At 43.4% G+C, this 63496-nt stretch overlaps 2 protein-coding genes across 3 annotated transcripts; one reads left to right on the top strand and one right to left on the bottom strand.

The window, feature by feature from the left end:
- The first annotated feature begins 227 nt into the window (after positions 1-227).
- Positions 228-21221, top strand: SERINC3 (serine incorporator 3). Its single transcript, XM_081291633.1, has 10 exons — positions 228-383; positions 6907-7068; positions 7852-8045; positions 9298-9377; positions 10012-10149; positions 13174-13343; positions 14617-14707; positions 15574-15754; positions 19386-19613; positions 20258-21221. Exons 1-10 carry the CDS (start codon positions 345-347, stop codon positions 20394-20396), a joined length of 1422 nt encoding a protein of 473 aa, XP_081147759.1. The 5' UTR covers positions 228-344; the 3' UTR covers positions 20397-21221.
- A 527-nt stretch (positions 21222-21748) lies between these two features.
- On the bottom strand, positions 21749-39852 carry TTPAL (alpha tocopherol transfer protein like). 2 transcript variants are annotated; one of them, XM_081291635.1, is made up of 5 exons: positions 39746-39852; positions 35527-35986; positions 32198-32289; positions 30278-30388; positions 21749-28422 (listed from the first exon to the last, which is right to left on the bottom strand). In XM_081291635.1, exons 2-5 carry the CDS (start codon positions 35969-35971, stop codon positions 28144-28146), a joined length of 927 nt encoding a protein of 308 aa, XP_081147761.1. In that variant the 5' UTR covers positions 35972-35986; positions 39746-39852; the 3' UTR covers positions 21749-28143. The 2 variants fall into 2 exon arrangements, with proteins under 2 accessions (XP_081147761.1, XP_081147760.1); XM_081291634.1 differs by having other exon boundaries at positions 32096-32289.
- Positions 39853-63496: the final 23644 nt, after the last annotated feature.

The following is a 63496-nucleotide window of genomic DNA, read 5'->3' on the forward strand; positions in this document are numbered from 1 at the left end:
CGTGTCTCTTTGTGCACATCTATGCACTTCCCGCCACCCCAGATCTTCAGATCAGCCTCCCAGCAATACAATAGATACAGGAAAGCAGCTTTTGCAGGTCTTGCCCCCAAGGCAGATTTAGCCACGCCCCTCCCATCTCCTGCCAATCACAGGTGCCCTCTAGGCAGCTACTGCGGAGGATAGTGGGCGGGACCACGCAATGACGCAAACCGCGCGTCGTGGGAGGGGGTGGGCTGTACTTCCGGCCCGAGATACCGTCGTGTTTCTGGGGCGACGCCTCAGCTGGCAGTTAACATCGTGTGAGCACCTCCATCCGGACCGGCCACCTCCATCACAGCATCACCATGGGGGCTGTGCTGGGCGTTTTCTCCCTCGCCAGCTGGGTGAGTTCGGAGTCCTGTGTCCTTGACGGACCTGTGGTATTCAGGGAATGGCAATGGTCCCTATCCCAGATCCGAACGGGCTACGGCCCCAGGTGCCCGCGGGAGAAGGAGCTAGGCCCGGGGCTGCGGAGGTCTCGAGGGTCTAGGCCACAGTCTACGATTCCCCCAGGTGGGCTTGGAGCTGCTCGGTTCGCCTTCCGAATTCACGGAGGAACGTGGGAGGCCTAACTGCCATTGTTTACAATTCCGATTGCCCCGCCCCCGCGAACCTTCTGGACTCTAGGTTCCTTGGGCCCTGGAGTGGTACCGAGGAATGGGAGCCCCGCCGCGGGGGGCCGTGGGTTCATTTGGAAGCTCTTCTTAAGGTGGCGTCCTTTAATTTGGGGCGGTTTGAATCATGTTTTTATTCCATAACACGGGATTTGCCAAAGCTACGGAGTACGTGGCAGGATTGGGATTTTAACCAAAGCCTGCCTACGGTTCTGGTGCAAGGGTGGCTCACCAAAACTGGAGGCTGTGGCCTTTAGCATTTTGGGACCTGTACAGGTTATTTTTCTGTGAGGAAAAACACTGTTATTCCTCACATCGAGAACTGTTGTGCAGATAAAGTGACAAAGTGAATCACTTTGTAAACGGTAAACATTTTGAAAAGAAGATGTTAGGATTGTTGAAAGAGAATATGTTGAATTTCCTTATTTCTGCTTCAGAGGAGCATGGTTCCTTGAATCATTTCCTAATTGTTTCTTAATTCCCTAAATGATGCAATTGACCAAAGATTCGGTCTCAGCACATTCCACTATTGTTTCTTAGGGACAGAAAATATTTTCTATCTTTTAAGGTTGTTTATCTTAAGAGAAAAAAGAAGTTAGGCCATTTAGGGGTTTCTTGAGCAGTTTTTTGATCTTGACTTAAATACACTTTATGTAGTTCATCTAATGCTAAATTCGCTTTACCTAGTTCATCCAATGCACCCCAAGTTTTACGAAGTAGTTCTTAACTTTACAATTTTTTTTATTTTCTATTACATTAAACCGAAAAATATTTACCAGTTGATTTAAAATAATTTTTTAGTTGTACGTAAATACAATACCTTTATTTATTTTTATGTGGTGCTGATGATCAAACCCAGTACCTCACACATACTAGACAAACATTATCACTGAGCCACTAGCCCTCACTAGTTGATTTTTACAGTCACTAATGAAGTAAATCTATTTACAAAATAGTTAAAATATATACTTGACAATATTGACACTAAGGAGTGAATTGATTGGTATTTTGAAACAAAATGTCTTTCCTGTCTTGATAACCTGAAAAACATTTTGGCTTTGAGTTCAAACTAGGATTTTAATTGATCTATATCTAGAAATGACTTTTATATTTATCAGTCCTTTTATTCAGTAGGAATGTCAAGGAGTTTATTATACCAGAGTGGAGTGAGTTCGAAGAATAACAGGAAATTAAGTAAGAAAGGCAGCAGTGGGGGCAGGGGACTCAGCAGTAGAGTGTTTGTGTTAGCATGCTGGAGGTCCTGGGTTCCATCCCCAGCAAGAGAAAACAAAGACAGAAACAAAAACAAATGAAAATCACATGGATAGCCATTATATGGTCTTACTGGGTTGTGTTTTGTTTTGTCTCTTTTGAACCCAGGACCTTGGACATGCTAAAGACATGTTCGCTGAACCACAGAACTACATTCCCAGCCCAGTCTTACAGAGTTTAAGGACTTTGGCTTTTACTTTTAAGTGATAAGGGAAGCCATTGCAGAGTTTGAAAAGAAGATTGACATAATCTGACATGTGTTTTAACAAGATTGGTTCTAGTTGCTGTGTGGGGAATAGATAGTGGAAACGTAAGGATAAAACAATATAGGGAAGGAAAATCTCCCTCCTAAATTCACAAAAGAGAGATTAGCAAGAGGGAAAAAAATATAGATGTTTAATGTTTTTTTCCCCATAATACTGGAGATTGAACCCAGCAGTGCTGTACCTCAGAGATACATCTCAGCCTTTTCTTAAAAATTTTTATTTTGATACAGGGTCTTATTTGTTTATTTACTTATTGTGGTGCTGGGGATTGAACCCAGGGGTACTCACCACTTGGCTACATCCCAGATCTTTTTATTTTGAGAGTATCTCACTAAATTGTGGAGACTGGTCTTAAAACTTGAAGTTCTCCTGTCTCAGTCTCCCAAATAGCTGGGATTACATTGTGTACCACTGCATCCCATTTGTCTTTGGGGTTTTTTTTTTTTTAAGAGAGAGAGTTTTTTTAATATTTATTTTTTAGTTTTCGGTGGACACAACATCTTTGTATGTGGTGCTGAGGATCGAACCTGGGCCACACGCATGCCAGGCGAGCGCGCTACTGTTTGAACCACATCCCCAGCCCTGTTTTGGGGTTTTCTAAAAAGAGTTTATAATTTGTAGCAGACATACACACTGGAATAGTTAGTGAGTAATTCAAAGGAGCTTATATCCCTGACTTTATAGGGGACACAAAGAGGCTTCTATAGGAAGAACAAATAGTTGTTTTTTTGTTTTGTTTTGTTTTTATTCCCCTAGGAAAGACAGAGTTTTTAGGAGGGTAAATGGCAGATAAGATTTGTAATAATGCTTGTTTACAGAGGTGAAAGGTACTTCTTTAAACTCCCCTGGAACAGGAATATATGGCAGCCTAGGAGATTTTCCAGGAGTTGCTGCTTTTAGTCAGTTGAGGAAAGTTCTGAGAAGGCCTTTTCCTCCCTGCATTTATTGACTATCCAGTGTCTTCAGCTTAAAGTAATCTTTATACCACTTCAGGGGCCCCACTGGGTCCCTACAGCAGTGAGATTGAGTTTATGCATAATCCAGATGAGAGTCGATAGCTGTATCTTGAACCAAGGTGACGGTAAAGGATGCTATGAAGGAAGTCAAATCCTGGTTGACGATGGTGCTGATGCGCTGACAAACTGAGGATTTTGGAAAATGAAAAGACATCCAGGATGATTGGGTTTTGGGCCCCAACACCTGAAAATGTAGAGTTGTCTTTCAATGGAAAAGGGAAATGATATAACACATAGGACAGGTTTGTTGCACATTTACTCATTTTTACTATGTAAAGGTGCAGGAGATAGAACACTAAAGGTGGTTAGTTACAGGTATGATAGTTGGTAAATAAATGGATGTATTAGTTTGCTAGGACTGTATAACAAGGTATTACCCATTGGGTGACTTAAACAAAGGCAATTTATTGTCTCAATTCTTGGAGGTTGGAAGTCCAAGATTAACTCATTAAGTCCAAGTTTTCAGTTCTGCAAAAATAATAGTCAAATATTTCAGTTGCCATAAGCAGTATATTTGTTGTTCATTTTAAGTTTTTGTAAGTCTTCCACATCTGGGACAATGGGACAGAATGGTTAAGGTTGTCAACAAGGTTGATTCCTTCTGAATTTGGGAGAATCTTTTCCCTGCTATATCTTCTCTTGGGTTTGCTGGTGGTCTTTGACATCCTTTGGCCTGTTGAGCTCTGTCTTCATCTTCACATCGCAACCCTGTGTTGCAAATCTGTGTCCACATTTCTCCTTTTTATGACTGACAGTAGTCATATTGGGTTTTGTGCCCACTATACACCAATATGGCCTTATCTTACTACATCTGCAGGGACCGTGTTTCCAAATTGGTCACAATCTGAGATACTGGAAATTAGGAATTCACCATTAGAGAGAGCACAGTTCAACCCATAACAGACAGTAGGTGATTACTGTGAAATTGTTTGAATTTGTCAGGCAAAACATAGCTAAAGGGAGATAGTGTGTGAGTATAGATAAAAAGCCTGAAGAATTAGTGCCAGTTTTTGCCTGTTTTATTTATTTATTTGCAGCACTGGGGGTTTAATCCAGGGCCTCATACATGCTAGCCAAGTGCTCTACCATTGCACTTACACCCTCAGCTCTTTTTAACTTTTGAGGGAGGGTCTTGCTCCTTCCCTCCAGTTACTGGGATTATAGTATGTACCATTGTGCTGGGTCAAAATTTCTGTATTTCTGTTACCAGATACAGACTTCATTTTGGTGTTTGGGCCTGAGACTGGCTTGGTCTGTTTCTTACTAGCTATTGGAATTACACAATAAATATATAGAAGGGACTCAATGTATATTTATATTCTGGACGTCGTCATATTTTTCACAGAGTAAACCCTGTTCAGGTAGGTGGTATTATATTCTTTTTACAGATGAGAAAACTAGGCTTTTAAGTCTAGCAGCTTGCTCCAAACCTTACAAAATCCTGGTGAAGTTCACACAAGGTATCATCTGTTAAAAACAAAAAATTATTATTGGGACCATATTGTAAAGCCAAAGTGATCCATTGTTTACATCTACTTCTGCTAATTCTGAATTAGCCTGACTTTGTCAAGTGACTTGATAACCTCACCTGTCAAAAGCCAGTCAAGCAATTTCCTAATCAAGTATGTATATAAATGTTTCAAATTATATCCTTTCCCCTGGGTTGCTTGTTTCAGCTGATTTTTTTTTTTTTTTTATCAGAAGTAAAAGTCACATAGCATAATATTGACTCTTATTTGTTTATTTATGTTTTGGTATTGGAGATTGAGTTCCAGAGATGCTTTACCACTGAAGTACATCCCCAAGCTTATTACCTTGAGACAGGATCTTGCTAAGTTGCTCTGGGTCTTACTAAGTTGCTGAGGCTGGCCTCAAGCTTGTGATCCTCTTGCCTCAGTCTCTCTAGTCACTGAGATTACAGGTGTGCGCCACCATGCCTGGCTAATCTTAAACTATCTTAAAGTGTATCGTCCAGTGGTATTTAGTGGTTTTAGTATTGTATTGCCTTCACATCTAATTCCAGAACATCTACATTTCCCTATTCCCCTTTTCCTCAACTCCTAGTCTTTATGTTTCTGAATATTTCATATAAATGGAATTGTAAGCAAAAATAACCCAAAAAGAGACCAGACCTCACGATCTGCAAGCTGACTTTAGTAGGCTGCATCGAATGACACATGGCACATTTACATGGGAGAAAATGGTAACTGGTTATAAGAGGGGTCTGCTTTTTATAGGTCTTAATGAAAGTTAATCATAGCAGAATGTTTAGTGTGACTTAATCATTAGAGACTTGGGACTTCCTGGGCAGTCAGGAAACTAGTTGTGCAGGTTAAAAATCTAACTCAGGAAAACAGCTGTAAAAGCTTGAAACTCATTGTTACTGGGATAAAAATCCACAGCCCAGAGCCCCTTTGTTTACCTTTTCTCTCTGGACCCATTGTCCTTGGGAAAGGATGAAAGACCATAGCCCAGGGCCTAATGTTTGCCTTCCCCTCTCCCCTCCCAGATCATACTGTCCTCTTTTTCTCCCTGGGGACTGCACTTCTCTTTTCTTGGGGGATGTTATTTTCCATATTCTTTAGGAATAATACAGTGAGTATGTGACCCTTTATATCTGCTTCTTTTACTAATGTCATGTTTGTCTCACACACACACACCCCCCATATTGTACTATGTATGAGTACTTTATTCCTTTATACGCCTGAATAATGCATTGTATGAGTATGCCACATTTTACTTATACCTTATTTACTTGGCAGTTAATGAATATTTGGGTTGTTTCTACTTTTGTTGATTATGAATAGTGCTCCTGGGAACATTTATCTTTTTGTATGAATAAGTATTTCATTTTCTTTGAGTGTTTATACTTAGGTATGGAAAAACTTGATGGTAATTCTGTGTTTTGATTTTTTTTTTTTTTTTTTTTTTTTTTTTTGGTACTGGGGATTGAACTTAGGACCTTGTGCATGCTAAGTAAGCACTCTACTGCTGTGCTATAGCCCCAGACCATTTTATTTTATTTTGAGACAGTGTTCCCTAAGTTTTCCAGCCTGGCCTTAAACTTGTAATTCTGTGACCCCAACTCCCCAGGGTTGGAATTATAGGTATGTATCACCATGCATATTTAACTTTTTGAGAAATCTCTTTGTTATTCTTGAATGGAGCTAAATGACTGTTGTTTTTATTATTTTTCAGTACTGAGGATTAAACCCAGGGCCTCGTGCATGCTAGGCAAGCATTCTTCCTCTATCATTATTTTGGACCTGTATTTATTTATTTATTTTTATGTGTGCTGAGGATTGAACCCAGTACCTCACGCGTGCTAGGCACTCACCATTGAGCCACAACCCCAGCTCTCTATCTTTATTTTTTAAGAGGTCGCTGTAACAACTTTGGCAACTAGGGATTCTCAGGAAACAGCAAATGGAGTTAAGTTTATATCTTTCTTATATTGTTACAACACAAAAAAAAATGCTCTCTGGATATAATTATTGGGCTCTTTGTTTTAGACACTATGTTAAATGCTCATTTTTAATTCAGCAAAGTGGAAGAGAGGAAAATTCTGTTGTTAGATCCATTTTACAGATGGAGAAATAGAACTAGATTATGTAACTTGCTGAGGTAAAGTGGCAGAGATAACATTGACTCCAGAGCACTGAAGGAGATCTCAGACTGCTTGTGATGTTCTCTCTGCAGGTCCCCTGCCTCTGCAGTGGCGCATCATGCTTGTTGTGTAGTTGCTGCCCCAACACTAAAAATTCCACTGTGACTCGACTCATCTATGCTTTTATTCTCCTCTTGGGAACTGCTGTGTCCTGTATCATGCTGACGGAAGGGATGGAAACTCAGCTGAAGAAGGTAAGTAGAAATAACAGTACCCTTAACATGCTGACTTTTTAAAAAAAATTTTTTTTTTTGTAGTAGATGGATAAGATACTTTTTAAATTTTATTTTCAGTTTAATTGTTTTTACTGTTATAGTCAGTCAAGATCATTGTAATTTTAATTTTATGTATTTAAATTATTTTTGAGTGTAGCCAAGACTTGGTCGTTGGGACATTAGTCCTTTTTCAGATATAAAGGTGGTCAGAATGAACAGATTCAGGCTCTGGTTTTAAAACCCAGAGAAAACAGAATTTAAAAGGGATCCTAAGCCTTTTTTTTTTCCTTGTAGATTTAAACTTTAAGCAAGATTAGTCCTTCTCCTTTGGAAGGAATCTTTGATAGTTGGAAAATCTCATGGGAAAATTGAGATGACCTCATTAGCAAAGAAGAGAGCACTTTTGTTTTTGAGTGCAAGTTGTTTATACTCTTTGGAAACCATATTGTTGGTCAGTGGGAAATAAAAGACAAAAATCCCACAGCTGGGGCTGGGGTTATAGCTCAGTGGTAGAGTGCTCACCTAGCATGTGTGAAGCCCTGGGTTCAATCCTCAGCACCACATAAAAATAAATAAAATAAAGGTAATGTGTCCAACTACAACTAAAAAAAGATAAATATTAAAAAAAAAAAAATCCCACAGCCAGCCTTGCAGTTGCTGAAGTGGTCAGTTTTATAAATCCAGGCTTTCCTATGGTGAAATAGAATCTCTGATTAACATGAACATTTCCATAACTTTGGAATTTTTTTTTTTTCCCCTCAGATTCCTGGATTCTGCGAAGGTGGATTTAAAATCAGTGTGGCTGATATAAAGGCAGATAAAGATTGTGATGTGCTGGTCGGTTTTAAAGCTGTGTATCGGATCAACTTTGCCTTGGCCATCTTTTTCTTTGCCTTCTTTTTGCTCATGTTAAAAGTAAAAACAAGTAAAGATCCCAGAGCAGCAGTACACAATGGGTATGTAAGACTGTTTGTCATATTATGGTGTGGCCTTTCCTCTCCTTCAGCAGGTAATGTGCCCATTCTGATGAAAGCAGTAGAATATGTCAATCAGTGGGCCGGATGTATTTTTTATTTTATTATATAATAATACACATGAAATTGTTAATGTCATTTTCAGCTGGAGCCCTACAACATGGAGGGGATAGGGAGTTATCTTATTTCCCTCTTTTTTTTTTTTTTTTGCAGTGCCAGGGATTAAACCCAGGGTTTCTCACATATTAGGCAAGCACTCTACCACCAAGCCACATCCTTGTCCCTGTTGAACACTTTTGAACAGGTCAGACACTATGCTAAGCCCTACACACAATGCACATTTTCCTTTCTGCTGCTTAAATAGAAACATGTACTTGACACATTTAAGCAGTGTATGAAAAAGATAGTGAATATATATATGGACTGCTGATTTACATATTTTAATGCTTCCTACTCCTGATCACCAATTTCCCATACACACACACACACACACACACACATAATATTTCTCATTTGAAAACTGAAAACAGTTTTGTAAATTCTTGTAATCTCCCTTTTTATAGGTGCAGTAATTGAATTTCAGAGGTTAAATATATTTTGCCTGAGATCTTTCAGCCAGTGATTTCTCTTCTGCCATGCAAGGCAATTATTAAAGATGATACACTGAGGGGCTGTGACTGTGGCTCAGTGGTAGCACACTTGCCTGACATGTGTGAGGCACTGGGTTCAAGTCTCAGCACTGTATATAAATAAGTAAAATAAAGGTCTATCAACAACTAAAAGATGTATATATTGAAAAAAAGATGATACACTGAAAGTCAGATTTGGCCTGGCTTTGCTAGTAATAAGCTGTGTGATTGTGGGCAAGGTTTTTATGTCCTGTGTTATAAATGGAGGATTTGGTAATAAATTTTCTCACAAACCTAGTAGTTAATGGATCTGTATGTACTAACCCTATTAAAACCCATAATTCTAGAAAAGTCCTTACTTTAAGTGCTAAAAGTGGATTCTTACATTTGCATGTTTCTCTTATAATAAATGTGAATGAATTACTTTCTGTGCTGCTGATGTCCTTTATATGAAATATTGAATGAAGTAGCCTCATATCAAATGAATAAGCCAGTCATTCATTTTGGTAATGCTATTAAGGCTTTATTTCTGCATTTAGAAATTTATGTTTCTCAGTGTAAGAACTCAAATTAACATTACATAAATGCATTTTTGTTTTTAATAGGTTTTGGTTTTTCAAAATTGCTGCCATTGTTGGTATCATGGTTGGATCTTTCTACATCCCTGGGGGCTCTTTCACTTCAGGTATGGCTTACTACTGTTGGGTTAGTTATAAGATGTACAGTTTTATAGATGATTGACTTAGAGCTACACTTTCCTTAATGATTTTGCAGAACCAGCCATTAACTGAGATGATATACTAATATTACAACAGTGATTGATTAAATCCAAGAGGCATTCAGCCTGTTCTCAGCTTTTTGGGAACCATATGCTAATCTTTTGGTAATATTTTGATAGCATATCGTCTTACTTGGCAAAATAAAGTTAATTAGAAACCTTGTCAATGTGAGGACTTGTAACTCTTCTATTCCATTATCTCATTTGTAATCTGCTTCCTTAACATGGCATCAAGTAACATCTGAGGATTTCTGTTGCAATCTCCCACCCATAAAAGTAAAGGAAAGGACTTATATAGAACCAGTTGGAATGTCAGACCCTTGGCTCCCTTGGCACAAGCTAAAACAAGTTTTAAAAGGTCTGAAACCTAATAGAACACTGCTCAGAGAATGCTATTTGAGTTTGGAATTGTAGTAGTCTTGCTATACTGCTGGGGACAGAATGTCTTAACTATGTCTATTGAAATCTGTTCAGAATGTTGAAAGTAATTCTGAAATGTTCCTCCTGTGGGAAAGAATAACTCCATTCCTTTGGTTTGTAGTCTGGTTTGTTGTCGGCATGGTGGGGGCTGCTTTCTTCATCCTCATCCAGCTGGTACTCTTGGTAGACTTTGCCCACTCTTGGAATGAATCATGGGTGAGTCGTATGGAAGAAGGAAACCCAAGGGTCTGGTATGCCGGTAAGTAGCTAAACTCACCTCTGACAGCCATGCTGCTGCATTAAACAGAGTGTGCAATAAAATCTCCAGTGATTAAATGTATAAACTCCAATATAGAGCTGCTTTTTAAAAAAACTAAAATTTTCCAGTTGGGTTTCCAGAAGGGAACAGCAAAGATATTTTAAATCACTGGATTCTCTGAGCCAATTTATTTTGAGATTTATAATATAACTACCTGTGTTTAGATAAGGAAAATATTTAGTGACATACTCCTGGTTTGGGCAAACCTGTTTCAATGGACAGGGAAATCAGGTAGGTTCTACATTTGGGACAGCTGCCCATATACCTCAAGTGGATAGGGGTAACTGCTTTATTCAGAGTGTGACCCCACACCTCTTGTGAAAGCTTTCTGGTAGGAAAAGAACACTTCACATTTCTAGGTAGGGAATAGAATTTAAAGCCTATTTAATAATGGGGAGGGGCTTTGTAGCCTTCTGTTTATTAGGCTTTATTGCATTTTTAAAATAACAGTTGAGACTTCTCATTCCCAGTCCCATCCCCCATTGTAAATAATAGATGCTGTGTCAAGAACTTGGAAAACAGATCTGTCACAAAAGAAAAACTCTCGGGGCTGTGGTTGTGGCTCAGTGGTAGGCACTGGGTTCGATCCTCAGCATTATATAAAAACAAATAAGGGTGAAAAGAAAAGAAAAATTCTCAAGGTGTGGGAGTATAGCTCAGAGGAGAAGTATGTGCTTACGACGTGTAAGGTCCTCGGTTCAATCACCAGCACTGAAAGAGAAAACAAATTTCCCGTAGTCCAACTATCTAATAATAATTATTCACTGTTAACATATTGGTCTTTTTTTATAGTCTTTTTTTTTTACATGTACATGCATATTTTTTGTGTATGAAATTCAAATGTGTGTAACATGGTTTTGTTTATTTTCTTAATGTATTGTGCATGTAAATGGTTTATAATTTGGCTTTTTTGAACTTAGAAATAGCTTGTGAACTTATTTTGGCTTATGGTACAGAAGTAAATACCTAATATGTTTGATTACATTTCTGATTGTTTCCTTAGGCTAAATTTCCAGGAGGAGAAGGATCAAAGTGCATAAGAATTTTAAATGCTTTTAGTGCATATACAAATTGCTCAGTTTTTTCATTTCACTTATTTGGCTTATTTTAGAAGTATTTACATACACATACACTCACAAATTGTGTGTGTGTGTGTGTGTGTAAAGGAAAGTAATACTGTATTCACCATAAACACAAGTGATAGAAATTGATAAAGAGCAAGAGTAGGGATATAGCTCAGTGGTAGAGTGCCTTCTTGCATGCCCCAGGCTCAATCCTTAGCACTGCAAAAGAGAGAGAAAAAAAATATTTATAAAGGACAAAACATGCAATTCCCTGCTTGTCTGCAATCCATTTTCTATTCTAGATGTAGCCACTATTATCTAACAGTTATGTATTAATGCAACAAACATTTTTGTGTTTAAATATAAACAGGATTATGTATGCTATGTATGTATAGTATTTATTTAATAGCTGCATGGAATAATATCCATATAATTCTTTGGTATTCCATGGCACAGTATACCAAAATTTATTTATTCTTTAACCTATTCTTAGTCACTTGAAGTACTATTTTTTTTAGAAAAAGATTTTAAAATTTTTCTGTATCATTCATCATGTTGGGCTGGGAACTCCTAACCTTCTTTACTTCATTCTAGTAAAATTTTATTTTTTGGGGGCTGGGGATGTGGCTCAAGCGGTAGCGTGCTCGCCTGGCGTGCGTGCGGCCCGGGTTCGATCCTCAGTACCACATACAAACAAAGATGTAGTGTCCGCCGAGAACTGAGATAAAATAAATAAAATATTAAAATTCTCTCTCTCTGTCCCCCCCCCCCTCACTCTCTCTTTAAAAAAAAATTATTTTTTTTATCTATTCTGTTTTCTATAATTCCTTCCTTTGGAGAGGGTGGGGCAGTAGTGGGGATTGAACCCAGGCCTTTGTACATGCTAGGCAAGCCCCTCTATGTACCCTTTTATATTTTTTGAGACAGGTTCTCTCTGAGTTTCTCAGACTGGCCTCAAACTTGTAGTCCTTCCTGACCCAGCCTTCTGAGTAACTGTGATTACAGGTGTGTGCCACCATACCCAGCTATACTTTTTTTTTTTTTTTAGAAAATTTTATATAATTCATTTTGGATCATATAACTCTAGAAGAATTTAATGAGTTGAAGATTGACTGTACCTACCTTAAGAGTAGCTAAGTATAGAGAAATTTATCTCTATTCTGATGGAAAAACATTAAGAACTGTGCTGGTGACCTAATGAAGAAAGTTTAATTTTAAACGTGTGAAATCCATCCAGATAAGTAGAAACCAATTTTCTCTCGTAAGTCTTTGCTTCAAATTGAACACAGGTTTACTTGGTGTACTGTACAGTCTCTTCCTGTTTCTTAATTTCAGAATTAAGTAATTAATTTTTGGTTGACCTTATGACTAGAAAGAAGCATTCATGTAGATATTTGGAAATAGCAAATGATCTACTTTCTCATTGTGATCGGAAACAGTTTTGGGTAGCCAGTGGCCACAGAAGAAAAACTATTATAAAAAGATTCCTGTTTTATTTACCCCTCTCACCTCCTGGCATATTGCTTCCTATGAATTGTGCCATTTTGAGGGCCCAGGAATCTAAGCTATGTAAAGCTTCTGGAACTCCTTATTTAGCAGACAAATTAGCAGTTTACTCCAACTGGAATGACCAAATATCTGGTAATCTAGGCAATGAAACCAAATTAGATAATCCAGGAAGTGAATTCACTTGCTTCTTGGGTTTTAGAAATTAACATTGAGCCAACACAACCCGAAACTAACCTTGGAGCTTCTGAAATTTTATTATAAATTCTTGACCACCATGAGGGTGGGTAATTTAATACATCTTCATTTTTATATAGTATACAAAAGAAATAGGTCTTCATTGTAGAAGTTTTCTGAGAATCATGGATATTTATATTTGTTTCTCTTTTTCCAGCTTTACTCTCTGTTACAACCTTTTTTTATGTCATGTCAATCATCGTTGTTGGGTTATTCTACACATACTACACAAAACCAGATGGCTGCACAGAAAACAAGTTCTTCATCAGTATTAATCTGATTCTCTGCATTGTAGTTTCCATTATATCGATCCACCCAAAAATTCAGGTATGGTTGTTTTCTGCTTCTTCCTGCTGTGAAAAGATTTTGTTTTTGTGTTTGTATACCAAGGATGGAACCCAGTGGGGCTTAACCACTGAGCCACATCTACATCCCTTTTTTAATTTTTATTTTGAGACAGAGTCTCACTGAGTTTCATAGGGGTCTCTTCAAGTTGTTGAGGCTGGCCTTGAATTTAAAATCCTCCTGTCTGTCTCAGCTCCTGAGCTGCTGGGATTTCACCATGCCTGGCCCTGTGAACAGTTTTTAATTAACACTAATTTCAGAAACTTAGCAACCCTTTAGTGAATTTATGTCTGAGTTACCCTTTTAAATATTTTTCCATATTATGTTACAGTCTTCATAGTTACAAGTTAATAAGCATATATTATGTTATGGAGTGCCTCTGTCATGATTAATTTCCCTTTCATTTAAAAAAAAGCTGAGGAACTTGAGAATTTATAGATCTTCTAAAACTATGTAAGTCTTGGGAATCATTGAGTCATTAGTTAACATATTTTAGGAGAAATAGTTAACTTTAATATTAAAAACAAAGATTTATGCTCTTGAGTGTCATTTTTTAAACATTATACAGGGTTAATATGTACCTCAGTGGTAGTGAAGATTGGCCATTCCTTAGAATAACTAAGTGTAGAGACATTGTGCTTGTTCTGATGGGAAAACCGTGCTGTGCTGGGGATATAGCTCAGTTGGTAGAATGCTTGCCTCATATGCACAAAGCCCTGAGTTCCTTCTGCAGCATCATGATAAAAAAAAAAAAATCTTTGCAGTTTTAGATATTAAAAGACATCTAGTCTTCACTTCTGGGTTAAAAGTGAGAAAACTGTAACCTGGGAGGCAGAAGATCATAATAAGTTCAAGGCCAGCCTGGGCAACTTAGTGAGACCCTGCCTCAAAATAAAAAACAAAAAGGCTTGGGATATAGCTCAGTGAAAGAAGCGATGGATCACCTCACTGATTAGTAACAGAGCTGAGCTGAGACTCTTCCTATTACACCAAGGGACTAAACAATCAAAACTGTTGTGTGATGTACAGGAATTTTCAGGATCAAAGAATGCCTTGAGAGTCAGTAGATGTTTTATATTTCTTAATTCTTTTGCAAACAAACTCAGATTGACAGGTTACTTGTCCACTTTCAACTGTCAAGCAAAACCAATAGGTTCTCAGCTACTAACAATTCAGCAAATCGCAGGGAAGCACATTGGCTTTTAGAAAGAGAGACCTTGCAATCCCTTTGGCAGTTTTCCTTTTTATTCCCTAGGAACATCAGCCTCGTTCCGGCCTCCTACAGTCCTCTGTCATCACGCTCTACACTCTGTACCTCACGTGGTCAGCCATGACAAATGAACCTGGTAAGGAATGTCAGTAACACATTTATAGGATGAAAATAGGAAAGTACCTCTTTGGTGGGTGTAAAAACTAGAGGTAGAGCAAATATGAAACAGACAACAACATTTTAAATGTTGTAATTGAACAGTGGTCACTGTAGATTTACAGATATTTACCTTTTATGTTTTATTCCCCATATGTAAGACCTAGGAAGACCTTTTGACACTAGTAAGAGCTCTTCACAAGGGTGACCTTGTTTTGGTCCTTTGTAAGGTTATTTTACTTTGTTGTCATAGACATGGCAGAAATAGCTGTAAGAAAATCTCCTTTTACAGCTATTATAGGATTGTTCTCAATAGGTCATTCTATGGACTCTATAAAGGTAAACAATTATTGTAGCCCCCCTCTCATGATATATTTTTTAAAATTTTTAGTTGTAGATGGACAAAATACCTTTATTTTTTATTTATTCATATGCAGTGCTGAGAATTGAGCCCAGTGCTTCACACATGCTAGGCAAGCACTCTACCACTGAGCCACAACCCCAGCTCAGTAACTTAATTTTTATTAAATAACTATGTTAAAGCTTAGGATAAACTTGTGTGCATAAAGCCTTGGTACTATATAACTAAAAAGATCTTTCAGGTAAACTATAAAGCCAGAAAAATCATGTTTGATGTTTACGAATTTGACAGATACTGTCGTTTCTTGTTTTCTGAAACTAAATCATTAATTTCAGCACATATACATTACTGACTGCTGAGTTTCCAGCTGGATGAAGTATTCTCATGTTTCACATCAGCAATGAATGATACATAGGCAATCTCTTAATTCTTTCTTGGAACAAGATGAGCTGAAACTATGGATAATAAAAATTTCCCATTTTCAGATCGATCCTGCAACCCCACCCTACTGAGCATCATTACACACATCGCTTCACCAACCATGACTCCTGCAAATTCCACTGTTGTAGTCCCTACCTCTGCTCCACCATCGAAGAAGGCGCACTTTCTGGATGCAGAAAATCTTCTAGGGCTTGCAGTCTTTGTTTTCTGTCTTTTGTATTCTAGGTAAGTTAAAAGGTGGTTAGTCTAAGGTTCTCATGAAAGATAATAATAGAATGAAGAAGGTATTTTGCTTTTAAAACTATTTTGAGGAATGGAAAAAACAGTTCTCTTTAATGAGAAGTTCTTTATGCACCTCAGTTACCCAGCTATGTGTGTTTCTTTCTTTTTCTTTCTTTTTTTTGATACTGAGGATTGAACCCAGAGCCTTGAGCATGCTAGGCAAGCACTCTACCACCTAGTGACATCCCCAGCTCCCAGGGGGGATCTGTATTTCTTAAAGTCCAGAATATCATCTCACCAGATAATTCCTCAAAGTCTTACAAAGAAATGAGAATAAAATAGTGGCTTTCAAAACTGGATGGATTATCTTTTTAGAAAAAAAATCTTGGGGCTAGGGGTGTAGGTCAGTGGTAGAATACTTGTCTGACATGTGGAGGTCCTGGGTTTGATTCCTAGCACCACAACAAAATAACACAAAAGGAAAGCATTTTCATTCGTACAAAAATCCTGTACCCGTTAGCAGTCACTCCCCAATCACCCTCCTTTCTGCTTCTGGCAACTACTAATCTACTTCATGTGTCTGTAGATTTGCCTACTCAAACATTCCATATGTAGTCATGGCTCACACTATATAAATACTTTTTTTTTTCTTTTAAAGAGAGAGTGAGAGAGGAGAGAGAGAATTTTTAATATTTATTTTTTAGTTCTCGGCGGACACAACATCTTTGTTGGTATGTGGTGCTGAGGATCGACCCCGGGCCGCACGCATGCCAGGCGAGCGCGCTACTGCTTGAGCCACATCCCCAGCCCTATATAAATACTTTTATATATTTATTTACACATGCACACATGTGCACGTATGTAAAATACATAGATTTCATATATAGTCCTGAGTATACGAGGATACTCTGAGAAATGCGTTGTTAGATGATTTAATTGTTTGAACATCGTAGTGTGTGCTTATTACATAAACTGAGATGGCACCAGTGTCATTAGGTTCTGTGATCTTATAGAACCACTGTCATGTGCAGTCCTGTCGTCAACTGAAACATAGTATGGCACTTGACTAAATGCAGTAATGTCAGGTCTGACAGCTTTTGCTGAATAGTTTTGAGGTTGATCCTTGTAGTAACTTATATCAGTAATCCTTTTTTTTATAGAAAATATTGGATCCCTTGGGCTGGGGATGTGGCTCAAGCGGTAGCGCGCTCACCTTGCATGCGTGCGGCCTGGGTTCGATCCTTAGCACCACATACAAACAAAGATGTTGTACCAGCTGATTACTAAATAATAAATATTAAAAATTCTCTCTCTCTCTACCTCTCTCTCTCTTTAAAAAAAGAAAAAGAAAATATTGGATCCCATTGTGTAGCTGTAACACAGTTTGTTGTTAATCAATTGGCGGACATTTGGGTTATTTCCCTTATGTGACTGTTTTGAAAAATGCACCTGTTAATGTTTGTGTACAAGTGTTTTGTGTGGATGTATGTTTTTAGCTCTCTTGAACATAGGTAGGAGTGGAATTTCTCAGTTATTTGGTAACTATTTAACTTCTTAAGGAACTGCCAAAGTGTTCTCCATGTAGTGGCTGCATCATGTTATGTTCCCCCAACAAAATTTCCAATTTGACCATATCCTAATCATTATACTGTAATTGTCTACCTTTTAAATTGTAACTATACTAGAGTGAGTGGAGTAGCATTTTGTTGTGATTTTGATTTGTGTTTCTCTAACTAATGGTAGGCATCTTATTCATGTGCTTATTGGTAGAGCTTCTTTAATTTTCTATTTAAGGCTTTTACTTGTTTTTTAATTAGGTTGTCTTTTTATTGTTTTTATATATGGCTTGAGGTAGAGGTTCCAGTTCTTCCCCTTGTGACTGTTCAGTTGTCCCAGACCATTTGTTGAAGAAACTCTCCTTTCTCCCATTGAATTGTCTTGGCATCTTTATCAAAAATCAGTTGACCACAGATGTAATAGTTTTATTTCTAGGCCTGTGGTTTTGTTTCATTGGTTTGTATGTTTTACCTTAGGCCAGTACCAAACTGTTTTGATTACTATAGCTTTGCAGTAAGTTTTGAAATTGGGAAGTTGGAATTCTCTAAATTGTTCTTTTTTAAGATTGTTTTGGGTCATTTGTATTTTTATGTGAATTTTAGGATGAGCTTGTCAGTTTCTGTAAAAATAGATAATCAGAGCCAGGCTCCTGAGTACCTGTGATCCCAGCTACTCAGGAGCCTGAAGAATAAGGGTCATAAATATGAGACCACACTGGACGTCTTACTGAAACCCTGTCTCAAAATAAAACATAAAAAGAGCTGGGGAAATAGTTTATTGGTGAAGTGCCCCTGGGATCAATCCTTAGTACCAGAAAGAAAAGGTAGTTGAGATTTTGATAGGGTTTGCATTGGTTCTGTAGATCAGTTTGGGAGGATATTATTATTTTAACAGTATTAAGGCTTTCAGTCTATGAGTGTGAAATATTTATATCTTTTTTATTTAGACCACTTATTTAGTTCTTTAATTTCTTTCAGTGGATTATAGTTAACTAGTGTACAGATCTTAAACATATTTTGTAAATTTCTAAATGTTTTATTTGATTTGATGGTATTGTAGATACAGTTGTTCAACTTTGGGATTGCTCATTTCTCAAGTATGGAAACAGTTGATTTATTTTTTAAGAGAGAGAATTTTTTAATGCTTATTTTTTAGTTTTCAGTGGACACAACATCTTTATTTTATTTTATTTTTTATGTGGTGCTGAGGATCGAACCCAGCGCCCTGCCCGCACGTCAGGCGAGCACGCTACCGCTCATTTCTTTTGCTTCATTATTTTGGCCAGATCTTCTGGTATAGCATTAAATAGCCAAGTGAAGAGTGGGATTCTTCTCTTGTTCTTGATCTTAGGAGGAACCTTTTAGTTTTTCACCATTAAGTATGGTGTTAGCACTGCGGTTCGGTTTTCACTGATGTATTTTATCAGTTGGAGAAAGTTGTGTATTCCTACTTTGAGTATTTTTATCTTGAAAGGTCATTGGGTTTTGTCAGATGCTTTTTTCTGTCTGTTGAAATGGTCATGTAGTTTTTGTCTTTCATTCATGTGTAGTTTTTAATTCAGTCATTTAACTCCTGCTTGTAGTAAGCGTCTGCAGTGCTAGAGACACATAGATGACTCTGCATCTTGTTAGGGAGTTCTTTGCCTAGTAAGCAAAGAACAAGGCAGGAACGAAAAGTGCTGAGGCAGAAGGATGCCCTAGGGAGCGTTGGGAGGTGGGAGGAAGCCTCTAACTCAGCCTAGTGAGGGTTGATGTCAGGGAAGTCTTTCCAGAGGACATGGCACTGAGTCAGAGGAGTGAGGGATGAGTAAGTTAGCTGGGAAAAGGTTGGTGGGTGGTACATCCCAAGCATAGAAGAGGCCCTTTGAAGTAATAGGAACATAGTGTGCTTTGGGAGTTGGGCCATGGGGTCGTAAGTGATGCAAGTATGGTCAGCCCTGTGATGACAGGCAGCAGTTCAGAATTTTAAGCAGAGACCTTAGTCTCCAAAGTTGGAGCAGCTACAATATAATGTTTGCAGGCCAAAGGCATCAGTTCATTTCATGGCCCCTTTCTGATTTGTTTTCCTTACTTTCCAGCATCCGAACTTCCAGCAACAGCCAAGTAAACAAGCTGACCCTCTCAGGGAGTGACAGCGTGATCCTTGGTGATACCAATGCCAGCGGAGCCAACGATGAAGAAGATGGACAGCCTCGGCGGGCTGTGGACAATGAGAAAGAGGGAGTGCAGTATAGCTACTCGTTTTTCCATCTGATGCTCTGCTTGGCTTCTTTGTACATCATGATGACACTGACCAGCTGGTACAGGTGAGGCACAGACAAAAAGGTGGAAGACCACTTAGCCCCTTGGACCGCCTGTGACTCTTTATCTATTGTCCTGACCGTATCACCCCTTATTTTACTCCTGTAATAAGCTCTGCTCGGTGCTCTCTCTGAAAGACTTTGGACTTTCTCCCCTCTGCATTTAAAACCCTTTTGGAATTCTTTGCAGTGAAAATATTTGGGAGTTTTTCTAGACTTGATTTATTTGAGAGAGCAAATCACGATATTTTATAGGAGCTTAACCCATCTTTGTAGACAAGTTTTCTCTGTACATAGAGATGGCCATATCAAAATATTTTGGTCAGAGTAATAATGTGCTGAGGAAGGAACGTTTCAGGGAGGCCCATTTTAACCTAGACTTTTACCAATAATTAGAACAGCCAAGTGGTCCTGAAGCATTTTACCCAAAGAATAACTGAAGTCTTTCATGCTGACAAGAGGAAAAATGCTATTTGAGAGGCCAAATATTTGCTCGTAACAACTAAAAATAGCTGCTTCTTTAACTTTCCCCTAGAAATGTACTGGGGTACTAGTGCCAGCAATGTTTCACAGGGGACTTTCTTGCCTTAACTAGGGTCTGCAGGATGCTGGTACCAGGTTCCTTTACCTGACTCTTTTTGTTTTCTTAGCCCTGATGCCAAGTTCCAGAATGTGACCAGCAAGTGGCCTGCTGTGTGGGTCAAGATCACCTCCAGCTGGGTGTGCCTCCTCCTTTATGTCTGGACCCTTGTGGCTCCATTAGTCCTCACCAGTCGGGATTTCAGCTGAACTTCTGAGTGCCAAGGACACTGCTGAAGTTCCTAAAGGTCTCACCTTTGCTGAAAACTCATATCCCTTTTAAGTTTGCTTCGACTAAACTATTAAGTGAAAGCTTTGCAAATTTGACTATATTCTGGTTTATATCAAAAAGCAAGATTGAAAATGCTTGATGCAGAATCTGAACTTTTCATTTTTATGTATTTTTATTTGTAAGGATATAGCACAAGAGAACATTTTTGCGTTTTTAAAGAGAACTACAGCTGTGCTGTGAAGAGAGTTCTTTATAAAGATATGTAGGGTTCTACACATTTCGTTTAAAATATAAGATAGAAGAATATTGGATATTTGAAGCTATCATTAATATATTTCTATTGCATTCTCCTTAAAACGAAAAAATGCATTTATATGACATTTCCCTCCATGAAAGTCTTTATTGTGTGATTTAAGCACATTGTTCAGTGCGTAAACTCTTTGGAGGTGTGTTGCATCATCATTCTTGGGTAAGGATCATGTATGTGGGTCCTTCTCCAGAAGCGTGATTGCTGATGAGGCTGTTGCTTCTACAGCTTGAGTTTATTTACTTTTTTAATACTACAGCATTGATGCAGCTTGATACAAGTCTGTGGCTTTGCCATATATGTTAATTTCAGTAAATGCTTTGTAGGTTTGATTAAAATGAAGATTCATTTAGGGAAATACCACAATGTCTATGTAATGATCTTGTCATGAGTATGTAAAAGTAAAATGCATGTAAGTTATATATTTGCACTATAAAGGTATTTGATTACAATAGAAAGACATTAAACTTTTAAGGCCCTTTCTTTAACAGCTTTTTGAGTTAATAGCCATGCATTATTTTTTGGACAGTCACAGGTTTATCTAGCATCACATCAGGGTGCCCCTGTTCCTTCTGAGTCTTGAACTCATTCAAAAATTATCCCGATTATCTTCTCTGGGTAAGACTTTGGTAGATGAGGAATAGTTAAGGCACTGTCAAGAAATATAATTCAGAGAGGCATCATACAAGGAGGTAGGATAAAGCAATTCTTTTAACAAAGATTTACTGGGTGTCTATTCCACAGCAGGCCCTGGAACACAGCTTTAAATATGACAGACCATAGGCTCTTCCTTCTTGGACAGTATAGAGGAGTGTGAAAATGAGCTTATGGATGGTTCTGATATGAGTTAGTGCTGTGATTTTGGGATTGCAGGAATCAGGAGGACGGGTACCTGGGGTAGAGGGTGTCACAATGGACTTCCTAGAGAAGTGCTGTTAGGAGTAAGCTAGAGAGACATGGGATAGTGGAGTGACATTGCTGAGGATGGGCAGAACTACACTTAAAAGCAGGGAGATGGGAAAAAAGTGTTCAGTGAAGCTGGAATGGAGGGGGAGAGAATATGGGGACTGAGTTCTGAAGTGCTTTACAGACCCTCATGAGAGTTTGGACTGTAATGTTGAGGGCAGCAGAGCGCATCTTCAGAGCAACATGCGCAAACTGTGTCTTTGGTCACTTGGGCTGATACAGAGAGGATGGATATAGAGAGATGATACCAGAAGCAGTTCATAGGAAATTTGAAATAAAGAAGTAGAAGGGGACATGGGGGGAATGAGAGTGAGGGCTACTTGGTAATTAGAATTTTAACACTGGAAATTAGAGGTGGTCCCTTCAGAATGAGTACAGTCTTGGGAGTAAGCTTTTAGGTTTGCACCCCAACTTTGCTCCCCACCCCCAAATTGGGGATTGAACCCAGGAGCGTATTACCACTGAGCTATATCCCCAGTATTTTTTTATTTTAAGACAGGGTCCAAGTTGCCCAGGCTGGCCTCACACTTCTGGTCCTCTTGCTTCAGCCTCCTATGTTGCTGGGATCACAGGCCTGGGCTACTACCATGCTTGGCAGCTTCTCCATTTTTCAGCTGCCAAACTGGTCAGCCAATATTTACTGAGTACATACCACATTTTATGACTTAGGGCAAATGACTTTACCTCTCTGAGCTTCAGTATTGGTACCTAGAACCTGTGTACTGATGTACTTAGATGGTTTGAAGAATGCTTAACACACTTAAAGCACTCTTGTTAGGAGCTGCTAATCTCATTATGGGTTAAAGTGAGACTGGATGAGATTCAAGGGTCACAGATGTTCAGAATCTGGTAGAGGCTGAATTTGAGGTATTCTTATAGAATTAACCAGATGAACATAGAGGTGGAGATAGGGAAGCAAAGCTTGAAACAAATGGTTGGAACCGCTGTCCTTCAAACCAGCCGTGTATGTCAGGCTTGTATGTGGAAGTAAAGTGCAAAGGATTTGAGGGTGAATGAGTTTGGCCCTTGGTCTTGCCAGAGTAAAGCAGATTCCCGTTCCTTAATAGCAGGGGAGCCAGAAAGAATTCTATAGGTTCTAAACTTCAAAAACATTACAGTGCCCCCCTCTTCCGCGTTATGCGTTATGTAATTCAATATAAAAGCAATACTAAACTGTAAAATAATGTAACAAAGTCCAATAAAGGTTTTTATTTTTTGTTCTCATGATGATAGTTTGATATTAATTTGAAATAACAAACTCTCTTTAAAGTTTGGGGATAATGTCCCTTTTGTTGGTCATCCCCTAAGAATGAATGAAGTCTGTCTGTGAATAGGAAACTCAGTCATTGATTGACATTCAAGAATTATACACGTGAATGCTGAATTATACATAAATGTTAATAATACCAACATTTTGAGTAAGCGAAGATCATGCTTCAAAGCAGGGTGGTGTTATGAATCATCAGATCCCATGGTTTCATCTCATTCTAGATGAATCACCTGGTGTTTCATCAGTAAGAACAGGTTGGGACAGCCTCTTAGGTCAAGGCCTTGGCTTTGTGGTCAGTAGCATGTTCTAGGAGTTCATTAAAGCAGCAGCTGCTACTTTGACCTCATTATAGAGCTGGGAGAGAGCTGTTAAGTGTTGGTTTACCTTTTAGGTTGGCCTTAAACTCAGTGGGGAATAAAACTTTCTCTTGATAGCCAAAGATAACTGCCAAAGAATGACCTGTATAGACCTGGTTAAAAGGATAACTTGATGTTCCAGACCAAACCATAACTCAGGTCTAATTTAGAGCAGGACAGCCTTTTTTGTCAATCGTAAAAGTCTTTGCTTGACTATATTTTTCTTTTTACCTGTTGAACGTAAGTATTTAGATGATGATGTGCATTTGATTTCTGGAAATTAGTAGTAGGTACCAGGCTTATGTTTCTTCACAGGAGCTGCTGGTCATCTTTCTCCCTTTGTGTTGACCTATCCATCCTGTTACCCAGGCACCCAAATCAGTCCGCCTCCTCAGTGATGTCCTGATGACTGCTGGGTGACCAAGCCACACGTTGCCTCTTTCCTCAGGTGAAGAATAATAATAGATACCACATAAACAGCTACATGTGCCAGGCCGTGAATAGATAATGTGTACACCCCTGTGAGGTGCTGAGTCCCCACACCCCCTGCCCTTAAATCAAACTGAGGCTTGGAAAGTAGTCAGACTTCCTGTTGCCCAGGAAGAGGTGAAGAAGCAGGGAGTCAAACCTGGGGCTTGACTTCTAAGTTCTTTTCTCAAAACACCCTTTGTCTGGATCTAGGAGGTTATACTAGAGACTGCTTGGAGACAATGGAGGGGAGTAAGCTGGCTCACGACACTGCCCATCATTTTCAGGAAAGTTAGTGACCACCTGACAGCAGTCACTATTTTACTAGGTCACTATTGCTAGTTGCTGGCACCTAGTCAGGTAAGAGCATGAACACTTGGTTAAAACTTACCCCCAAGGAAAGTGATACCCTAACTGATCTTCTGACTCTCCACCTTTATCATTATTTGGTTTGGGGACCAAACCCTGAGCCTTCTGCATGCTGAGCATGCAGTCTACCTCTGAGCTATATCCCCAGCCCTTTTTATTTTTTGTAAGTTGCTGAGGGTGACCACCATATGTGATTACACCCTCTCCCCTTGGTACATGATGCAGTCTAGGTGCACCTGGTCTTTGGGGGCAGCCAGCTCAACGTTTGCCACAGTACCCCTCCCAGGCTCTCCTGGAGGAGGGAGGCTTTGGCCATGCCTGTGAGTAGGAAACCTAAGAATCTTTATCCAAACTCTATGGGGGCTGGGGATAGAGCTCAGTTGGTAGAGTGCCTGTCTCGCATGTTCAATCCCCAGCAACACCAAAAAAAAAAAAAAAAAAAAACACACACTCATCCTTACAGGGATTTTTATTAAGACCCAGTCATGCATACTAAAATTACATATTTTTTATACCACTTTGACTTAGAAAAATGCACTAGAAAAATAAACTTTTGGTCAAAACAAACACTGAAGTAGATGAAGCCACCACCATGTGTCCCCACACTCGAAGCTACACTGAATTTCAGGTTGAAGCAAAGAATGCAACCAGTGGCTAAAATGATAACCCAACCTAGTTAGGAAATTAACCCAGCTCCCAACAGAGTGGTATCAGAGGCATATCCACAAGAGCCCAGAACTTACTACCTGACTACACAGGCTGCCTTCTTGAGAGTTCTCTTGAAAATAAGCTAAACTGAAAACCAGTAAATGCATCCCAATCATCTCCATCCACGAGTCATACCGGACCTTCCCATGAAGCAAGCTCCTGCTAAGTGGGAATATTTGATGATGTTTGTTTCTTGCATTTCAAGCAAACCATTTCTGAGTCAAGAGAGCAGAAAGGAATTTAGATTTTCAAAGTTAACAGCTGCCAATGCTCAGGGGTGCTAGCAGGTTGACAGTCTTCCTGAGCATCTCCAAGCTGTCATGGCCGCAGGAAGGCCACACATTAGTTGACATGTCCCTTCCTGAACGAATGGAGGTTTCATAGGAAAACCTGGAAAGCTGACAACTTTAAAATGAGGTATTGTAATAATGCCACAATGGCTGCCAAATGAAAAAGAAACCCCATGACTGATCTGAAAATAGCATTTATAAACACTGCCCAGTCAATAAGTCTTGAATTCAGGGGAAATGCCTCCTACCACACCAGCAGGATGAAGTGGAAGGATCCATAGCCCCTTCTGTAGTCCCATGCAGGAAAGCCAGTGTGCGAAGCCAGGGTTGCATTTTTTGGCTGTTTCCAGAGATTTCATCTGTTTCTCTCCATAAAGGTAGACTATGTTTCTAGGAAGAATGGGGAATGGGGGAAGAGAAAACTCCCATTGTCCCAAGCTAACAAATTTGTTTTGGAAGTTTTACCAATACATTCAGACCCAAATTTCCTAAAAACCCAGATGGCAGTAAAAGCGGGTTGTCACTGTGGCAGTGAAGCCTGCCAGATGCCAGAAACACAGGTTTGGCATTCAGAGTAGAGGTCTCCTGGGTCGTCATGATTCAGGGGTGTTCAATGGCTTGTTCAAGGACACATACGTGGCAAGATGTAGCTGGAACTCCATCCTCCTAATTTCTATCCCTGTCCCTCCCTGGTATCTCCCTACCTGTAACCAGGGGAAAGTTCATGCCTGGTGTTTGAACCAAAGTTCCCTGAAGGAAGGCTCTTGCCCCAGTCCTCAGGTGTCTCTACCACAAAGCCAGGCCTGCTGTGCCCGGCTGGTTGCCCGCCTGCTCTGCCTTGCTTTTCACCAGGGAGGTCCTGGATTTACAGCTTGCTTCCCATTCCCTGAGGTGCCAAGACTATTTGATCTCTCTGGAGCCAGCAGGATGCCCAGCAGCTCCAGGAGGCAGGCAGAACTAGGTCAATGCCTCTCGCCTGAGGGGAAAGGCTGGGAAAACAGGCAACATCCCTTCCTGCCTCTGAACTATTTCTCCAGTTGAGCCTGGCCATCCAGCGTTTAGTCATGTAGACAAGGGCCGCTGGCCAGGAACATGATGCAGGGGCAAGGGTTCATCCGTCCCTCCGTCTAGCTGTTTCTGTGTGCGTCCCCCACTTCACACACACACATTCTCTTCTCTCTGGAACCCAAGGGAGTCTAACCAACTTCCCACCTGGGCCTCTGCATTCTGAACCGTGCCCTTCAGCCATTCCACTGAAGCCTAGGTCTTTCAGCAATGCTGGTCACATCGCTTTCACCCACTGGTAGCCAGTGGTATACGTTTTGGCACTTCCAGCTCAGCCAGGACCTTAGAGGATTCAGGGTTAGTGTCTATGGTGGAAAGAACTTTCCATGGAATTGGCATTAATGAGGTAAGTAAATTAATTTCCACCAACTTATGCATTTCTGAAAGTGCTGTAAACTTGAATAGCTTAGTAATAGAAGACCTTGGAATTTCAGAGGCTGTTTCTCTCCCTCAGGAAACTGTCTGCTTTGCCTGCTTATTCTAATAAATGTACAGAGAAGGTACAGGCACAACAAATAGTACTTATCACAACCTGACATCTTGATCACATGTGAAAGGAAACAGGTCAGAAACCATCAGATGAACCACCTAATTTGATGGCTGGGCTAAGGCTGAAGTCTTGACAGGAAGGTTCTAAAATGCTGAAATTCAGAACTGCCATTCAGGGCAACTGGTCCTCCCACACCAGAAAGACAATCTACAGTGGGCCTGGGAGGGCAGAGGCTCCATTGGTGACCCAGCAACAACCTGCCCATGTGTGTATGTTTTCAGGGATGAGATTTAAGAAATCCAAGTACTAAAACCACTGTAGCTGAGTTTACAATATCCTACCCAGATTTCAGGATGGAAGGAATTCCTACAACATTCAGGCCACCTCACACAAGCCATCCTTTTAACCATCACTACAAAAAGGAAGTTGGGTCACTGAGTCCTAGGAATGCACATACTAGCTTCTTTAAAGACAGGACCAGATGGCGCTAATTCTCCATGGAAAGGTCTGTGCATATCGATAAAAACCAGGATGTGACCACCACTATCTGATAGCCATCTCTCCAGGAAGATAACCTACCAGTAGCTAAACCAAATACCAGAACCTCAATGCCAAAAGAGCCCTTTGACATGATTTCATCCAGCCTCATAAATGAGAAAGCTGAGACCCACGGGGGCCTGAGTCTTGTGTACAGTCACACAGTCACATACCTGGAGCCCAGGTCTCTTGATTCCTAGTCCAAAATTCTTTAGCTTCACAAGCCTAGAATCCAGTGTTTTACACTGAGCAAGATCATATACTTTTAAGACCTGGTCTGACTCAATGAGAACCAGGGCTAAGGCTTTATAGGTTTGGGAGATGTTTCTATTGCAAGATTCAACCAGTGAATCCCAGGGAGGCTTTGAAGTCTCTGGCTTCTCAATTTGATCAGGAAGAAGTGCCTAGATCCTGGTGCTCCCCTAGTGCAGGCAAGGTGCTTTCCAAACCCAGTGACAGCCACCGGGGAACTGGACCTGGAATGGGAAGTTTGCTGATTGGCGGCGGGTTTACAGCGAGAGTTCTCGTGAAAGGCAGACTCCCAAAGCTTTGCATGGCCTCCTTGAAGGTTCGGCCAAGTTGTTTCAGAAGAGTAGTGCTGACTGGCCACTTGTGTTGTCTTTTCCTGGAATTGGGATCAAAGTGACTTTTTCTTACTTCCGGGATGCCTAAGAACTAGATACAACTTCAAGTGTGAATGTGTGGGGGTCACTGGGGAAACTTTCCCTGGAATAATCCAAGTAACCAAAGGCTCACCCCAAGCTGGGCTCACCCTCAAAGGTCTCCAGACAGTTCCTCATGCTGCTCTTTCATTATAAGGAGCAAGACTGAGGCCTCAGACTGTAAGTTCTAAAGACGAAGGGAAAAGATTTAAACATGGCGACACTCCTGGGGACTGACTAGTAGCAGGAGTACAGCTGTGACTTCACCGCCCGCATGGAGTCGTCACACTGCACATCTGAGGCCAGTCCTTCGGACAGCAGTGCCTGGCCCAGGATGCTGTCGCAGGTGGGGACAGGTTGGCAGAACTCTTTCACGAAGTCGTCCTCTGAGGCCAGGAGCACGGCACTCCAGCTGGCAGTGTCCAGCTCCCCGGCTGTGCCCCCGTACTCCTTGGGGAGGATGTTTCTTGGGAGGTTTGTGTGAAGAGAGTTCAGGTCAGACCCGTGGAGGAAGAACTAACAGGGAATGAAATTAAAAGGTCAGTCAGTAATGCAGCAATCCCTTTCGTGGTAGGTGCTCAAATAATACGTGTTGAATGAAGAAAGATTAATTGCAACTTTACTCAGTTCCTCAGCCAAGAAGCCTGGAGTACCCCTAATTCTCTTCTCTGTATACCACACACCCTGTTGGTAGGCCTTCCAGATCCATCCAGGGTCCAACCACTTGGCTACATCCTCAGTGGTTCCAGGCCTCCAGCACCTCTCCCTGGAGTCCCACATTAGCCTCCTACCTATCTCTCTGCTCTCTTGTCCCCATAGAACACAGGATTTCAGTGTGGGCTGACGTCACTCCTCCACACCCTTCCGGCACTCCCTCTCGGACCAGTCAGAGGCCCCTCATGACCTGGCCTATTACTTCTCCAACTCCCCCTCTGATCATTCCTCAGCCCCAGTCACACCAGCCTCCAAGCTGCTCCTCCAGCTATGCTGGCCACCTGCTTGTCTGAAAGGCTTACGCCTCACCTGTCAAGTCTTTGCTCAAACATCAACTTCTCAATGTGGCCATCTCCTCAATGCAGCCACCTCTAATACCCTATTGGACACTGCGATCCCCCTTCACACTTACTACCTCCTTTCTGTGGTCTACTTTTGTCTGAAGCACTTCTCCCATTCGAACACTGGGTAACATATGTGATCTCTTATCTGGGCATCTCAAGTGTGAGCTTCTTAGGGGAAGGGATTTGGGTCACTTTGTTCATTCTGCACAGAGTAGTTGATTGATAAATAGTTTTGAATGAATGAATAAGTGAATACACAAGGGAGAAAAAACAACATCATGTGCCACAAATAAGAGCATTTCATAGACGTAAAAGACCTGTGTGAAGGCTATGTAGGTTCAGGTTCCAAACAGAATCTTCGGGAACCAACACAGGTTTGTGCCCATGCAAGGAGGCCACTAAATCAGTAGCTCCACTAGCTGTGCATCAGGATTACCTAGGGAAATTTAAAAACCCATATCCCTGGGCTTCACCCCTGAGCTGATAAAATAGGGAAAGAGCTAGATCTGGAGTTTAAGTTCCCTCTCTTGCAACCCTGGGGTTCTCCATCTACATAAGCTTTCTTTTTGAAAAAGAGTATAAAATTGAGGACCTAGTCTTTAGAGTGACCACCACGTTCCTAGGTCCAGGCCATTTCAATCAGTGGTCCTGGGAAAGGTGAAGAGAAAAAGGGCTCTTCAGGGTCAGAAAGGAAGACTCGTCCTTTAGTTTATCTTTTATTTTTTTGTTCTACTGAGGATTAAACTCGGGCCATTGCACACATTCTGCAAGTCAACCACTGAGCTGCATCCCCAGTTCCTTTTATTTTAATACAGGGTCATGCTACATTGCCCAGGCTGATCTTGAACTTGTGATCCTCCTGCCTCAGCATCTCGAGTAACATTTATCCCAGCCAGACCACGATCTCAGTTTACTCAGGAGAACAAAGCAGGAGGGTTGCAAATCTGAGGTCATAATGAGACCCTATCTCAATCTGCCCAGTTACTCTCTTTGGCTCCTCTCTTTCCACATCCTCTCACGTATAAAATGCAACATTGGTTTACAATGTCTAAGATAGGAGATCAAAAGGCTAAGGGTTTACATAGCAGAGAGGACACTTATGGTAAAAATTCTGACTTCTGCTCTTTTCTGGCAAATATTATCATCTTATAATTTCATCTTTCCCTTATAAAAGACTGTTCATTTATATTCATCCGTACTCTCAGACTTTCCAAGTTAGTTCCAAAGCAAAAAGAATTAAGTACTAGCTGTCACAAGCAAATCCAGGGAGGAAAAAGATGAAAGCATCAAAATCCACAAGGATTGTCACTTACTCTGTTTGCTATTTTCTCCTTCAGAAATGGTTTTATGATGGCAAAAATGCCTTTAAATATCCGAGGTTCATTTACTACATGGACTGCTTTTATCCGAATGGGAAACCCATCCTGTTGGGGGAGGGAAAAGAGTGTTAGAACATCTGCAGTGACTGTAAACTGTCCCTTCCACAGCCACACTCCCTGATTCAACCTCTACGTTCAGCCCACATCAGTCTGGTTACATTCTCAGGGTCTCTGCAAAGACAGAAGGGCGTGGGGGAGAGGGTTGCTAAATAGGAAGGACAAGCCTTTGTGAAAGTCTCTCTTGGAAGCCAAGATTGGGTCAGAAAAGAGACAAACAGGCAGAGTGGCTCCTCTTGTGGGCAGCAAAGATCTGCATCTACACAGATGGAGCTGGCACACATCAAGAGTCCTGGGTCAGAGTTGCCCTAAGCATATTTCTCAGGGAGCATTAGATACAGAAAAGGATTCCATGGCAAGTGAGTCTGGTAAGTCAGTAGACTAGACATAGACAGGTTTCTGTGACCACAGTTCCCTGCTCAGCCTTTAATACAGAGATGTTGGTGGTGAAATTCATAAGAGAGGGATGTGCTATTCCACATTACCAAACCTGTTTAGCCCTGGGACTTCTGTCCGCTCTGGAAGATTTTTGTTTGTTTTTGTGGTACTGGAGATGAAACCCAGGGCCTTGCAAAACTGACCAAGCACTCTACCACTAAACGACACCCTCAGCCCTTTTTATTTGACTTTGTCTTAAGTTGCCCAGGCTGGCCTCAAAACTCATGATCCTCCTGCCTTAGCCTCCTAGTAGCTGGGATTATAGGTGTGCACCACCACACCAGGCTGGAGGAGTTTAAAATACCAGGAAAACACTGATCCACTCTACCCTGACACTGAATGTAGTAGACATGGGAACAGAGCAGAGGGCTGGGGTGTGGCTTGTGGTTCTGTGCTTGCCTGGCATGTGCAGACCTTGGTTCTGTCTAAGCACTACAAAAGCAAAAAACAGAAACAGAGTGGAAGCAAAGAAAAGCCAGAGTACTGGCTCAAAGCTAGAAATAAGATTTACAATTATGTCAAAAAGTGGTCTTAAACACTTGTGAATTCGGTGAGAGGTGATGTTGTGACCACTGGTGCCCACAGTTCACAGGGGCAGCATCTGCAGCACTCCAGGACTTGGGTCAGAATGAACAAGGAATCCAAATCTGTCCCAGTTGTGACCCTCTGGCCAGACTCTATCCTCTCTAGGTCTCAGTTTCCCCGTCTATCAAAAAAGGAAAAAGAATTATTGACTAATACAGAAGATTCCTCAAAGGACTGAATGGGTGATAACGGTGGTAACAGCCCTTTGTGAACTGTTAAACTTGTATGGAAGGGACCTTCCAGGCCCTAGCAATTTAGGTTCCAAAACGTGAAGCCTGAAGTGTGAGACCTCTGATCAAAACACAGTCCCACAGAACCCCAGGTCCCAGTTCCACAAAGGAATGGAGAGGCTCCAGCCCCTAAGGCAGGACAATTTATTTTGTGTTTTAGGAAAATTCTTTCTTTGCCATTTGCACACATATGTGCACGTATGCACACACAAAGGCAGAAAGCAGCTGCCCATTTTTGATTCTTGCCCAAACTGTGATCTTGTCTAGATAGAAGGTACCTTCTCCTCAAATGACTGGAGACCCTGAGGAAGCCATGGTAAATGGCTGGTGACTTCCCACTGCAGGTGGGAAGCGGGGTTTGTGAATCCCAAGAGACCTGCATGAAGGGCCCTGGGGAAAGTCAAAGCAACCACAGAAGGGGCACACAGCAAATGGGCCATACCTGGAGGATGCCAATCACCTTTTTGGCTATAAAAGGGCCAAAATGAGATGCTTTTGATAAGCTCACTCCTTTGTAGTCTGCAAGAATTACAATTCCATTCACCTGGGTTTCTTCAGACTGAATGAGTTTTTCTAACGTCAGGTATATGGCTCGGATGTTTTCAGTAATTGGATAGTTGCTTGGTATCCATCTGTCTGAGGTTATAAGAGAATAAGGAACAGCAGGTTATAGAAATGAACACGAACAAGTGATGAGAAAAGATTTATCTCTGTCGATAAAAAAAAAAACAACAAAACAAAACTGCTGTCTCAAAATGGAAAGAAAGAAAGAGATTTGTGTGGCCATGATGCTGCTTAGGTTATAAGCGGGCTTTACGCAGTAGATGATATTTCTTTTTTTTTTAATATTTCTTTTAAATATTGATGGACCTTTATTTTATTCATTTATTTTACATGTGGTGCCGAGACTAGAACCGAGTGCCTCGCACATGCTAGGCAAGCGCTCTACCACCGAGCCACATCAGACCAAGTAGCTAATGTTTCTTACTCCAAACCCAGTGGTACATTCAGAAATGGAAATGCAGTTGAGCATTAAGGTTAAAAGCATGCCCTCTGAAGTCTCACCACCTGGGGATTGGAACCTGACCGGCTGTGTGGCCTCAAGCAGGCTGCCTTCTTCCCCCGAGCCTCTCTGCCTTCTCCAAGTAAAAGAGAACAATGACATCACCTTCATGGACACCTATGCTTCTCACCATCAGGTATTTCCCCTTATCTTCATAACACCATCCTGATTTTCCTTGGGGAGACACCTCTTTCCACTCTTGTCATGCAACTTGCATAGAACTGCTGTGACCCCTGACTCTAGAGGTGAAAAAGTGCCTGGGCATTGATCTGCCATCTGGCTTTAGATCCTCCTGGCCACAGTGTGGTCAAAGCCAGGTCACACAAATCCCGGGAGTCTCAATTCCAGCACCTTGACCCTTGGGAAGAGGATACTCTTTCTTCCCTCTTACAGTACTCTGCTGTGAGCTCAAGATGCAGGAGTCCCATGAGGCCAGAGCTGGCCTGAGAATGAAGTCCACGCTGAGGTCAGTGGAGATGGAGACAGATTTCCAGTGCTGCTGTTTGACCCAGCTGTGCCCTAATGTCAGTTATCTGAGAAAATGAGTTTTGTTTTGTTTGTTTTAGCTGACCTAAGATGGCTTTCTGTCACTTGCCACCCAAAAAGTGAGTCCTAACTTCTGTACCACCTTCAGGAGGTGTTGTGGGGATGGGAAATGATGCTGCGTTGCAGAAGACCCTGCATCCAAGTCCCCTCCCCAGGGCAGATGTTTCTTTAATACTTCCCATATATTCTTAATACTTCCCATATATTCAACAATTCTTTCTTCCCTTCGGGAAAAGGACAAAAATGACAGTATTTGTGATTATTAACCACTATTCTCAAGAAAATTCCACCAAAACCTGTGTGCCCCTTTCTTAGAATGATAAAACTTCACGTTTACCACCAATGAGACATGTAAGATGTGCAAAATTCTTAAGAAATTCTTTGTATAAAAATCGTGCCAGTGTGCTATTTAGTGTTACTGCCAATTAAACCTGCCTCTGCATTTCCGGATGCCATCTTTTCAATCACATATGTCCCCAAACAGCTTATAAAAAGGCAAAGCCAAAACCCAGCTGAGAAGAGAACTTTGTGTCTCTGCTACCTCCTGAGAAGCTGGGTCAGTAGGGAGGGGTCCAGACCTGCTCCACCCACATGGGGAAGGTATTCATCTCACCAGCAAAGGGCAGGAACCACTGTGGCAAGGTGCAACCAGTGTGGTAATATCTGCCATTTTGTAATATCCTTACCCGTTGAGCACAGAGGAGCAGCAGAAAAGCCTACTGGCTGGTTTCTAGGTCTCCTGGTGCCCTGAAATCTGCACTGCATTGCTTATTTTAAAATAAACACCTCTAATTTCGGAAAGTGCCTACCAGTGCAGGTACAGCCATTAACACGTGCCTGGTTCATAGTAAGGGCCAAAAAGAAAGATCTAGTTTCAGAGAGATTTTGGTAAATGATGAAGGGAACAGAGAAGTGGGGCTTAATGGCAGAGGAAGCCCAGGGAGGTGCTGCTCCCATCAGATGTCCCTTAAAGAGGCGTTCGTACACACCGGGCTGCCAGTCTGTTTGCACTTCCTGGCTCACTCGGGAAGAACACTGCAATCTATCTTTCCCTTTTTTTCTGAGCAGTGCTCTGATGGAAAATGTTGAGGCTGTGGGTGGGGTGGGGAACACGCCTCCATGACAGTGCATTTGGCATCGTGGGAGAGTACAGGATTAAGGATTAGAAGGCTGGAGTTCTAGCACCCCCTAGTCACTGTGTCCAAAGCTCGGAATGTTCCAAATCCCTCTTCAGGAAGTCGGCAGGGAACTGCCCCCAACTGCTAACTTCTGTGCCAATGAAATAAGAAGAATAAAAATGGACAGAAAAGTTTTTGGTTTTCTCTCTTTCCCAATCTATAAATTGCTGCCTAACTGTTTGAATAGTAAAGTTAATATGGAGAACTAGACAATAGTGCCAACAAAGGATAATGTATGTCTACTTTTGGGTCTACTCATACATTTTTTTGTACGATGTCAAAGAAAATGAACTTTTAAAAAAGTAATGTACCCTGATGATTACTATGAAGTGCTAATTTAAAAGAAATGACTCTTGGGGCTTTGTTGTGGTCTAGCATGGGCACAGCACTGGTCTAGCATGCATGAGGCACTACGCTCCATCTTCATCACTGCAAAAATAAAAATAAAGTGAATCTTGTCAAGGCTTCATAAAGCAGAGGAAAGGAGGGAGGACGAGGGATGGGGAAGGCTCCTTTTCATGAGTCTGCCCACTCCTCAACCCCTCAATGATATCTGTGCCTTGGCCACTCAAAGAGGAGTGGCAGGGGCTCCTGGCAGCTCTGCTCGTATCCTCTGACCAGAGGCAGACCCCTCAACCCAGCATATTCTCCCCCACTGGAAATCTAGAATTTGCACTGAGGGGTGTGAACTGGGTGGCCAGGTGATCCTCATTGCTGAGATGTCAGTTAGCCTTGTGCACAAAGGCAGCAAGCGCTGGTCTACAGAAAAGAAAGGTAAAGAGGATATGCCAGAGGTGGCAGAAACATGTGGCCAGGGGATATGCAGGCAGAGGTGGGTCATCTTAGACTGGCTCTTACTGTAGGACCTGGTGAGAGCTTATGCACCTCATGCCCTCTATCTAGGTGAGACCCACGACTCCCTTGACCAAGTCCTCCCTTCTGTCTTTAGTTAGAGTAGGTTTTTATTATCTGCAATCAAAATCAAAAGAGGCTCAACTAACAGAGGGGAAAAGGGACTAGGAGAAGGCAGGGTGCAGGGCAAGCTCAGCAACCACACCCATGTCCCATGGCAGTCTGGGGAAATACCTGGACGGATACAGAGGACGTGGCAGCCCCTGGGGTCAGTGTGGGGCAGCACAGTAAGAAACCCAGAACTGAGCACATCTTTTAGGGCCGATGGCTTCAGGTTACTGAAGACTTCGGGCCAGCTCCTGCGGCAGCTGTGGTAGTTGACCAGGAGCTGCAGGGCCCGGTCGTAGTCAAACTTGCGGGCTCGGAGGAAGCGCAGTAGGAAGGCATCCTCAAGGGATGTGCTCAGGTTGGGGTACTCCTTCCGCACCATGTCCCGGAGGGCCTGCACATCCCGAAGTCTCCACTCCGGCTTCTCCTGCAGCTCTTCCCGGGCTTTGGTGACCAATTCTTCCGTCAGTGAGCACACGTAGCCGGGGGGCTCGGGTGGTGGTGGCAGTTCATTTTCAGAGAGCGAGGCCACAGAAGGGCTGGTTCTCAGAGAGTCACTTTCTTCTGACATTAGCTACCAAGGTCCCTGTTGACACAGAAGCCCAAGCAAAGTTAGGAAAGCTCAGCACTGCTCATTTCGAAGCCCAGGAAGCAGGATGTGGGAATAGTATTTTTTTTTTTTTTTTCAGAGCCCAATAAGCTCAGGGGCAGTGGTTCTCAAAGAGGAAAGAAACTGACCTAAATCATGGGCCTAGGTCCAACCCAGACCCATGCAGTCAGAGTCTCCTCGCAGGCACCCTGGCAGCTGTGGCTGAATACACGCACTCCTCCCCACATACCACGGACTTCTGTGTCAGTGTGTGAACAGGTGCTGAACCACACTCATCTTACATAAAAGTAAGTTAAAACAAATTGGAGCCAAGCACAGTGGTGCACACCTGTAATCTCAGCATCTTGAGGCAGTAGAATGGCAAATTTGAGGTCAGCTTGGGCAACTTAGTGAGACATTATCTCATAATTTAAAAAAACTAAAAAGGGCTCAGGACGTAGTTCAGTGATAGTACAACCCTGGGTTCAATCCCCAGTACCACACCCCCCCCCACACACACACACGCATACACCAAAAATAAAAAGTAAAGCAAAAACATTACGATCCACACTGGCAAAAATAAACAACAGGTACTTTGGAATACTGGAAGGAGTGTAAACTGATGTAGTCCCTTTAAAGGGCAGTTTATTAGTATCTATTAAATTTAAAACCACATATAGCTCAGCAATTCCATTTCTGGAATGCATATATATGTGTAAAATAATGCATTCACATGTCTATTTTAAGTATTGATCAAAATGACAGATGACTGTAAATATCTTTACTGAACATCAGGAGCTAGATTAAATAAAAAATAAAATACTATTCAGTCATGAAAAGGAATTATCAGATGTTCATGAACTGACATATTATGGAAAAAGGAGGCTGAGAACAGTATGCAAAAAATAATCACATTATGTCTTTAAAATATATACCCATATACACTTGTGAATGCACAGAAATTTTCTGGAAGGATATAAAAAATTGTGTTACCAATGGTTACTTTGAGGAAAGAGATCTGGACAACTGGACAATTAAGATGAGAACGTTTACTGTACTGTTTACTTTTTTAAAAAATATATACTCATTTAACACATTGTGGAGACTGTGATATGGGCTGGTAGATCTACTGCTGGGGAAATATACTTGTCAAATGGTTCCAGGTGCTGTCCATCTGGATCCATCAGCCACACTGGATGCCACACTTCCCACAGACCACCCTCAGCTGTGACTGAGTGACACATGGAATCCTTTATCTGCCATAGTCATTGCTTCCAACTGGACATGCACTGCATGTCCCATCTCTAGACTCTAATGAAAGAAAAAAATAGCAGACTGAAATATTCTGGGAATAAGGTAAACACAAAGTCTGACCAGTTCTAAAGTTCAACTCTTGTCCATAGGCCACCATTGATCCTCCAATGCAAGCTCAACAAGGATATCAGGGAACCTCACAGGTTCCTCCACATACCCCTAAGGTCCTGACTGTACCTGGCTGGACTCCCTCCAGTCCACTACAGTCAGAGTGACCAAGCAGGTCACTCCCTCCAAAACTGAGATATGCCACTCCATCTCTTGTATTCTCCAGCTTCTTTCACTCCTCCACAAAGGTGTGTTCCAGCCTGTGCATACCCTGATCCCTTGCACTGGCATGCTCTTGCTCCGGTTCCTCATCTGACCCACATCCATTCACCCTTAAGTCTCAATTAGATGACAATTCACTCAGTCAATGGTTACCAAGCATTTATGATGTACCAGACCCTCTTACAGGCATATAGAAGTAAATGAAGAAAGAATTCTGCTCTGCTGAGCTTAGATTCTAGATAAGATAGAGAAGACTATGAGCATAACCAATCATACAGTCTATACATCATAATGAATGTTGTGAAGAAAACAAAGCAGGGAAGTTGGCTGCATGTACCTTGGGGCAGGTGCTGCAATTTTGAATAGGGTAGTCAGGGAAGGCCTCATCTAGCTGATGGAGGAGGTGAAGGAGCAAGCCATGCATATCTGGGGGAGGGGGGGACAACTGTATAGCTGGAGGCAGGAATCTGCCTGGCTCTTTTGAGTAACAGCAAATAAGCAAGGTGAGGAACACTAGCAGATGAATTCAGGGGCTTACTGGGCCCCAGGGGCCAAGGCTTTGTAGAACTGTAAGAACTCTTCCATTCTGAGTGAAGGGGGGGATGGAGGTCTTTGAGTGTTGTGATCTGTTTTATAGTTTAAAGGGGTCACTCTACTGTTTTAAGAATGTAGAGGGTGAGGATAGAAACAGACCAGAAAGGCTACTGAAATATCCAGTTGGGTGAAGATTGTGGCTTTAACCAATCAGCCTTCACTGACCCCAGGCCAGGTTGGGTGCCCCCTGCAGGAGCTCTTTGGCACAGCACTTCTCACTCTGTTGTCATTGTCTGTAGGCAATTTGTGGTTGGTATCATGTCTGTCTTGTTCATCACTATAAACACAACACTTAACATGGTATGAGAGAGTCTGCACTCCATAAATACTTGTTGAATGAGTTTAATGTGCTTGGCAGAGGTATGCTGAGCAAGAAATGAACAGTTCCAGCTGTGCAAAACCCACTTGGGGTTCCAATATTGTCTGCAAACCCAATCCAGGGCATACCTGAGAGGCACACTGTAGTGCTCACAGGCTACAGACCCAAAGCCCTCTCCAGCCTCATCTCCCACCTCTTCCCTGCCAGTCAAAACAAACTACTGACCTACAATTCTTCACACTTTGATGCACTGATATCCCCTCCATGGAATTTCCTCTCCTTATCTGTTCCCAATCACAACTCATCACCTTTGAAGCCCAGCTGCAACATCAAGGCCTCTGTGAAGCCTTCCCTGACTTCCTCAGGGTGAATCCCTGAGTTTTCCACAGCACTGCAGTCCAATGTCACAAGTGTTTACATGAAATTCCTGAGTCTGTTTCACTATGCATTATCAAATAATTACTGATTACCTATCATATGCGTCAGGCACTGTGCTAGGTACACAGCAACAAACACTAAAATTCTTTTGTGTTTTACCTTATATCAAGCACTATGTTTGGCACTTGTTTTCTCAATTTATTTATTTTTCCCCTGCTGGGTATGCATCACTGGGTTACATCCCCAGCCTTTTATTTACTCCTCACAATATTTGTTATGTACATTATTACTGTTTCTATTTTAAAAACTGTCCCCAAGAATCCACGAGGGCAGAGAACCTGCCTGCCATGATCACTGCTATCCCCTTTGCTGGGTACATGTCAGAGCTCGGTAAACATCAGGGGAAGAGAGATGCTAAGTGATGTGCCCAAGGGTGGCAGGAGGAAGTGTCAAGCCCCACCCTGGTCTCTCTTCCCTACCCTCCACTGGGTGCTTCGCTTTTAATCTCCAGGGCCTCGACAGTGGCTCAGTAAGTCTGCTAAATGATGGATGGACCTATGGATGGGATGCAAACACCAGCTGCCGAGGTGAAGCAGGAATCTTCCCCACCTGGGGCCCATCATTTTGAGGAGCATCACCTTCCTCGCCACCCCACTCCCCCGACAGCGAGAGGCCAAGAAGCCATTTCTCTTGGGCCCCAGGGATCCCATCTCCCCTAGACAACCTTCCCAGGCCCCCAACTTCCGGTCGTTGCCCCCTCCCCAGGTGTCCCCATTTCCTGGGGTCTCTCGCTCCCTCGGCTCCCACTTCCGGTTATCCCTCCCTTTCGGGGCACCTTTTCTCGGCCCCTGGGACGTACGAATGGGCTCGCGGGCACTCACCGGCCCGGCTGCGGGGCGGAGCGCGGGTCAATCGGCGGCGGGAGCCTCGTCTGGCAACGCGCACAGAAACGACCCGCACTCCTCGCCCGGCCGGTCCGGCCCCTTTCGCCGGAAGTGACGTGAACAGGGCGTGGGAAGGCGGGGCGCCGCTTGGGAGTGCGCATGTGCGATTTCTCGCCGTGTTGCCGGAGCTTTGCCTCCACCTGGCGGTTGCGACTGTGCATTGCGGGCCCTCTGCTGGCTGATAGTAAGTGGGATCGTGAGAATGGGGAACCGGGTCCAAAGCAGAGAAGGAAGGAAAGAAACTGCCCTTTTCCTCGAACGTACCACCGCGTTCCTGGTGTCTTCCTCCATGCCTCATTAAATTCTTGAGTTTGTGCAATTCCCCTGTTTCATGAAAAGGAAAGTGGCAATCCATTGCAGTAAAGAGATTAAAACCCAGACCTCAGGATTAGCATTCCAGAATTCCTCCCACCGCATCTCCCATCAGGACTGGCTGCTTCTTAGAGGGAGACTTCCATACAATCTCGGATCGTCATTAGCAGCATGAACTTGGACAAGCCCCTATTCTTCATTGGCCTCGGTTTCTTCATCTGATCCTGATTTGATAATTAACTTCTTTCTTGCTTTAGGGTTCACGAAGTGCCCACCAGATAATGGTAATGTGAAAAAGGATTTATTACCACCACATCTAGTCCACTAACCCCCCTCCCCAGCATATATTCATGTTTTGTGCAACTGCAATTTTGAGAGAAATCTCAGGCAGAGTCAAGACGATAAACCATTTCTAGGGAGAAATTCTGATGATCCAGAAGAACTTCAGATCCAAAGGGATGACCTTAAATAATCCTTTCCTCTCTCTGCCTCAAGGCAAGGGAAGTCCCAGAGGGAAGTGACCCAGGAGATCCCCAAGAAAATGTTTCTGCCAGATGCCCGAATGTGTGTGTGTTGGTGGGGGTGGCAGGTGGCGGGAGTGGGAGCTGCCTGAGAATCTTGACTTTTGACTTTCTGCTCTCTCGATCACCATTTCTAGGGTTCCCAAATAAAATATAGAACATTCAGTTAAATTTGAATTTCAGATAAATGATTTCTTTTTAAGTATGTCTTAAACAATATTTGGGATATGCTTATGTTTTTATAATGATTATTAGAAATTGAAATTATCACTGGGTGCTGTGGTACACTCCTGTAATCCCAGCGGCTTGGGAAGCGAGGCAGGAGGATTGTGAGTTCAAAGTCAGCCCCAGCAATTTAGTGAGACCCTAAGCAAATCAGGGAGACATTGTCTCTAAATAAAATATTTAAAAGGGGGAGGGGCTGGAGATGTGGCTCAGTGGTTGAGTGCCCCTGGGTTCAATCCCAGGTACAAAAAAAAAAAAAAAAAAAAGAAAGAAAGAAAAAAGAAAAGAAATTCAAATTATCTCAAAGTTGCCATTATAATCATCCAGGATAATCTCCCAATCTCAAAATCCTTAATTTAATCACATCTACAGCATACTTTTTACCATGTAAAGCAGGATAGCCACAAACTTTAGAAATTAGGATAAGAATATCTGATAACCTTCCACAAGTTGTAACCTTGGCCAAGTCACTTAAACTCCCAAAGCCTCTAGTTTCTCATGGGCAAAAGTGTAATTAAGTGGGCTCATTAGAGGAAACTTCTTGCTTATACTAGACAAACAGTAGGTATTTAATAAATGGAAACTCTTAGAGCAAAAGGCAAGGGATGGCCCTGTTCAAACCATGCTGTCCTAGGTCTTGGGATGACACCCCTCCTCAACCCAGACCCAGGACCTATTGGAGGTTCATGGAACCAGACTTCCATGCTAGATGCTGACAGCAGGAAGAAAAGTTGGTCTTAAGATCATTATTTCTTGCTCCCCCCTTAGTAATACATTTAGAGAACCAATTTGTCTCAGAATTGGAAAAGGTCTCAGAAAAATGACAATAAATTTTCTGCCTTTTGAGCAATCATATAACTGGGCATTGTACTTGTATGATCTCAATTATGCCTTAGAACAACCCCCATGAACAAAGGGCCAGGGGAGAGTTTCCCTTACTGAAGAGAACACTAAGATCCAAAAAGAGGAAATCGCTTGTCTAAGGGCCCAAGAGGATCTGTGAAAGAGCCTGATTTAAACTGAAATTTGTTTGGTACCACAGGCCCAGGTTTTGCTTTGCTTGTCAGCTTGTCTCTGTGTTTCTGTGGGTTAGGAAACAGGTGCAGAGACAGACAAGAAATTCCCCATAGTCACAGGACAGTTAAATGGCTGAACAGGGATTTGAACAACTTCTGCTTTGGGCACTCTGAAGTAACAGACTCAGAACAACCCCTTGAAAGGACCCATTTCTTTATGTGTAAAGTGGGGATGTATCCCTTTAGAGACTCCTTGGGACCAATCAGTAAAATGGCTTGTGTAAAGTTCTGGTACATCATGTCATGAACTGTCTGTTGATTATGTTCACCCAACTCCGGAGCAAACAGATCACCAGAGGGCAGCTTGTCCTGTATCTTGGTTCAGAAGGCTCTGAGCATCGTGCTCTCCTAGCATCATCCAGTGTCTGAAGACAGAGATTATGGCATTAAGTGTGTGCTGGAGGTGACCAGAAATGTCTGAACTGTCTGTTTTCAGGGCGTTTGACTCTGAGCTCAATTTCTTTTAACCAGGTTTTTATTTTAGTTTGCAACAGGGTCTTGCTACATTAACCATGCTAGCCGCAAACTCCTGGACTCAAGCGATTCTCCTACCTCAGGTTCCTGAGTAGCTGGGACTCGTGGTAGTAGTTTTATTGCTATTCTTCTGAGACTGTTGTTTGTGTAAAATGGACTCAAGCAAATCAGTAAGTATAGAATCTTTTCATTTTATTAACCCCCATATACATGAGAATCAAACACTTCAGTGTGGAAAAAATGAGCAACCAATGAAACAAGAAGAAGTTAAAGTAAAAGTTCTGTAAGGAGGTATTTGCTTTGAAAGTATCAGTATGAACTCGAGATTATTTTTAAAGAGAAATTATATGCATGGAAACACACTACACACACACACACACACACACACACACCCCAAATACCTAATATCTAGTAAAGAGGATGGAAAACAATGACCAATCTAGTAGCAACAAGCATACCTTGCACCCAGATATAGTAGTTTTGAAATGTGATTTTCAACTAAAAAATAATTTCTTGAAGAAATGGTAGATTCCAGAATTGTAGCAGGAAATATATTAGATGATCCTGGAATATCTTGTCACACCAGGCAACAGGAAATTATTACTAAGGGTGCATTAAAAAAAAGTCAACTCACAGATGAGACAATTTCATCTGCAAGTAAGATAACTGCAGTCGCTATCGCTATTATCAAATATTAGAGATATATTACTATATATCTATTATTGATAACGTTTGATAATTGCAATTGCAAAAATGGCAGTTGATCAAAATTCATCAAATATGTTTAAGTCCCTGAGTTTGTAGTGACAGTCATCAGAAACACTAATTGATCACCTTCTGAAGGTGGCATGAAATATTATTGAGAACTGATGGGGCTGGGGTTGTGGCCTTTGCCTAGCATCTGTGAGGCACTGGGTTCAATTATCAGCACCTAGATAAACTAATAAAATAAAGTTCCACCAACAACTTAAAAAAAAAGAAAGAAAGAAATTATTGAGAACTGAGTAAATATAAAGAAAGAATCCCATATTTATTCCATCTTTCCTAGATACACAGTGGCAGTTGGTAACCAAACAATAGATTAAGTGAAGCATTGTCCTATAAAATTATTACAACTAGTAGGTGAAAACAAAGTGATACAATATTGCCATTTGAGATCTGCAGTGAGCTAAACATCTAGCCACTGCACACCCTGGCAGCTAACAGCAATTAAAAAAAAAAAAAAAGAAGAAGAAGAAGAAGAAAAGAAAAGAAAGAAAGAACAAACTCAACCATGTATGAGCTTCTTGGAAAAGAACCAGCATAACCTCTAATCATGCCAAAGGAATAGAGCCTGGCTCTCATCCAATTGCTCATCTGCCCAGAAATCTTGTATTGTACTATGAGGATGCAGAAGACAAAATGCAGACTTTGAGAAACTACTGATTAAACAGCCCAAATTCTTCAACTGATGAACTGCAATGAAAAGAAAAGGTTGGAAGGAAAACTATAGATTTAAAAAGCCCCATGTGTACGGGCTAGGGGTATGACTCAGTTGGTAGAGGGCTTGCCTTGCATGTGCTACACCCTGGGTTCAATCCCCAGCCCTACAAAAAAGAAGAAAAGGGGGGAATAAATCTGTACCTGTAGTCCCAGCTACTGGGAAGGCTAAGACAGGAGGATCACAAGTTAGCAAAGGCCTGCCTCAAAAAGAAAATTTTGAAAATGAATGAGATTTAGCTCATGGACAAGACTCTGGGTTTAGTCTCTAGGACCACAAAACAAAACTTACCTGTGTAATTTCAGCACCATTGCTAACCTTAGAAACTTGTTTGACTAATTAGGAATAGTGAAATCATAACTTATTTCTACCTGCCAGGCACAGTTCTAATCTAATTGAATGCTTGAAACCCTCTTATGGTTATTCCCATTTTACAAGAATAAAACTGAGACTCACAGAGGTTCCCTGTGGCCACACACGAGGTGGTAGAGCAGTTTGGATCTGAACCCAGGCAGTCTGTGCTCCAATTCACTGTAGTGTGTATCCCATCCTGGTTTTAGATTTTGGTTTTCTTCATGCTGGGGATTGAATCCAGGCCCTCATGCATGTTTTTCCTTCGATGTCCAGCGCCCCTGTTAGCAATAAGTCCCCCTCCTGAGTGTCTGCCACGTGGGTGCCAATGCCTTGACATTGAGGACCCGAGTCTTACTCTAACCCTAGGAGGTGGGTACACCTGTGAGTCTGCATTTGACAAATGGCAAACCTGGAACCCAGAGAGGTGAAGGAACTTGCCTGAAGTTATGAAATAAGTGGCACTGAGGGGCAAGGGAGGGGTTTGCCTGGGAGGTGGGGAGAGTTCACACTCTGGTTCTTGGGATTCTAAAGTACAAAATGTCCTATACTTTTAAACATGCTTACCCGGCAGGTCTGACCCATTTGAGGTCACAGCTTGCCCAACCAGTGGTCTGGAGCTTGTCTTGGCTGGACAAGTGTCCAGGGCAGGGTGGGGGAAGTCAGAGGATTGGCAAGAGCCAAGCCTGATCCCTGATGCCTGACCTCAATCTGAGGGTCGTGTGAAACCTGTGACCCTCAGGCCTGACGTGCCTTAGTGTGCCAGGGGCTCCAATTTCTCAGTGTGCTGAGGTTTGGCTTACAAGCCCCAGAACCAGGACCTACAGCAGAGCCAGCCAGCTCTGAGCTGGGGTAAAGATGTGCCCAGGGATTGACCGTGTGGATTTCCCAGAAGAGGCAAGAACCCTGCTGTGTTTTTGTGGTCACACATTGATTTCCCTGCCTGAGTCAGCATGGCCGGTTGGAGGGACAAGACGTCCTCTCTAGATCCCAGCATCCTGGAGATTTCCCCAAACAGGGCCTGACATGGTGAGGAGATGGGGTGGGGTGGAGACCCCAGAGCCCCTGCTCCATTGGTACAGCCTAAGAGCTCAGCCCCCCTTTGGTCATATTAACAACACCCAGACTGGAGAGGGTGCCTAGCACAGGCCTGGCACAGTGCCAGCATCTGATATCTATCCTCTTGACTATCCCCACAGTGATGCTACAGAGTAGGAGTTCTTTGACTACTAGATGAGGAAACAGACACAAAGAAGTAGAAATCACTTACAGATGCTCACACAGAGGAGGAATGACAGGTCTGTGACTGTGGAACCCTAGCACGTCAGACCCAGTGATGCTCTGTGAAGTCACTGAGTCTCTCACTACATCGCAACCATCCCAGCAGGTAGCTGTTGTCATCCCGGTCAAGGATGTGGGGAAACTGAGGCCAGGGAGTGGATGTGACCTGTACTGTGTTGACAGGAAGTCCCTGCTGAGACACCAGTGATCATTTTTAGAGCACAGTCTATCACTGACAACTGCTAGCATTTAGCCACAAGTACTCAAAACCCCCTCATTAGTTATCACCCCTATGTACTCCCAGCTCTCCCATGATGGGGAGGGGGAGCAGAGGCTTCTTTGGTGGCCATCTCTCGGGGAGGGTGGACTGCAGGGGTTGGGGCTCTCCATGGGAGGGAAGCACTGGTTGGAGAGCTCAAGTGTGACTCCTGTGCAGAGGGGCAGTTGGATGATGTGGGCAGGGACATCTAGAGACTGGAACTCAGGCTGCCCGGCCACACTGGTAGAGAAGCCACAGAATGTGGAAGTGCCGAGGCTAGCCCACACTCCAGCGATCTCACGGAAAGGCGGCTTGAGCATTTCCCATAGACCAGACAAGGGCAGAGAGTACCCACAAGAAGTCAGCTTGGGCCCTGTCCCTTGGGGTCTTCTACAAGGGAGGAGGGTGGTGGCAGTGTTGAGAAAGGAGTTACAAGGGACCCCCAGGAAGAGAGATGAATCCCCCAAGGTCAGGGGTGAGAGGAGTCCTGTGGGGACAGCCATCCTCAGGGAGCCCACACTCTTGTTTCACTAGATAAAGGGGTAACTTTAAATGTCCTCTGGGTCCAGAGAGTTTGAAGCCAGTCAGGCTGGTGACAGTTCAAGCAAGGCCCTTCTGTTCTCCTCATCTCCATCAGGACCCCCGCTCCACTGTGGAGGACTGGAAGGAACAGAGGAGCAGCCACCCACATCACCTCCCTGCAGCAGGCTCCAGCTGGGTGAGCGGAGAAGGTTTGAACCCAAATCAAATTGGGGGTTTCCTTAGTAGCTTGACTCCACGTTGTAATTTCTACCGAGCACATTTTGAAAGGGACACTGGGAGGCAAAAATAAAGACGTGCTTTGATTATGTCATGTAGGTCAGGGGTTTTCAACATGCTGGTCTCAGCGAGTGGGAGAATTCTTCAAAACAAGCCTGGGACATGAGTGTTCCAGAATGTCCTAGAATTTGGTTCATTAGGCAGTTGAGAAGTGTGGGTGCCTCTGAGAACTTCTTGAGCCCTGTATGGGGCCAGTACACCCACCTGCTGGAAGCTTCAGTCCTTGGCTTACTCTTTCCCCTTCTCCTGAGAAGTGTCCCCTCAGGAGCCACCTGTGCCAGCCGGTTACCCCCTCACCCACAGGGTGGCTTATATCAACACCAATTGTTACCGAGAACAAAAGGCCAGCCTTCTTGCCGGGCTTTACCTGAGGCCACATCCTGGTTCATTCCCTCCTATTTTACTTCCCTCCATCCCCTACAGGTTCTCCACTTCCTAAATCACAGGCACCGAATCCCGTCAGGCTCTGCATCTCAGAAACGGAAAACAACAAGGCCTGCGCTTTTGTGTCTGAGCTGCTTTGCCAGACAGGAGCCAAGTGCTCCATGAGAGAGACCTCTGGGGCCAAATCAAACTTACATAGAACCAAATCCCAGAACCACCACTTAACTGCAGGTGATCTCGGCTCATCACTAGTCAAAGCCCCTCAGTTTTCTCATCTGGAACATGGAAGGAGACAACCACCCAGCTCAGAAGCCTTTGAGAAGTTAAATCTACCCAAGCACCTAGCACAGTAGCTGCACATTCGATAGAGTTACTGTTACTTCTCCAGGTCCCCAGCACCCCCATACTAGCAAGAAAAGGAATCAGCTCTTTACTCTCTAGATGAGGATGCCATGTCTTGGGGTCACTCACCAAATCAGGGGATGGCTGGGGTTCAGTTGTGATAAAAGAGCCACCATGGGGCTGGGGATGTGGCTCAAGCGGTAGCGCGCTCGCCTGGCATGCGTGCGGCCCGGGTTCGATCCTTAGCACCACATACCAACAAAGAAGTTGTGTCTGCCGAAAACTGAAAAATAAATATTGAAATTCTCTCTCTCTCTCTCTCTCTCTCTCTCTTAAAAAAAAAAAAAAAAAAAAAAAAGAGCCACCATATAGGTGGCTAGTCCTATACCACAGTCCTATACCACAGTCTTATACGCACTCTAGTTCACTGTCTTCACTACCTTTTAATACTGTTGTGATTGCTCCATTTTACACATGGGAAAACTAAGGCTTGGAATGTCTGAAACACTGAGTACATCCAGAATCGCTATAGTCTAATGACTGGCCCCAGTAAAGGGGCACCCACACTCTGCTGGCAGGAATGCCGAATGGTAAAACTATTTTGAAAAACAGGTGTTTTTTTTTCTTTAAAACATACACTAATATGATTAAAAAGACAACATACACTTATATAATTAAACATACATTTATATGATCCAATAGTTTCACACCTTGTTATTCACGCAAGTTTAATGAAATTATTTGTCTAGTCAAAGACACATACAATGAATGTTCCTTGCAGCTTTATTTGTAGTAGTCAAAAACTGGGGGCTGGGAGGAAATGGCTATCCTCAGGGGCGTGGGTCCACAAACTGAGACATATATGCAGATGCATCTCAGTTACTGTGGGGTTATGTCCTGATGAACCCGACATAAGTTGAAAATGTCTTAAATTGAAAGTGTGTTTAATAACCGAACCTACTATATATGGTGGCTTTGCCCAGCCTACCTTAAAGGTGCTCAGGATACATCAGCCTGCAGGTGGGAAAAGTCACATAACACAAAGCCCGTTTTATAATAAAGCATTGAATGTCTTATATGATTCATATTGAAGATGATGTTGTCGTAGAGCCAAAAAGATCATGAATCAAACCTAAGTCAGGAGCCATTTGGATGTGTTGACACGACTTGGCAATAAAAGGGAACAAACAACACATACCTGAAAACAAGATTCCTGAAGAAAGCCACAGCAAACGAGTACAAATTGTATGATTTCATTTCTATGAATGTCCAGAAAATACAGTCATCTACAGTGAAAGGAAATAATTAGTAGTGACCAAGCTGCCTGGGGGTTGGGGGTGGTGAGGGGAAGGTGACGTAAAGGAGCAGGAGAAAACTATGGGGGCAGTGGAACATCTGTCACCTTAATTGTGGTGCTGGTTCCTGGGGTGCTGAAATATGTTAACGAAACCAGAGTTTGAGACCAAACTGGATTCTCTGCTTCTGCTGTGCAAGCTGAAAGCCTGCTTCAGTGTCCGCAGCTACACAGCAGGAGATGCCTACCAGCTTCAGCCTTGAGGGTCTCAGCCAGCAAAGCTGATTCTCCTCCATCACCACTGAGTGGCGAGTGGCATGTCGTGGCTCTAAATGGGGACCATGTCCCCCGTGTTGGAGCGGACTCCAGCAGCTCTGGCCAGCTTCTTCCCAGGTTCTTGTCTCACACACCTGAAGACTGAAATTCAAGGACAACAGAAGGCAAGAGGGAAAGGAGGAGGATTTACTCAAGGGTTAAGAACAGAAACAGAACTCTCACAGAGGGGTCCCCCTAGGGGGCTGCCACTGGAGTGTGCTAGTCTAGGGGTTTATAGAGCACTAGGGTCATTGCTATTGGTCCAAACTTTCTTCTGATCAGCATCGATACCAATGCTATTGGTTATCCCTGCAGCCCATTTGGGTCTGCCCCGCTTCCATTTTCCCGCTGCTTGTGTGGAAGCGGGAGGTTGAGGTTGTTGGCTGGTGGATGCAGGGGTAGGGGATTCAGAGCTGTGGTGCTGCACAGAGTGGGCATCTGCACCAGGAACAGGCTAGGCTGCCACCAGGTGACAGGTCGGTTACACGCTGGCTCACCTAGACCCTGGCTGGCCACCTCCGGCCCACACTGGTAGGGTGGGCTTTGTGCAGCCACGGCCTGTGCTGGCCACATGCACTCCAGCCCACCTGGGCCTCTGCTCCCCCACTCCAGGACAAGGGCTTGGCTTCATTAAGACTTCTCAAATTTTGCAATTTCAATATGTGTAATGTCTTGTACATCAGTTATATCTCAGAAATGCCATTTAGGGAAAAGAAATAGTGTACCATAATTAAGATTGGAGCCCAGGTGTGTCTGATGTGAAACAGCTGAGGAACTGGTAAGTTATTGTAGGGCCCACCATGTTGTAAAGATGTCTGTAATTCCAAGCTACATTGCAGCCTCATTCACAAAAGCCGAGGGGTGGAAGCAGCTCAGGTGTCTACTGGTAGATGTGGTATATAAACATGGTGAAATATTATTCGGCCTTAAAAAAGGAGACCCTGCCATTTGCTGCAACATAGATGGACCTGGAGAACATTACTCTAAGTGCAATAAGCCAGACCCAGAAAGACAAAAATACTGCATGATCTCACTTATATGTGGAAGAGTAAAAAACAAACAAAAAACACAAAACAGTGGTAGAAAATATAATAGTGGTTATAGGAGCAAGAGGGTGTGGTGGGGGTGAAGATATGAGACATGGGTAAAATTATAAGGCCTCCTTTCTTGTCTGGAGAAGAAAAAGAATCAGTCTGAATGACACCACCTCCAGGAAGCCTTCCTGGCCCTTCCATGGAGGACCATGACTTTTCAGAAATTCATCTTACCCGCCCCCCCAACCCTCCTGCCTGCCTTCACACATAGTCAGTGGATTCTTAGAACACTTGGAAAGCCTTTCGCTGTGTCTTTCTCTATATGTCCTTCAAATATGCTGGCTGATGAGGGACGTGGGTTTGATCCATTTACACCAGCTGCCTGACTTTAAATGGGCTCCTCTGCCTCTTAAAGCTACAGGTTCCTCATCTGAATAATGCTAGAAGCTCCCTTGGAATTGCCTCAGGAATCAAATGAGAGATAATTCCCATTAAACAATTAGCATAGGCCCTGCTGTGTAATAAAGCACTCAATAAATGTTAACTATTATTGATCTTCACCTGGGCAGTGGCTGCTGACTGTTTAAGTTTCTCAGCCTTTGAATCAAGTACTTACCGACCCAGCTATATTTACTGACATGGAAAGATGCCCAAAGCTTACTGTTGGGGTGGGGGTGGGGGCAGGAACAGGCTAGAAAACAACAGATGCCTATAGGTCATTTAAAGATTAAAGGAAAAAGTGATCATCTAAGTCTTAACATGGGGCCTGGCACGCAGGAAGTGGTCGCTCAGAGCTAGCTGTGATGATCACTAATGTGAAAGCATTTTTTTTTTTAGCCTGTGCAATGCCACTCTCCAGTATTATCATGGCACTTCCTGGGAAGCCGGATCACGTTCGCAGTTGCCCTTGAGTCCAGGTGAGGCAGAGGGCAAGTTCCCTTCTGCCCTCCTTCTGATGCCCTTCAGGATCGTCATGGCAAGGCTTGGATTGAAGTTAGGGTCTGTTGGCCTGGTGTGGATTTGGGTACTTTTTTTTTTTTTTAATGTGGTCTTGAAGTGAAAGATAAGAAAAACAATGCCTTTCGGAATTGAGACTCCAAACTGGGATAAAGGGTGCTTTGGGCAGTGACTGGGGTGCTGTGACACAGTGCAGACACACGGGGGCGCTCCAACCAATCAGCAACAGAGAAAGACACAAGGATGTGATAATCATAATGATAATGTGATCGCAGCAAGGGCTTCCACTCAGGGAATCCTTACTATGAGATCCTAAAATGTGTTGAGTGTCATAACCTATTTCTCATTTTAGCTTTGCAAAACATCCCATCAGAGCTAAAGATTTTATGCCTAGGGTATGTTGCTCTTTGAAATTAAAAAAAATTTTGTGGAATGATAATTCACAAATATTATTACAAGTAAAATTGTAATAATTACAAGTTTGGCGAATGCCAGGGTGCACGCGGCCTGGGGACCAGGCATGTGGGCCTGGGAGGCTGTGCTTGTGATCACGTAGCTCTGCCTCCTTTTCTAAGGGGGATTCTTTTTTTTTTTTTTTTTTTTTAAGAGAGAGTGAGAGAGAGAGAGAATTTTAATATGTATTTTTTAGTTTTTGGCGGACACAACATCTTTGTTTGTATGTGGTGCTGAGGATCGAACCCGGGCACACGCATGCCAGGCGAGCGCGCTACCACTTGAGCCACATCCGCAGCCCTAAGGGTGATTCTTTAGGGAATAAACCTTTGGCATTTTGAACTTTCCCCTTTGTGCATCTCTATGTTGTTCGAATTTGAGTTTTCTTTCTCTTCTTTTAGGTATGAATTGCACCCACTATTGTGATAAGTAGGTTCCGTTTTTATAAAAGCAATACTAGGGCTCTAAGGTGGACTTCTAATGTGTAAAAATTAGCTGTGAACACTGCAGGGAGGTCTAGCATCCTCAGAGAGCATTGGTGGCCAAAGGGACAAGCCTCTCTCAGCTCTATTTGTGGTGATGAGACTAACTACCATCCTTGGAGTTGGGGACCCAAGGTCCAAGGCTGATTTCCCCCAGCCTAGGGCTCTCTGTGATTCCGGGTTAATCCCTGGCATCCCAGGCCCAGTTCCCTCTGCAAACTTCAACCTGATACAGGAAGAATGAATCCTGTCCCCTCTGGGTCTGTCACATCTCCTCTACTGCCAGCATCTGTTCCCTGCTTTCCCTTGGGGCCCCAAGGATTAATGAATGAACCAAGTCACTGGAAAGTGCTAATTGCTTACAGGTGTTTAGAAAGAAAAGCGGCAAGAGCTCAATGCCTGACCAGATGTTGGCCCACTGGGCTGGGGTCGTGGCCTTCTGCTGGCCCTGAAATCACTGCCCAGGCCATGAAGGAGAGACAGGCAGGCCTCTCCCCAGGAAAAGAGTTTTCTTTCTGTGACCCCACTTGTGAACTCAGCTGCTATCACCCCAGCCTCCAAAAGGCTGGGCCCAGAGGGCCATAAATTCCTGCTATCATTACTCAGTATCTCTAGGGCTCAGGCTATTTGCCAGGAACCCTATAATTATTTTTATCATGTACGAGTTCTGTAATTATTTTTATCACATTTTTCTCACAGCAACTTTGCAAGCAGAGATACTATGCTCTCTTTTAGTTAAACTTGGGGGAACCCGGACTTTGGGGGGTTTCAGGGAATTTCCTGGTTTTGCCCAAAGCTCTGGAGAAGTCACAGTTTGAACTCACAGTCCCCTCTGTGGTCAAAGTTAGGGCTTGGTGTGAGGCTGGAGGGTGCAGAAGAATTGGAAGGTGGAGAATAGCCATCTGAACCAGGGAAAGACCCGCGGCTTGGTTACTTCCTAACTGGGTGACCTTGGATAAATCATTCAACCTCTCTGTGCCTCAACACTTTCATTAGTCAATGAGGAAGGAATAACAGAACTCGCCTCATGAGTTAGTACATGTAGGTGTTCAATAGCTGACAGTCTGTTGAATCTAGGGTTAGGACCTGGATTCTAAACTCAGACTTGTCCCATTGAATGACTTGGTCAAGTCCCTTGCCATCTCTGAGCCTCAGATTCCTCATCTGTAAAATGGGCAATCTTGCCTGCTTTATACCCTGGCTCTCCTGTCTTCTGGGACCATCAGCTTCTTCCAGTTCTCATGTGACTGGAACTAAGCCCAATCCTCCCACCCCACCTTTTCCTGGTTGACCAACAATTACCAACTCAGGCGCCCTTCTTTCCCTCCTCCTCCTCCTCTCTTTCTTATTTAATAAATCTTTCCGAGCACCTACTGTGTGCCCGGTAGTAGATAAAACAGGCAAAGTCCTTCTCCTCATGAAGAGATAGAAAATAAACTAAAGCAAGGGGGATTACCCAGCCAACAAGGCTATTACCAACTGTCATGGCAATGCATGGGGGAAATTGCAGCACTGAGAAAGGAAGGAACTGGGGAAAGGTGCTGGTCAACTTTCCCACACTGTGACAAAATACCTGAGATAAATCAAACACAAAAGATAAAAGATTGATTTTGGTTCACAGTTTCAGAGATTTCAACCCTGGTCACTTGGCTCTGTCATTTTGGGCCTAAAGCAGTACATCATGACAGAGGAGGTTGCTCACTTCATGGTGGCTGAAAGCAAAGAGGGAGAGAAAGGGGCCAAGATCCCAACATCCCCTTCAAGGACCCGCCCCTAGTGACCTAACTTCCTCCCAGTAGGCCCCGCCTCCTAAAGGACCCACCAGCTCCCACCAACTCCCTAGGCTGGAGACCAAGCTTTCAGCTCTGGGCCTTTGGGGGACATTTGAGATGCAAACCATCACAAAAGGCCTCTCCAAAGAGACACTTTTGGTGGAATTAATAATTTATTTGAATATACTCATGGTACACAATTCAAGCAGTGAGCAATGTCACACGATTGAATCACTTCTTCCCTACTATGTCCCCTGTCGCCAGTTTTGCAACACAACCTCTATGTTGTCAGTTTCTTGGGAGTCAGGGACACTTGCATCATGGGAAGCAGCAAGATAATTGGAGAAGAGGCACCCAAGCAAAGGCCATTTGCAGCTTGCTTCTGGTAGGCAGTACTGAGAATCTTCAGGTTCTCATTGTTTCTTCACTGAGGAACACTTTACCCATGAAAGCTTAATATATAAAATACATGGAGAAAGTTACATTGTTTATAAGTTTGAACAAAAGAGGAGAGCAAAACAGACACAATTCTTAATATTGATGTGATATAAAGCAACTATGGAGAAAAGTGGGGCTGTTTTGTTACACACCACAATTTTAAATGGGAGCCTAGCTGACCATTGCATTCTTTTTATTCACTCAACAAAGTCATCAGCTTCCTGCACTCAGAATTCCGTTATTTCAGCATTTTTCCCCTTTTCACCTGAACACAGTCCTGTTTCATCTAGAGAACTATTTCCAAATGGTAATAGTTTGTTTTGGATTTTTTATATAAGTTTTGAAGTATAATATACATAAAAAAATGCTCAAAGTTCAAGTGTACAGCTCCATGAGTTGTCATAAAAAGAATGCCACTGTAGTACTGGGCTGGATGGAGAAGAGAGAATAGACTCCCCAGAAGCCCTCCTTCTGCTCTTCTAATCCCCCACCACCCACCCCTTGACAGGGTAACTACATTCTGCCTCAAAAACATCAGAGATGAGGGCTGGGGATGTGGCTCAAGCAGTAGCGCGCTCGCCTGGCATGCGTGCGGCCCGGGTTCGATCCTCAGCACCACATACCAACAAAGATGTTGTGTCCGCCGAGAACTAAAAAATAAATATTAAAAATTCTCTCTCTCTCTCTCTCTCTCTCTCTCTCTCTCTCTCTCTCCTCTCTCACTCTCTCTTTAAAAAAAAAAAATCAGAGATGAATTTGGTCTGATGTGAAAAGACTTAAAAATGGAATAACAGAGGTTCTTATGTGCCTGGATTACTTTTCTGAGATCCATTCCAATGCTTTTTTTCCCCCCTCTATGACCAAGCTTTGTTTGCATTGTTCTGTTATCTTGTAGTATTGTGTACTCCTTTTGAGAAAGAGCACAGCCTTGTCTTCAACTGTAATGATCCAATTTTATGTATCTAGATGTTTAAAAAATCTCTTAATTGTTGAATTCTTATTCATTATCTTTCCTGGAATGCAGTGGGACATTTTTATTTGCAATTTCTACTCTTCCTCATTTTATTTTTTCATAAATATGTTTGAGTCATTTTTATGTAAGACTCACTCTAGCAAACAAAATACCATGAAAGAATTATTTTCTGTCTTTTTCATTTATTTTCCACTTTCAAATTGCTTTCATCTCGTAGCATCATCTGTATTCACATTAATCATCTCCAGTGTTTCTATAAATCATGTCACCTATGGTTTATAGCTATACCAGTTTTTTCTAATTTGTTATTTTCTGGTTGAGCTTTGAATGTATTTGTGTATTCCAGATTATCATCCTTTGTTATATACATAGTGTGCAAATATTTTCTCTCTGTAACTTTTAAAATAATCCCTTTTCCAGAGTCTTTTGCTGAGCATGGGATTTAATTTTGATAAGGTTTAATATCTCAATTTCTTCTTTTATGAACGGTTTTATGTTTATTTTCAATCAGAGGGTTCGAATACTATGGTACAGGTGAATTAAAAAAATTGGAGTCACTAACTGAACCCATCCCACTTTTTCATGTCCATAATTCATTCATTCAGTCTCATTGCTGTACAGTGTGCCACGGTGTGAATATATCAAGTTTCACATCGTGATTTTTAATTTTATTATTATTATTATTAGTCCTGGGGATTGAGCTTAGTGCACTGAACATGCTAGACAAGTGCTCTACCATGTGCTACATCCCCAGCCTTTTAAATTTTATTTTGAGACAGCCTCTCACTGAGTTTCCTACACTGGCCTCCAACTTGCCTTTCTTCTGGGTCAGCCCCCTGAGTGTCTGGGATTGAGGTGTGCACCACCATGCCCAGCTGTTTAAAGATATTTTGGAAGACAATTTGCCCAGTTAGCAAATGTTTGCTGGCATGTAGCTCCTATTACAGGGGCTACATGGTGAATGACACTGAGACCCTGCCCTCAAGGACTCAATCCTGGGGGGAGACCATGCCCACCAAGGTCTCTCCTTGCTGCTCTGTGGGTGGCTCAAGGACACAGAGTAGATCTATTCATCTCTGTTCCAGTAAGAGGAGCCAATGGCAGCTGTGTAAACCAGCAGGTCATAACACAGAGGGCAACAGGAGTCCAGAGCCCTTGCCTTGACCTGCAAGGATCCAGGCAGTGAACTTCAATAGAGTTTCTCAACCGTGGCACGGCTGACATTGGGGCTGCATGGGCACTGTCTTGCGCATGGCAGGGTGTTTATCATTTCCAGCCTTCACCCATTAAGTGCCAGTACACCCACTCCCCTGACATGACAACAGAGAGTCTTCAAGGGCTGGGGATGGAGCTCAGTGACAGAGAGCTTGCTTGGCATGTAGCAGACCCTGGGTTCCATCCCCAGTGCCAGAAAAAAAAAGTCTCCGGACATTGCCGAATATCCCCTGTAGGGTAAAGTTGCCCCAGCCTGGGAGCCACAAGCATAAATGAAGTGAGTTGAAGGAAGAGAGTGTTTCCAGGGGTATGGGAAGCTGAGGGAGATGCCAAGGAATGGTGGGGTACCCAAGGACTGACAACAGTGGGAGCTGATAGCACTCCAAGACCTGAGGGGGTGCGAAAGAGATCAGTGACCCTGGACCAGACAGAGCTGGAGGCCTGGGAGTGAGGCCAAAACAGGAGTTGAGGCCACAGAGGAATGTAGCTTCTGCCATCCGAAGGCCTAAAAATGAGGCCAAGATAGGAGTTGAGGCACAGAGGAATGTGACCTCTCCCAAAAGGAAGGCAGAGCACTCCCCCCACCCTGCCCTACTCTCCTGCTGATCCCGCTTTGGTCAAATAGAAGTCAGAGCACAGAGGCCTCCTGGGGCCCAGGGTAGGACAGACAAGGTAGAGACCAGATGGTGCACTGGTAGAGGTGGAGGATGAATAGAGAGCATCACAGGGAGGCAGGGGCAGGCCCCAGGGGACTGGACAACTGAGGGCCTCTTGGAGGATGCGTGGTTCTCCAGAGGGAGAAAGCCAATGTGTCTCCCAAGTTTCATGTGTTGGAAATCTGGTCCCCCTGGAAGCAGTGTTGAGAGGTGGGCCTTTTGGGAATTGACTGAATGGAGGTGACCCATTTGAGGACTTTAATTCAGGGCGATTGCTGCCGTGACTTTGTTAGGGGAACAAGCTCTCTTTGGCACACTTGTTCTGTCTCGCCATGTGACCCACCATGTTAGGATTCATCCAGAACCATGAGCTAAACAAACCTCTTTCCTTTACAAATCACCCAGGTGCAGGTATTTTGTTATAGCGAAAATACTTTAGATACCAGGAAAGGTTATTTCACCAGAGGGAACAGCATGTGCCAAAGGCATGGAGTTACCAAAGAACCTGATTCACTAAATAGTTTAATAATTATAATTGTTTGTTCCATTGATTGACTCTGCTGTGTGCACTTGGTGAAAGGTAAACTCAGAAAAGGTCCAAAAGGGCATAAAATGGAAAGTAGGTCCTCCGGTCACCTGGCTGCCCACTCTTCCTTCCCAAAGACCTTCTTCTCCCCGTCTCTCATAACCTTTCAGAACTCCATGTGCATGCCAGCCAGTACAGGTGTGTGGCCTGTCTCACTTCAACTCCTAATTTGACTTGATCCTACTGATATTTTTGGAGCCCTCCACTGTGTGCCAAGAAATGGGCAAAGGGTTCAGAATCCAGTATTGGACCCTGACCCGACTCCTCCACTACCTCCACTCCTCCACACCCCTCTGGTCTCCCCTTTGTCTCCTGCCCACGATGAGTAGGTCTCCAAGGGTCTCACCAGCTCTCAGGTTTGCCCACAGTTATGTTAGTCAATTGATATTTTGTGGATTGAACTGAATTAAAACTGAATCACCGGCAAGAAGCAGTTGTAATGTGGGAAACCAAACGTGTGGTTTGGAAGATGACATGTTGTTGTTTGGGGGAGACTAAGGACTTTCTGTCTCCAAAGACCAGCTCTTGGTGGAGCTGAGGGCCAGTTGCCTAAGGAGGGAATGCCCCGCAGCCTGGCCTGGAGGGGTGCGGGCTGGTTGCAGGTGGCAATTTGATGGACTTGACTCGGCTCAGACCTGCCCCAGGGAAGACCGGGTCCTGCCTGGCTGTCCCCAGCTAGTGTCTGAAGTCCCTGGGGGGAAGTTAAGACCAGGAGAGGAGGTGACAGCAGAAAAACCCAGCCCGATCCTACAATCACCAATGCGAAGGCAAGCAAGCAAATCTGGGCACCAGTTGCTGGGCAGAAGCCCAGAGGCCAAAGCAGTTGGTGACCAAGAGTGGACAGAGACGGAGCTCTTCCTCCCTGCTCTGCTCTGGTCTCTCAAGACCCAGAGGACCTCCTCTGGCAAGGCCACATGTTGTGCACTCAGGGCAAACGGGCACTGCAGTGGACCCTTTCTGTGCTGTGCTGACCACACCCCAGGTCTCGCCCTTGTGGCTACTCTGCAGGAAAAGTGCTGCTGATCCCCAAGTTGCAAACAAGGGAAACCAAGTCTTGCAAAGGAAGGAGGGCAGGCTGTGTGGGGTTGGGGGGGGGGGTCATAACATAAAGTGATATCAACTCAACAAGTATTTAGTATCAGAGAATTGTGCAGTATGGAACAGAGGATCAGAGAGTCCTGAAATCCAGGGGTCCTGGACTCACAGGTCCAGCATACCCACCCCTGACACTGCCCTAACCTGTTCACCTCGCCATGGATGAAATGTCTCTGGGCCCATTTCCCATCCGCTCAGGCCTCTTCTCTTACCTGGGTCCATTCCAGCCTCCCTCTCGTCTCTGTTCCTTCCAAACCTGCAGCCAGAGGCATCTTTCCAAACTGCCCAGCAGACCGTGTGGCTCTTCCCCTTAAACCCTTCACTGGCTCCCCTTTGCCCTCAGGATAAGGTTCAAACTCCTTGACAGGCCTTTCCCGGTCCTCTGTCGTGGGCCACGGTCCCTTTCCACTCTTCACTCCCCCGCAACTCTCCACCCATTTACCCTGCATGGGTTCTGGCTCAGCAGGACACCCGCGGCTCTAGCTCTCCCTCGCCCCTGGGCCACTCCCTTCATCAGAACCTGGTTCCACCAGCATTGCTTCTCTAGAACAGCACCCTCCTTTCCTGTTTCCTCTGGGAAGTCATGTCTGCCCAGCTGGTCTGCGTTGGCGCCTCTCCCTGCTCCATGCCTGCACCACATCCCCGGACGGAGCTCAAGAGCGTCCGGACATTTCCCTGTGCCTCCATCCGCTCTGGAGCCACACGAGGACACAAGCTGCAATTGTCTTTCTTTTCTGAATCCCTGGCTCCCAGCACTGTGCAGGGCAGAGAAGAGTTGCTGGGCAGATAGGTGCTGATAAATGAGTCATAAGATGTCAGAATCATAAAACTGTAGAATGACAGATGTGTGAAACAGAAGCCTGAAATCTCAAGTCACACAGAGACTTAGCCTGAGGAACACAGAGACTGAGAATCCCTGAATCTCAGGATACCATGGTTGGAAGAATTCTTGTACAGACTTATTGTCCAAGGGCTCCTACTGGGTTAGGAAAGTCGTCATTGGGCTCTTTCTTTTTTTTGCAGTAGGAGAGATTGAATCCAGGGCTAGGCAAGCGCTCTACCACTGAGTTAGGGTCCCAGTTACCCTGCCATGTTATTTAATTAAATTTATTTACATAAGTGTTATAGTTATCTTTCAATTTTTACTTTTATTATATGTTTTTTATATTTACTGAACAAGTTATTGTTAACCAATATTTATTGTGTATATTGACCGATATTAATTAATATCAGACTGTGTTAATTATCTGTGTCTGCATAACTAATTACCTTAGTTTGAAATAACAAACATGATCCCCTAGTTTTTCTGTGGTAGGGCTTTAGGAAGGGCTCAGCTGGATGGTTCTAGCTTATGTCACCCATAGGATATAGTCAGAATATCAGTTGGGACCACAGTTACCTGATGGCTTGACTGGGTCTAGACCATCCTCTTCTGATATGACTCATTTGAGTGACTGGAGGCTGCCAGGAAGCCTCAGCAAGTCTCCATGGATCCACTGAGTGTCCTTACTAAGTGGCTGCTGGATTCCCCAGAGCAAAGATGGAAGCCACAGTGCCTTTTATGACCGAGCCCCAAAGGTCACGCTCCATCAGTTGCAGAGCATTCTCGAAATCACACAGGACAGCTCTATTCAGTTTTGGGAGACTTCCTGTGGTGTGAATACCAGGAGATGGGGATCCTTGGTTACCATCTTGCAAACTGGCTATCATAGCAGCATTGAACAGGACTAACACAGTACTCGCTCTGACGGAGCGGAGGGAAGGGTAGGGAAGACAATAGATGGATAAACAAGTACAGAGATGATTTTGGAAGTTGTAAGTACAAAGAAGAAAATCAAATAGGAAAATCAGTTAAGAGGGTGTTGACTACTAAGATCATGACCAAGACCACCTGCTGCCTGCTTTTGCAAATGAAGTTAGTTGAAGCTCAGCCACGCCCTTTCCCTTATACACTGCATATGGAGCTTCCACGCAGTTAGGGCAGATTTAAGTAGTTGCAACAGAAACTGTTTAGCCAAAGCCTCATATATTTAGCTAGTTTTCGAGAAGTCCTCTCCAAGAGGCCACATCTGAGCAGACACCAGGACAGTTAGAAGGAAGTAGTCATGGGAAGAGCATTGAGGAAAGGATGTTCAGCTCCAGCATGCTGCGGAACAGCGGGGAGGCCAACGGGCTGGTGTGGGTGACCACTGGGAGATGACCAAGTGTGAGGAGACATGTTGGAGAAGTGATGAGGGCCCAGTTATGGAGGGTCTTGGAACCCGGGTGAGGGGTCTGAGTTCCTTCCAAGCATGCTGGGAAGCCGCTGGGAGGTTTCAGCAGTGAGGGGAGTGGTCTGATGGGGATGGTGGCCATGCCTCATGTAGTTTGGCCCCCTTTTTCTGAGCAAGATGGTATCTCTGCTGGCCCCTAAGTGCAGCTGTCCCAGAGCTGGTTGGAAAGAACACACACTTTGCAGTCAGGGGGAGCCCCAGCTCCATGACCTGCTTATCCTTTGCCCTCTGTGTCCTCTGCTTTCTCAACTCTGAAATGGGGAACCTAAGCTAAGAGGCTTTGGTCACAGGAGAGAGTAGCCATTGACGTATCTATCACACAAGAGAAAACTCTGCCAGTTACATGATGACCTAATACTTTATTGTCACATAGAATTTTTGTTTTATATTTGATTAAACAATTCCTTAGACTACTTTAGGTGGGGTTTTTTTTAAGTAGGGATTGAACCCAGAGCTTTACTTTTAGATTTTAAAAATCATCTGTCATCACTCTTGTGCATGCATAAACAGAAAAATACAAGTGAAATAAATTCATTAAAGAACTCCCCAAACTCCTTCTCTGTTTAGGTTCAACCCAGCTAGATCACTTTTCTTCTTAGAATCTTCATTCTCTATAGTTTTAGATTTTGGAAGGGGTATTGGGAATTGAACCCAGGGGCACTCTACCACTGAGCTACATCCCCAGCCCTTTTTAAAATTTTCTATTTTGAGAGAGAGGGTCTTGCTAAGTTGTTGACACTTTGGATACTTCTGCCATTATTATGCCTCCTGTGAACTGTAAACCCAAGGCAAGTCCCTTTCCCCAGGCGTAAAACAAGGAGAGTTCCTTTGATCTACCACAGCCTTACTGAGGCGACTGACCATGAGGACGCCAGCACACCTGAGTAGCTGGGATTACAGGTGTGGGCCACCATGCCCAACTCATTGTCTATATTTTTCATGCCACGTCAGCCTCCTTACATTGAACCTTTCCATCTTGCAGCATTTCTTGAAAGAATGCTCCATCTCCAACCCACTTTCTACCAACCCACTCCTCCTACTCCACAGCTCATTTCTTGCTCTTATCAGAAGATGTCAGCAGGAAGTTTCAGGAAACAACCAGGGCTCATGCCCCTTCCTCAAAGGGTCATTAAGTTGTTCATGATGAAACCCAGAAAGAGAAGTTGTTCAGTTAGGCCACCAGGAATCATGACAAGAATCAACAAGGTTATGGCCACCACCTGATCCCACCAAAGTGACGGGATGCCTTGACCTTAGAGACACGTACATCCTAATTTCAGAGACACCATGATGTAGAAAAGGGCACATGGTAGAGTTTTTAAAATATCGTGATAACTTCTCTCTCTCTCTTTCTCTCTCTCTCTCTTTCTGTCTCAGGATTTATGTGAGGATGAAATGAAAATAAGTCTGTGATGGGCCCACAGGCCCCCAGTGCCCAGCCCAGTGGTGGCCACTCCCTTGACATTACTCAACTGTCCCCTGATTCCTTTCAGCCAGGGCATCGCCCTTGTTGCAGAGCAGGCTCAGGTTTATGGCGACAAGGCTGCCCCTGCCAGACATGATCTCAAAGTCATAAAAACATTTTATGGTTTCACTCTCCCTGAGATAAGCCGAGGGAGCCCTTCCCAAGGCCAGGAGCAATCTCAGCACAGCGGGTGGGTGAGGGGGGGTGTGGGGTGTGGGGGTGCTGGGCGTTGTACGAGTTGGGGACTGGAACAAGTTTTATGGCCCCAATTTCTCTAAAAATGCCACGTTCTCATATCCTCAGCTTGACTCTGCAGGTGAAGCCTCGGCACCTGGAGCTCAATGACACTCACTCATTCAGTGAATAGGGAATGTGTGAGGGATGCACCAGTGTGGACCTTCATTATGCCTCCTGTGAACTGTGAACCCAGGGCAAGTCCCTTTCCCCAGGCGTAAAAAAGGAGAGTTCCTTTGACCCACCACAGCCTCACTGGGGTGACTGACTGTGAGGACGCCAGCACACCCAGCACATAGTAGGCCCTCATCGAAGGGGCTTGGTGCTCTTTTTCCACCACCTTCCTTCATCCTCCTCGCTCTTTGCTGGCTCCTCCCCTTCTTTCCAGCCCTGATGGTGTTTTGGCCCAGAGCAGAGTCCTCCCCTCTAACCAGTTCGCTCTCCACACCCTCTCTTTAAATGTCCTCAAGCAACTAATTGATGACTTTTCCTTCCTTCCTTCCTCCCTCCCTCCCTCCCTCCCTCCCTCCTTCCTTCCTTCCTTCTTTCCTTCCTTCCTTCCTTCCTCCCTCTCTCTCTCTCTCTCTCTCTCTCTCTCTCTTTCTTTCTTTCTTTCTTTCTTTTTGTTATGTATCTTCACACACTAAAATTCACCCTTTTTAGTGCGTGCTTCTGCAAGTTTTGGCAAGTACATACAGTCAGTCAGGCAACCACATGACGGTGGAGATTTCACAGGACGTTTGCATCACCACCAAGGTCTCTCCTCGGTGCCCTTCCTGTTCACACCCCCCTGCCCTGCCCCCTCACCTCTGGTAACTGCAGTTCTATCCCTATGGTTTTGTCTTTTCTAGAGTAACTTATAACCAGGCATGGCGCATGCCTATAAACCCAGCAACTTGGGAGGTTGAGGCAGAAGGATTGC

Source organism: Spermophilus citellus, assembly GCF_964194105.1.
Source record: "Spermophilus citellus genome assembly, chromosome: 4".
Lineage (NCBI taxonomy): Eukaryota > Metazoa > Chordata > Mammalia > Rodentia > Sciuridae > Spermophilus > Spermophilus citellus.

Excerpts from the sequence above, each read along its gene's own strand:
- SERINC3 (XM_081291633.1), top strand. The coding sequence starts at position 345 with ATGGGGGCTGTGCTGGGCGTTTTCTCCCTCGCCAGCTGG. Across the intron at positions 10,150-13,173 it reads CCCAAGGGTCTGGTATGCCG|CTTTACTCTCTGTTACAACC; the intron begins GTAAGTAGCTAA and ends CTCTTTTTCCAG. Across the intron at positions 15,755-19,385 it reads TTCTGTCTTTTGTATTCTAG|CATCCGAACTTCCAGCAACA; the intron begins GTAAGTTAAAAG and ends CTTACTTTCCAG.
- TTPAL (XM_081291634.1), bottom strand. The coding sequence starts at position 35,971 with ATGTCAGAAGAAAGTGACTCTCTGAGAACCAGCCCTTCTGTGGCCTCG. Across the intron at positions 30,389-32,095 it reads AGGTGATTGGCATCCTCCAG|GATGGGTTTCCCATTCGGAT; the intron begins GTATGGCCCATT and ends CTCCCCCAACAG. Across the intron at positions 28,423-30,277 it reads AGGAGAAAATAGCAAACAGA|TTCTTCCTCCACGGGTCTGA; the intron begins GTAAGTGACAAT and ends ATTCCCTGTTAG.